Source organism: Lathyrus oleraceus, chromosome 7 (genome assembly GCF_024323335.1).
Source record: "Lathyrus oleraceus cultivar Zhongwan6 chromosome 7, CAAS_Psat_ZW6_1.0, whole genome shotgun sequence".
NCBI classification, from domain to species: Eukaryota; Viridiplantae; Streptophyta; class Magnoliopsida; order Fabales; family Fabaceae; genus Lathyrus; species Lathyrus oleraceus.
In genome coordinates, this window is record NC_066585.1 from 200,271,079 (window position 1) to 200,343,167 (window position 72,089).

The 72,089-nt window shown below is 33.9% G+C and overlaps 2 protein-coding genes across 2 annotated transcripts; both read right to left on the bottom strand.

Moving 5' to 3' along the window:
- Positions 1-36,549: 36,549 nt before the first annotated feature.
- LOC127108081 ((+)-6a-hydroxymaackiain 3-O-methyltransferase 1) lies at positions 36,550-38,250 on the bottom strand. Its single transcript, NM_001427112.1, has 2 exons — positions 37,428-38,250; positions 36,550-37,161 (listed from the first exon to the last, which is right to left on the bottom strand). Exons 1-2 carry the CDS (start codon positions 38,205-38,207, stop codon positions 36,859-36,861), a joined length of 1,083 nt encoding a protein of 360 aa, NP_001414041.1. The 5' UTR covers positions 38,208-38,250; the 3' UTR covers positions 36,550-36,858.
- A 17,858-nt stretch (positions 38,251-56,108) lies between these two features.
- LOC127102912 (uncharacterized) lies at positions 56,109-59,248 on the bottom strand. Its single transcript, XM_051040229.1, has 6 exons — positions 58,067-59,248; positions 57,078-57,968; positions 56,689-56,766; positions 56,488-56,597; positions 56,276-56,354; positions 56,109-56,177 (listed from the first exon to the last, which is right to left on the bottom strand). Exons 1-6 carry the CDS (start codon positions 59,246-59,248, stop codon positions 56,109-56,111), a joined length of 2,409 nt encoding a protein of 802 aa, XP_050896186.1.
- Positions 59,249-72,089: the final 12,841 nt, after the last annotated feature.

Below are 72,089 nucleotides of genomic sequence, written 5' to 3' on the forward strand. Positions count from 1 at the left end.
AGCAGGAACCCTAGCCTGTTTGGTGAGCTCAAGGGAAGACAAATTCTTCTCAAATGGAGACAATTAAAGATGGAGGATCAGTCAACAAACCACCTATTTTGGATGGCACAAATTATGATTATTGGAAGGTGATGATGGTGGCTTTTCTTAAATCCATGGGAAACAAAGCATGGAAAGTTGTGATCAAGAGATGGAAACATCCAATGATTACCTCTGAAGATGATACAACCAACCTAAAACCATATGGTGATTGGACTAATGCTGAAGACAATGAAGCCCTTGGGCATTTCAAGGAATGGAATGTGATTTTCAATTGTGTGGATAGGAACATGTTCAGGCTAATCAACACATGTTCATGAGCTAAAAAATCAAGGGAGATTATGAAAACTGCACATGAAGGCACATCCAAGGTTCGTATGTCAAGGTTGCATCTATTAACAACAAAATTTGAGAACCTGGGGATGAATGAAGATGAAACTGTGAGTGGGTTTCACATCAGATTGCTTGACATTGGCAACACATCTTTTTCCTTATGTGAAAAGATGTATGAATAAATGCTTGCCAGAAATTTTCTCAAATTGTTACCTAAGAGGTTTGATATGAAAGTGAATGTTATTGTAGAAACTCATGACCTAACTAGTATAAAGGTTGATGAACTCATTGGTTCCTTACAAACCTTTAAGATGTTCATAAATAAAAGGCCATAAAAGAATAACAAAGGTATAACCTTTGTATCTAACACCGTGGAAGTTGGAATTCAAGGTGACAAAGAAGAGAGCTTGGAAGATGATATTTCTCTTCTTCGGAAAAAATCAACAATACCTTGAAGAATCTGGACATAAAATGGAGGGTAAATGCCCAAGACAAGAGGTACAACATCATTACCCAGAACAAAGACATGAATGAAGAAGAACCCAATGATGGGAAGGGTACTCAGTGCTTTGAATGTGGAGGCTATTGATAGATTAGATCAGAATTCTCTAACTTTCTAAGGTGACAGAAAAAAAGATTAAACATCACTTGGTCAGACTCTGAGAGTGAATGTGAGGAATATGTTACCAATGTTGTGATGGCATATTATGAAATATATGAGTTTAAATATGAGTTCAGTTCTGGAGAACTGACTAAAGAAGAACTTCTGGCAACATACAAGCTTGTACTCACCAAGTGGGAAGAGTCATTCTTAACTGTAGACAACCATAAGAAATTCATATATACTCTTCAAAAAGAATAAGAAGAGTGTGCCTCTACCATCACTTTTTTAGAAAAATAGGTCTCATCACTAAACTCCAATCTAGGAAACTTGATGCAAACGGAAAGGAACTTAAAAAGGAGTTAAAACTTACTTGATCAAATAATAGAGGTTGGAGATATGAACGAGATAAAGATTCCCTCAGGAAGGTTGAAAAGAAGGACGAGGTTCTGAAGTCAGATCACATGTCAAAACATCGTGGTCGACATATGGCACCCTATCATAGTAAGAACAAGAAATAGCCTATGACATGTCACCACTGTGGTATATATGGACATACAAGGTACTATTGTTTTGAATGGCCTAAGTTAAATATCAGAGATCGCGAGGAAGACCATGCTAATAAGAGGTGTATATCAAATGCTTCATTATATAGCTCCAAAGCTTATACATAACACAAAGTTTCCTCGAGGAAATGATGGTACGATAATTGTGAGGACACCATGCTCAGAACTAGAGATAAGACTGCTCAAAGAAATCAAGCAAAAGGAAAAATCAAGGGCTCATGGAAATTGGTTAATCTTGTTCAAGAATAGGTTTCACTGAGAAAGGGATAATCTACCAATATGAAGCAATTGGGTGATCAAAGAAGGATTAAGAACTTCAACAAGTCTGAACAGTTTGTCAACAAAGGTAGATAAGTTCTTTTGATGAAGGTCACATCTAAGAAAGACTTCAATGGTTTGCAAGACCTCAGGATTTATAAAGTTTTATGTATGAAGAAGAAAAAACAACCAAGATGACAAAAAATATGTCTTAACATCTTTCTCATAAGTCTGAATCATCTCATATGGATTGGATCATTATAGGGAAGGTTGATGGTAAGGCTGGAGGTCCTCCCATTTTTAAACAACCTACGGTGGTTTTAAAGAAGAAGATGAAGAAAACTAGTGGATGTGACATAATTCCCTCTCAAATTAAAGATGTATGAATAACCAACAACATGATATGATGGTTGGTGAAGCAGAAGCTTGTGCATTGAAGTCCAGTCATAAAGGGTGTGTATTAGATAAATCTAATCTAGCTATTGTTGGAAGTTTGAATGAGGTTCCACTCAAGTATGGACCTATGAGAAATTATCATGACATTCTAATGAATTATGGAAAAGACTCCCAGGAATCAAGATTAAGTAGTCCAGATGGTGATAAGGATGTGTCAAACATTTTGTATAACTTGTTGACAAAGTCTCAAGTGCATAAAGATAATGATCATATTCATGAAGATTCAACCATTTCTAATGATGGTTAGATCGTGAACCAGATGGTAGAGCGGTCAGGTAAGGTCATTGGTCCATAGATGCAATTGACCTGATGAAAACCGGTTTGACCAGGCCGGTTCACTGGTCAGACCAGTGAATCAGTGAGTTTCTTGATCCAACCAATTGATCTTTTTATTTTTATTGTTTTTTAGCTTAATTATAATTTTGATCCCATATTTTTATTTTTCTTAAAGTTCGGGGCTCTTGTTTTAAAATTTAATTTTATTAATATTTATAATTATATTAATTATTTATAATAACTGCTTAAAATTAAAATTATAAAAATTAAATTTTATCAAGTTTTAAGAATCGGACTTGTAATCTTTCAAAATTATTAGGATTATAGTTTTACCAACTGTATTATGAATCTCTTTGATGTTTAATTTGGTTAAAGAAAAGAGGATTATATATTACAACACTACAATTCTCATTAAATTTATTTATTATTAATCATACAACATAATAATATAATAAACTTAATTTGTTAGAAAGTTAATTATACGATATAATAATACTTTAAACTAACAAAAGTTTTGAAAAAAATCATGTTACCAAAAAAATTTATATTTTCACATAATTAGAATTTTTGCGATACGACCAATGACTCACTGGCCCGACAGTAAACAAATGACCCAATAGCTTGACCGGATCGACGATCGTTTCGGGTTTTAAACAATGCCTATATCATTAATATATTTAAATAACAACAACTACAAAATTAAACCTTAAGGGTTTTGGGTCTCAACAACAACAACAACAATAACAACAAACAAGAACAACAATTACCACAACAACAAACAATTACAACCACAAAGTTGGTTAGGAAAATTATTGTTGTTGTTACCACAACAATAAAAAAACAAAAAAAAACAAGAACAACAATTACCACGACAACAACTACTACTACAAGAACACCATCGATATATCATGGTTTCCCTTACAATCTGATAGTACTCCAGTCTCCTTACACAGTAAGAGATTTCAATAATGTTAGAACTTTTCTACAAGCCTAATCTAGACTTATATACTCAGGGTTCTACCTAATCACCAAGAAAAATTCTCTTGTGATTTACAACTCAATAAAAGAAAACAATCCTTCTTTTTCTCACACCCTTGTTTCCAACAATACTGAATAGCAAGTACAAGAACCACACAATCTTATATCCAACAGTCCTGGAAAAATAAGATGTTGACACAATAATGAATTTGAGTAGTAATAAGTTCGATAAACTAAATCCTATCTTGTAGGACTTCTTCTCTTTCAAATATGAAAGTTCAATATCATAAACTCTCTATGTACTCAATGATGTTTTTAGAATGATATAAAAAAATTCAAAAAGCATCTAACTTTGGAACAAATGAATTTTAAATTGCAGAGAGTTTTGTATAATTTGTTTGAAAGAGGTAACAGTAAAATAAAAATTTGAATTCAATTTATAGAGTAAGAACAACTCTTGATAAAGCATGGTAATGGTTGCATAATTTTTCTGAAAAATAATTAGTTTAAAATTAGGAGATGCCATGAAAAGGACTGAATGAATGAGTGCATACGTTTTAGCATTTCTCAAAAATTATACATTGTCAATCAATTGCACAAGTCCATCAATCGATTGCATGGAATAAAAATTTGAAATTTTACACTACTTCAATCGTTTGCAAGGACCAGTCAATCGATTGCATGAGTTAAAAAATTGTTTTCTAGAAGGCCATTCAAACGATTATACGGATGGTTCAGTTGATTGCATGCTTAAACATTTTGAAAAAGTTTCTAGGTACAAAAACTTCATGATGCATCAAATCTAATTTTCAACCAATGCTAGTAAAATCATTTGAAAAATATTTAACAAAGTATAACATGAATTTTCAAATGCATGATCAACAAATATATATTGAGCACTTCAAGATTGCCTATGATAAGGATTTCATATACCCTGAGTGTTGATCATAATCCTAAGCAATTTTTCCTTCTTCTTTGATAATGACACTTGAGCTTTAAAACAATGTCTTCATCAAAACATGTTGGAAGCTTGTCTTCACAATCTCCCCATTTTTGATGATGACAACCACATGAGAAAAGAAAATTAATTTTTATCACAACACCCCATTTCCCTTAGAATCATATACTTGGATATCTCCCCCTAACTTTGATAAATTATATTTACTTTGATTCTTTCTGAAAATGTTAGAGCACAAGCATACACAAATATATAATATCTTCTCCCACTCTGTCGTTATCAAAAAGAAGGGAAAAGTGTATTGAAAGTAATAGTAGATAAAATAGAGAATGATCAAGAATTATAGAAACTAAACATAAAAACATATTATCTTAGCATACAAAGACTTGAAAACATTACAATGACATAGTCTTTAAAACATAACAATAACATAAACTTAAATTAATAATACCATAAGACCATACTACAATTAAACATAATAAAACAAAAAATAGAAGACAAATTAATCTTGGTGCATAAATTCTTGGTCAAGGTCATCTTGAGGGTTGGCTTGGTCAAACTTGTTGTTTAGCGGAGCATTTTGTGGTTGAAGGAATGGATATTGGTAAGGAAGTATTTGGCATTGAGGAACTTGCATATGAATGTAGAGGTTGGATATTTGGGTAGACAGGGAGTGATTCATATATGCCATGTAGCCAAGGACATGTCCCATGTTTTGAGTGTCTTGCTAAGGAGGTTCTTGAACCGGAGGAGGATGGGGATTATCAACTTCATTATCAAGATCTCAGATAGTCTTTTCTTTGAAGTTATAAACCACACTCATCTTATTGTTGCAAATATGAATTGTGATTTCTCAATCTTTCATAGGCATTGGATCTTCCTTAGCAAGATTTACACCAAAATGTTGAAGAATCTTAGTAATGAAAAAAGCATAAGTAAGTTCCTGAGAATTTTCATCATGAAAGGCCATATGCTCCAAAATCACGTAAGCCCGGTTAATTGGAATATCATGCTTGCATCTCAATGTCAATAATAGTTTAATGATTACAAAATCGGCACAATGATATAATTCAGAAAATAATGCAGTAACATATCATCAATATAAAGATTTCCAATAGACCAAGAGGACCTATCAAGAAGCTTACCATCCAATTTCTTTTTACGTTTCTGAAATATCTCATGTTCAGTTTTTCTTCCAATACCATAATAAAAATCTTGTTTTTCATAACTTTGTAAAGGAAGAGTTTAGTGCATCTTAAACTTTAGGCCCTCATAGGGGGTATCCAGAATTGTTCCCAAAATTTCAGCATCAAAATCAAAAGGGATTCCTTTAAAAGAAGAACTTATAACACCCTCATATAGTAAGACATGTTTATGTAAAAAGCTTTCACTAGGCCAGGAAAAATATAGCCATTCATGCTTATTAATCCATTTATTTCCGCCTTCTTAAATCTTCTACAAATATAAAGCAAGGATATGGAAACGAATTCAACCTCACATACCTTGGTCCAAACACAGGTTTAGACAAGAAACATTCAAGGTACCTTTTTTGTTGCTCTTGGGAGGGAAAAAAGTTTCTTCAATCTTGAATCAAAAGTTGAAGAATTTGAGGGATTAAATGAGGTAGCCTTCTCCTTGCCCTTTGTAACCTTACCACTCTTAAGTTTAGGAGCCACTGATGAAGGTTTAAGATTTTGGATATGAAGGATGGAAAAATTAGAGAGTATTTTTTATGAAGGTTGTATTTTTGTTTAGAGATAGGTTTGATTTTTGTTTAGAGAAAGGTTGGAGAATTAATGGGGTTTTGTGAGGATATTGGAAGATTAAGTTTTTAATTGATAGTAATGAAAGAATTGAAGAAAAAGTGAGTAGTTGGTCAAAAAGAGTTAAGGGGCGTAGGTTTTGACCAAGAAAATAATGATTTATGTGACAAACAATTAAAGCAAAAAAAATTGAAAAAATAATCAGGTGCAATCGATTGCAAGGGGGTACAATCGATTGTAACTCAACAAATATTGGAAAATACGATTCATGTGCAATTAATTACAATGGTTGTGTAACCAATTGCACAAAAGAAACATGTGTGTGTCTCTTCGTATTGAGGATGATATGTGTTTAAGGCTCTATTGTTTAGGGCTCTTCGTTAGGGTTTCTTTTTGTTTGTGTCTCTTTCATATGAATAATAAATGATGAAAGAGACACACACATGTTTCTTAAATAAATTTTTTAGTCTCAATAATTTATTTTTAATCTAAAGGCTAATAATTATTCTTATCATTCTCATATAAAAATAACATTCTCAATATATATATATATATATATATAATATATATATATATATATATATATATATATATATATATATATATATATATATATATATATAATATATATATATATATATATATATATATATATATATATATATCAGAAATAAATTCACCTCTATTGGAAAACAAAATCGATTTAAAACATGACTTATTTTTAGATTATTAATAAATTATTCAATAAAATGTCACTTTTAATGAAATAAAAATATAATCTGAGGTTCTTGAAATTCGAAACATGTATTCTAAATTAGTTTGTCCATCGATTTTCAAATAAACCGATGAACTAGATTATATATTTTTTATAAAAAAGTATGGCGTGCCCAAAAATTACACATAGATTTTTTGATGTGAGATATAATAGTTGTCATAAAATATAGTTTTTCTAATAATGCTGATATAAAATCAAAGAGTCAAAGTACAATTCATTCGATCACTTTCAAAATACAACTTAAATATTTAATTAATGCATTATTAAAAAAATTGTGTCAATATTATGAGAAATAAGAAAGTAAAATTTCATATACAAATGATAAAAAGGAATAAATATGATGCAAAAATTCCAGGCCTTTAAAAATGAACAAAAACAACATAAAGATCAAATACTAAAATAAAGAGATAAAAAGGGTAAAAACCACGAACCCTAAAAATTGTGTTTAATTTTATCTCAAATTTCTCTCATAGTCTTGTTTCTATCTTGCAAATCTTCAATTTACGAATCTCTCTAAATCGTTTATGCTTGTAAAATAAAGAGAAATTAAACATCAAACTTAAAGTTGGAAATAGAGAAACTGATAGAAGTAAGTGGCTATTAATGAGCAAGAGTTGTTAAATCTCTCTCTCTCTCTCTCATTGTTTCTTCAGCCGAAACATAAAAATAGATGAAGAAAGTTTACGACAAATGAAGTTCATAGTTGGGATTAGAAATTTGTTAGAAAAGTTGAAAATCAGAAGGAAAAAATTAAGGGCGATTTGTTAGAGAAAGCAGTCCTATAATAACTTCTTCTCTAGTATTTCCTACGTATATAGCATATATCATTTAAACTACTACTACCAACTTTGTAAGCAAGCCATTTATGTTACTTGCCACATTTGAGATAGATAGATAGATACACCTCTATATCTACACCTATAAAACCAAATTGAGTTAACAAAAAAAGCCAAGACTAGCTAGAAAATGACTTATAAACTAGAAACTGCAAATAAACCATGCATGCTGCCAGCAATAAATAAACTACTAGTACTAAATAATTTAAAATTGAAAAGTATAGGTTTGATGTTATTTTCCTAGATATAAAGTTTAACTATTAACCTAGATTTTGTAGTACTTACTTTCACACTACGTGACAAATTCACTAATATAATAGACATTCATTTATAGAATCTTAATTAAATTTATCTTGAATCAACGTGTAGGTACAATTGATACGGTCAAAGTTTACAGAGATATAAATTAGTGTTGATTTAAATATACCATTATTTACTTTTTAATATTTAACGTGTGAGTTATGTTATTAAATTATTTCAAACCAAAATAATAATTTGTAACTAAAATGGTTTTTAACTTAAAGGTGTGAGAAAAGGGGTAGATTTGGAAATTCGGTTTTAGTGCGCAAGGACCAAAATAGTAACCAATCCAAGTAGCAATTAAAGTGGCAGGTCCTTTTATCAGAAACCATCCATTAATTGCAAAGGACCCAAAGCTCAATTATAACGAGGTCTAATACTTTAGGACACCCCTAGTTGTTAGCCCTAGCTAGTTGGATAACTCAGGTCACCACTCACTTCACATTTGGTTAAAGCCATGTCCCATACTTTTATCCGTTTAAGGAGTCCCTATTGTATATTTTTACCTTTTGCATACTTGACAGAGAGTTGAGAAAGTTAGGACAATCGATTGCAACCTTGTGACAATCCATTGTCACCACTATTTCATGCTAAATATTACTTGTTTGATGATTATAAGCTATTATCAATATTTAATAATTTATAATATAATATTTTTTTTTGAAAATAATCACAATTTTCAAAATAAATTCTAAAATAATCATTTTTAAAAAAAAAATCTAAAATAATCACCTTTTAAAACAGATGCGCTAGATGAACTTGCACATCCATTCTTCATCATGAGGAGGCGTCAAGGTTTATGGCGCCTGCACTGGAAGTCTCGTTAGGAGACGTCAATGCTTATGGCGCCTGCATATTGGCTCATGAGGAGGCGCCAATGCCTATGGCGCCTACATGTGTTGACATGTTAGGCGCCTAGCCTCTTAGCGCATGTATTTTCTATCCACTCTGTATAAATACCTTGCCCTTCAGCCATATTTTTCACACAATCTTACCCTACAACCATATTTTCTTTCATTCAACTTCACTCTCCGTCAAGTTTTTGAGTTTTAACCATGTCTGAATACATTCAAAAGTAAAATGTCGATTTAATATTTTCCGTCGTTGCGTCTCCGATAATGATTCGACTTTGGAATATAGATTCGTTTGAACGTCTTAATCGGATGTTGAAAAGTTGGTTAGATGGAGAAATTAGGGATGGTGAAAGGATTAGAAGAATCCAATGGCTTGTGTCCACGTTCAACCAAAATGGAGAAGTGCGTGAATGGATGAACATTAAGACTGACCGAGACATTCATGGGATGATGCATTACATGTTCAAAATTGTTTTGATGGTTGTAATCGCTTAATTATTGTATTGTAGTTGTTTTAATTATTTGTGTTGTTGTTTATGTAATGATATTTTCTCACAAACGTATAATATGAAATAAATTTAGTTTTTCATATATTGCAACAGAGGTACATTTGAATTTATCTGGTTGTGCTCGTTCCAACACTAGGACAATTGGTACGATTTTGACCTGGCTGACGGCATGAACTACATAATATAACCATTTTGTTCGCTGTATCCAATTCGGTTCGAATTTGGGTGCTGTTTGGGCGATCCTTTTTCTTCCTTCGCATAACTTCGTTGTGCCAGACGATGCCCCCTTGATATTCTGGCCAATAATCCTCTTTTTCCACGATGGAAAAACTAATTTTATAAACATTTGATAGGCTGGTGACTTTGTAAATGTCAGATAGCAAGTAGGATGGATCCCTTCGAACCTTTGAACATGCCACAATGACATGGGAGCAGGCCGTCCGAAAGGCTTGGAACTTTCCGCAGTCGCACCAACCTCTATCTAGTTCGACTCTATAATGTCCCATCGGCATGCCCTCATTGTGATTCATGGACTCAGCAACACTATACCAACCTTTAGTGCGGTCAAACACCGTAACCACATGTGTGTTTGCTTTGGCAGTTTAATGTCTAATGAATTTCATTGAAGCATCACTGAACAACTTCCCGGATTGTAACACTAAACTTCATTTGGAACGTTTGGTCTCAAACAGCGCCCCTAGCCTGAAATATGTTGTCTGCACCAAAGCGGTTATAGGTAGGTTACGAATGCCTTTGAAGACAGAGTTCATTGATTCCATAAGATTTGTTGTCATGTGGCCCCAACGTTGACCGTTGTCATATGCCTTAGTCCACTTCTCCAATGGAATATTGTTGATCCACTGTACTGCATCTTCGTTTGACAATCTTATTTCTTCACGGTAGTGTTTGGAAGAAGGTTCTGATAATGCGAAAATTGCATTGACAACCTTCTTCCGCAACATCTTATCTTTGATTTCCCGCATGAAATTCTGAGAAATATGTCTAATACAGAAGACATGCGTCGAAGGAGGATTTTGCCAGCCATTATCAATGTTATTATATGCACTAATGATTGAAGGGTGTCTGTCAGAGATTAAACATAAGTTAGGCTGAGGTGCAACGTGCAATCAAAGATTTCTTAGGAAAAAAACTCCATCCTCTAGCAGTCTCCCCTTCAACAAGGGCAAAGGTGATTGGAAAAATGTTGTTGTTGTCATCTTGTGCCACTGCCATCAGTAACGTTCCTTTGTATTTCTCGTACAACCATGTACCATCAATTTGTATAATAGGTTTATAGAAAGAAAAACCTATGATGCATGGTTGATACACCCAGAAGAGACGGTGGAATATACCATTTCCAATAGCACACGTCCCGTCTGGTGTATACGCGAGCAACGTTTCCAACTTGACAATAGTCCCTAGAGCATACTTTTTTAGAGCCAACAGGTATTTTGGAAGTTGTTTGTAAGACTCCTTCCAATTGCCAAACACTTTTTCAACAGTCTTTGTCCTAGCTATCCATGCCTTCCTATATGATGGAGTGTACTGATACTCTGCCCTAATATGCGAGATTATTGTACTCACCTTTCAAGACGGATTGTCGCCAATGATAGACAATATTTCATCGCATATTAGTTGAGAACTTAATTTTAGATGATCTTGCATTGGGTTTGTCAACATGCATGTGTGAACTGGAACCATGGATCCAATCTCCCAAGAATCGCTCATCTTCTAGTACGATGCTGACAACCTAAAAAGGTTGTGCTCATTCGGACAATAAATTTTGTAATGCGTTAGCATTGATATATTATTCTGATGCACTTAAATAACGTAAATGTTGAATGCATTGATCACACAATTCATCTGCACGAACTTGACCATGTAGAGAAAATAATGCATGCAAAGACAAGAACACACAATGCATGCGCCTGGTAGAATCTCTTCACGCATGCGCCTGCACACAAGAGAATCTTACAAGAATCTCTGCCCTAATAGTCCAAACAGACGCCCATTCCCTAGGCGCATAAAGCAACCTAGGCGCCAAGACCATGGGCGCCCCTTTATGAAAAAGTAACCTACATCTACACTCTTTCAAATCACAACATCAAATCATCTGCAACACTACATCTACACTCTTTCTTTACAACTCTCTTTCTCTGCCACACTCAAGCTCTATAACACTCAACCTCTGCAGCATTATGTCTCTGTTGACTATGGATGATGAACACAAAGGAACACTCGAGAATATCTCGACATTTGTATGTTATCACTCTCTTTTTACTTATTTCATATTTATTTCGTATATCTTTCTTATCTATGTTTATATTATATATTACTTCTTCTTATTGTATTTCTTACTTATGTGTTATTAGGACCCAAAGTGTTTTCAATGTCGTGTACATGAATATGTACCCCACGATCCTTTGATAGAACCATATATTAGAGGATGTGGATTTGGAAATCTCCTCAACATAGTCTCATACTCGGTGGACTACAAATTCATTCTTGCTTTGTTGGAGATATGGAGACCCGAGACCCACACATTTCACCTTCCTTTCGGTGAGTGTACTGTCACACTTGAGGACGTATACATGTTGTTGGGTCTCCGTATATATGGTAAGTCCGTGAATGGTAGAGTTAACCGGGACAACTCTATCTGCAACGAATTATTGGATGCCCTTTTGTGTAACGACCAAACTGAGGGAGAGTCATCCGGTCAAGCTAGTTGGCAAGGTATAAATTTAAAATATCTTAAACAAAATTATGCGAGTATAATATTGTCCGAAGAATTAACCGGGTACGAAAAAATAATTAAAGCTCGATGTTATATTATGATTTTATTTGGTAATTTTTTATTTCAAAAAAATATAGGTAATTTAGTAAATATTATGTATTTGTCGTTATTACGCAACATTAATAAGGTAAGCATATATAGTTGAGGTTCAGCTGTGTTGGCCCATCTATATAGTGCAATGTGTAAAAATGCCAAAAAAATACTTGTACATTTTATTCATGTGCGTATTTGCTACAAGCATGGGGTTGGTCAAGAACGTCGTCACTCGCCCCGATAAACGAGAACCCATTCATGCTCCCGTTTGCAACAAAGTAAGTTCAATACTTTACCATTTAATTAATTATACTTTATATTACAAATAACTGTAAATAATATTTTTCAATTTTTTTTATCTAAGTGGTCAGTAAGGGGGATGAACTATAATAGGTGCCTGAAACACGCTATAGTAGTCTATCACAATCTATTGGACCACGTTGGAGCAGACGATGTAATACTCCTACACAACTCTATTTTAATTTAAAAATACTTATCAAATTATTTATCATCTAAGCGTATCGTATTGTTGTACAGTTTATCCGGAGGCCATATCTGGGACTTGATCATCAGGTTAACCATGACGATGCTGCAGTTTGGACATCAAAGACATCAATTATTCGGTTCACTACTGTGGAAATGCACCAGAGTGACTGGGTAAAACTGTAGTTCGACATGTGTAGCGGGGTATTCATTACTTTTAGATTTATTTACTAAATCAAAAGTAAATCATACAATTCGAGTCGCCACCGCACTTCTATTTATCCAAAGGAAAGGTTAGAAAGCGAACAAAAACCGAGAAGTTTTATCGAATCAAAAACTAATAAAAATGTCAGAGATCAGGGTAAGGGGGTTGGTTATGCAATGGGAAGGTTTTAAGCACCCAAAACATCCTAGGTACTCCTAGGGAGCCCTTTTCATAATTTGTTGTAAAGTAGGTTGGTATTTGTGAAAATTATTTGTGCAAACATGATTGGGGGGATGAGAGAAGAATGTACAAATTATTTACAATTTTGTGTTTGAATGGATGAACCCACTGCCTACGTACCATCTTAAAAAAGATTAGGATCAAAACCTCGTAGTTCGGGGTAAAAATCTCAAAACAAGTTGGTGAATTGATTGGTCCAAAAGCCTTAAGGTTTTTTGTTATCCAAGGGATAAAACTCAACCTAAAACCACAAATCCACCAGGTGAGGATAACTTCAACATGCTAGTGAGGGGTTAACCCTATAATAAGCATGGAAGACTCATTATCCATCACTAAGGATATAGGTGAGTATTATATCAACCTCAAGGATAACTCAAACCTAATAGCTATGGTTTATGAAAAGGCTTTGGCAAGAAATGGCCATTGAAACCACAAAAACATTTGGATGAGTTATATTTACCAATGAAAAGTATTTACAAAATATGGTCAAAGTTTACTTAGGATTCAATTCAAAAGAAGTGTTATGAAAAGAAAGTTTGAAAATCAAAAGCATAATGCTTAGGTTTCTAGTTATTAAAGCAAATGTTAATGTTTGGACAAAAGTTTTGGCTTGGGCTAGAGTGGAGGGAAGAAGAAGAATGGCTAGGTCCTGAACATACAAAGATAAAGGAAAAGAAATAAGACAACAAATGGAGTTCCCTTCTTGAGATTATAGTGATGATCCAAGTAGCTCCCATCCTTTGGAATAAGCAAGCAAATAAGCAAATATTCAAGCAATCAATCAAGCAAGCAAGCTCTTAGGAATCTTCTAATGGCTCTTGTATTTCTCTCTTTAGATGCACATGACAATGGTTCTTCAATTTGGCTCATGTTGGAATCCCTAGCACAAGAACACACACATCAAAAAGTTCTATAATGCAAACAAGGAATGGACAAGAGTGAGTTTAGAGATTAGGCCTTTCCAATTCATCTTCAAACATTAAGTCCTTTTTACTCCATTTTTGCATAGGGAATATCCTAAAGTCTAAGTCCTTTTGTCCATTTGCATTTGGTTCACATCAATCAACACAAAACACAAGCACAATAATATATACACAAATATGTGCTCAAGTGAGTAAAAGGCAAATTGCATTAACATAAACATGGGCTCAAATAAGCAAAGGGCAAAAGCAAATGAATAATATGTACAAGAATATTAAATTGCATTAATATAAAGTGCAAGAATTAAAAGTTAGTGGTCAATAGTTAGAGTTAGTGTGCCATAAGGCAAGTTAGCGCTATGTTAAGCAATCGTAAGTGGACTAATGTAGTAGTCACACCTATATGAGGCCGGTCAATAAAAATATAGGCAACAAACACAAGTTAGAGATCTTGATTAGTAAATCAAGCTCCTACAACTTGTCATGCCAAAATAAGATGAGAAATGATCTTGTATTGATTTAGGTTTTCTTGCTTGATTAGGAAGCAACCTATCCTTAATACAAAGTCATTCACTTGATCTATGATCAAGATGAATTATATTTGAATCAAGGAAGGTTAAACCTCCCATACATCAAGGCTAACCACCAATCTTTAACTGATTGATCAAAAAAGAAAAAGATGAAGAAGGAGATGAATAAGAATGTACGTTAATTGAACTTGAAATGAAATAAGCAAATTGCATTGACCAAAGACAAATGGAATCAAGGTCAAACACTAGTAAACAGAAGCAAAATGAAACTTAGAAGTCAAGAAACAAATAAAATATTTTTGGTATTTTTGGAAATTAAAATAAACAATTAAAGGTCAAACTTCAAATCCATTTCAAATCAACTTTGAAAAGTCCAAATGGATCATCCTAAGTTCAACAAGGTCAAACAAAGTTTGACAAAAAATTTCAGCATTTTTAGAAACAAGAAACTATTTTTAATCAATTAAAAATGCATAAAAAATAACCTAATTGAACTAAAATCTCAAATAAATCTCAAATCAATTAATAAATTGATGAGAATATTTTTCATAGATTCATCATCATTCAAAGAGGTTAGGAAAATATTTTTGTATTTTTTGAATATTGAAAACTATTTAAGATGAATTAAAAATAACCAGAAAAGAGAAAATTCATAAAAAATATCAAATGATAAAATAAAAAATATTAAAAACCATTTTTAGAAACTAGAATTAAAAAGAGAAATAATGCAATTGGTCCCATATTTTTTGGAATTAAAATGAGAGAGATATGATTTTTTGAAATAAAATAGAAATTAAATCAGAAATTGGAAAATGCTAAAATATGTGGCGCGTTGGATCCAGTCTCATTAATTGAGCTGGCACATCCAAGGGTTGTGGTATGCGCACGCACCAAAGACCACAATCAATGAGAAACATATGGTATTTTAAAAAGTCATAAAAATGAAGAGTGGAGATTAGATCTGGAGAATGCATCGCACGTCTCACATTTGATCTGGTAAACAGACGGTGGTGTACATCACCTTCTTCTCCGGCGAGCTCATCAGCGCCGGTGAGAGTTGCAGACATGGCAAACTCAACCAAACAAAGCAATCTATACATCAATGGAAAGTTGGGGTGATGCATATCACCCCTGTACCATTAGTTCTCACTTTAGATCTCCATGGGAAGAGAAATCAGAGGTGGAAAATGATGGTGTTCAACCTGAACTCAATGGATTTTCAAAATTAAGCACACTATTCAATTGCCTCTGATGAGAGGACTTCAGCCAAGCCAAGAAACACAAGAAACAAGCAATAATTAGGGAGTTTCGAAGAAGAAAAGTTTGTGCATCAACCTCTGAAATGTGGATCTATGGAGCACAATTCCTCTCAGCTATTGATTGCAGTGTAATCTAGAGATGAAGATGAAGCAAGGCCAAGAAATTTTAAGTCTCATAATTAACCAATGAAGTTGAAAATCAGATCTTAAATTTTGAAATGAAAGAGTGAATTCCTTTAGGTATGATTATGGATTCAGTTGTGCAGCATATCAAACGCCTTCAGGTTGGAAAAAGTGAAGGTATGCACCTCTATTTATAGCAAAAGGCAAGGCAATGCATGAGAATTGTGTGTGCATGAATGAAGAGGGCCTCCATGCAGGGGCCTGTACAGGCGCATGGAGGGCCCAAATCCTATTGTTTTGGCAAGCTTAACATCAGCATATTGATTTTGGACGTGCAGATATGATGTAATTGGCTTATGCATGAAGTTCGAATCAAGTTTCCATAATTGCACAAAAATCTTCCCCTCTTCGAAAATGTCTCCTCCAAAAATAAAACATGACCTTGTGGGTAATGGTTGGAAAGCTCTTGACATGAGGATCAATTGTTATGTTGGACAAAACTTCATTTGGAAATGGGAAATTAGTGAAAATTGGTCATAAAGTTCAATGTGCAAAACATGTGTATGTGAAAATTTCCAAAGTGGGCCAACTTCAAATCCTTCTGTTTCAATGATGAAAGCCTCAAATGACAAAACCTCCAACATAAACGTTGTACGTATTTTCAATACAATCAATTTAGAATCAAAGTTTGCATCATTTGGATTTTATATGAGAAAGTTATGGGCACTTGAAGTTGGACTTTTTCACATTTCAATGCCTTTGGCCCAAAGTGACCTATAATGTTTTGCATTATCACATGTATTTATTTTAGGATTATGAAAAATTGTTAAACATAACAAATGAATTGTACATCTTAAACTTTCCAATTCATTTGATCCCACCTCAGAATCATAAAAAATGAATGAATTATGTTCTTGGGAAGTTGACCCAAAATTAGGGTTTCAGTCAAAATGACCTATAATATTTTGAAATGGATGATGCCCTTCCAAGCTTTAAATCAATTTTTGATGAACATGAAAGTTGTTCATATGGTTCTTAAGAACATGTTTTCGCTTGGGGTCATCTTCATTTGACAAACGCATTAAAAGTTAGGTCTCAGTGGATTTCAAAATAGTTAGATGAATTGACTGATCAACTTCTCAAGTCCATACCTCAAACCTTGATGAATTGATGATTGAGGACACTCAAATAAGCTCAAATATGCATGAAATGATGAATGAAATAAATTCCCTTGATTGTATTTGATCATGGGTTGAGGTTGCTTCATTAGCAAGGCATAGTTGATGAATAAATGAATTAGGGTTTCCTTGGGAAACAATCCTCAAGCCCCTTTGGTTTGATTTGATCAAATTGACACATTGAGATACTTGGGATGCCTATATGATGAATGAGAGATTTGTGAACCATTGTCATGCTTGCTTTCACTTTCACCTGGCCATACTAATGAGCATAGGGTCTCCTAGGAGCCTCAGATCTTATGATTGCTCAAGCTACAAAACAAAAGATGCTAGTGACATATTTTTGTGCTTTTGGTTAGTAAACAAAGTAAGAAAAGCAATAATATACAATTCAAGCATGCTTGGTGATCTCAAACCAACTCACAAGTCCCACCCAAAGGTTAAGGAGCCAAGATGCTATGATCCTTGAGGCAAGTGCAATGCAATGTTGTGATGCCATGAGGGATCTTAGGGTCAAAATTAGGGTCTTACAGATGCCCCTATTTAAGGTCATTCTAGCCGGAGATATGAAGGTTAAAAATCTTCATCTCGACGAGGTAGAATGGGCTTAAATAATAACAAAGAGACGAATTTTGGTCCCTAAGATACCTCATGATGCAAATGTATGTATGCAAAAGGTAATACTTTGTGGGGATATATGTCCACAAAGAAAAAGAAATCCGGAGGAACTGAAAATCCATATGAGTAATACACTCATAAATGGGACAGAGACTCTGGGGAGTAAAGGGGAATAAAATGCGTGAGCAGGTCACGACTTGGAATATGCTGAGAGACACGAGAGGGATTCCATGAAAATAAATCAATGGAAAGACTCGAGCTGACGCAAAGATGCATGTATTGGGGAATATGCCAATACCGCAAAACTATCCACAAAGGATACTTCGGATAAAAATCTGGACTCAGGCTGGGAAAATCCACTAAGGGACTCCGATGGGGAATGTCCACAAAGGGCTCAACTGAGGCAACAACAAATGAGGTATTACCGTTACTGGGTAATAAGCTCAAAGAGACATGTGATCAAAACACCGATATAAGGGTGAGAGAACAACACGCTCAGGGAGAATGAATATCTAAAACCCGTATAAGGGTGAGAGATATCATTCATCTAAAATCATCTGAGGAGGATCTAAAAGGTATATTTCAACTCAGGAAAATCTGACTCCATAGGGGACAAAAGTCACAATAGGGAGCAGAAGGAAGGAGCACCAGGGATACCGGTTACTGGGCATATAATAGGTGACCAACCAAGGCGTGAATTGGGGAATATTTCCAAAACACTCATCATCCGAAAGGAGGGCTAAAAAGCAAACTCGATTACAGGATGGGCATTCGATTCCATAAGGAAATACGAATCTTACTCGACTGGGGAAGAAAAAGACTTCGACTGAAGAGTGCATGAGATATATTATCTATCACCGTCAGAACATAGATAACATACTCGCATGGAAGATTATGCACAACCGGTTACTGGGTTAATAAAGGATAAATCGACCAAAAAAAGAAAGGACATCGAGATACCAAATACTGGGTATAAAATGATGACCAATCAAAGAGGAGAAACGATCATTACCAACAAAAAGGGGGTAAATTAAAGATGACTCGCCGAAGATACATTGCTTTATCAGAGCAATTATCCAAGAGTCATATCACCGGTTACTAGGAGATATACTCAAAAGGACAAGGAATATCAATACCGAATATTGGATAAAGATAACCGTCAAAGAGGGGATTACATCTACCGGTTACTGGGTAGAAAACCACAGAAGAGAGTAACCGTCATCGGTTAGGATGAAAAAAATCAAGGGTTAACTTTGCAAGGGGGACAAAGTGGGGTTTACGACTACCGGTATGAGGGTAGAAAACCACAGAAATAGGACTTACAACTACCGGTTACTAGGTAGAAGGCCACAGACTCCGCCAGGGAAAAGATGGACGATTACTGGTTACTGAGCAATCATTCATCTAAACTACGGGGAAGTGCAAAGGGAAATAACAGGAATAGTCAATCTGGGATCGAACTAGAGAGACATAATGAAACAAGACTCAACCCTATGAGGATATAACTCAAGGGAGAAAAATTCCGTCCCCGTACATGTTTTGGGAGGATATAGAAATAATAATCATCCACAAGGACATAACTCAGTGGGGAGTGTGGGAGAAAGGGTAGACACTTTCTGCTTATGGGGGTGACTCTATATGGAGAGATCAGACACAAACATCTACTTTGGGGAAAAACTATATCACCAAATAGCAGGAGACAACAAATAAAGATATATGGCAACATGAATATCTGAATGTTATAGTTATGCATGTATATGCGTGGTTTATGTATGATGAATGCTGACAAACAGACATATTTAACACAACCCGGTCCAAGGAACAAGTGGAAAAACATCTGATACTACATCTCAAAAGAGAAAGCGAGGCCCGCCAGTGAAACTCCCAATCTGATGGGGCAACAGATACTAGGAAACAATGATCTCCGCAGGGGGAGGAGAACTAGTCACTCCGCTGGGGGAAGAAATCAACACATCTTCCTCAGAAATTCCAACGCCAATCTGAAATCAGGCAAAGTCTTAGCTGGGGAACGGAACCTGGATACGATCCGTCGTAGAAGCAACTATACTAGGGAAATTATCCAGGGGAAGGATGAAACACTGTGGGGAACAACCACCGATCAAAAAGTTTTAAAACCAACACACTTCCTCGCACTACTGGATAAATCATCTCTACCGAGGAGAAGAGAAACACTACTCCGCTGAGGATGGGAAGATAAACATTTTCGTCACTCGCTCTGCTCAGGAGGAAATAACAGACAGACTCTAATCAGACAATTCCACTAGGAAAACATTGCTGAGGACCGTACTGAGGAGTAAAAGTGGGATCAACGCTGCCGAGGATGAACAAAATCAAACCTGCTGGAGATTAATGTAGGCGAGTCTGTAGCGGGGTATTCGTTACCATTAGAGATATTGACTAAATCCAAGGTAAATCATACAAGTCGAGTCGCCACCGCACTTCTATTTATCCAAAGGAATGGTTAGAAAGCGAACAAAAACCTAAAAGTTTTATCGAATCAAAAACTAGTAAAAATGTCAGAGATCTGGGTAAGGGGGTTGGTTATGTAATGGGAAGGTTTTAAGCACCCAAAACATCCTAGGTACTCCTAGGGAGCCCTTTTCACATTGGTTGTAAGGTTGGTATTTGGTAAAATTTTGTTTGTGCAAACATGATTGAAGAGATGAGAAGAGAATGTACAAGTTTATTTACATTTGTGTTTGGATGGATAAACCCATTGCTTACGTACCATCTTAAAAAGATTAGGATCAAAACCTCGTAGTTCGGGGTACAAATCTCAAAAATGAATTGGTGAATTGATTGGTCCAAAAGCCCTAAGGTCTTTTGTTATCCAAGGGAGAAAACTCAACCTAAAACCACAAATCCACCATGTGAGGTTTATCCTTGATATTTTCATCCTAACCGATGACGGGTATCCTCCTCAACGTCCCTAGGCAAGTCTATCCTTGATATGTTCATCTTAATCGATGATGGATTTTCTTCTCTTTAAGTCTATCATTGATATGTCCACCCTAACCGGTGACAAATATTCTCTCCTTTTGGTTTTCTTCCCAGTAACCGGTAGTTATAAATCCTACTTTTTCCCCCAGCAAGTCTATTCTTACCCAGTAACCGGTAATGAATATACCTCCTGGCGGCCCTCAGCGAGTCATCCTTGATATGTTTGCCCTAACCGGTAACGGATGTCCTCCCTGTCAGATTTTGTTATCCCCGTACCCAGTAACCGGTAGTGGATAATATATTTCTGCTCCTCCTGTGTTGAAGATCTTTTCTTCCCTAGTCGAGTTTGAGTGTGTTTCCTTAGTGAAATCGTTGTTCCTGCTTGGTTTGAGTATTTCAGTTTTGTTCTGATATACCCGTTTCCCTTGCAGACGTTCCTTTTGTTCCTCGACTGAGTCTTTCCATTGATTTTCTTTCATGGAATTCCTACGGTCCCCTAGTTATTTTAAGTCGTAGCTTGGCCTACGCATAACCCTTTTCCCTCAGAGTCTCTATCTCCCCAATGATTTTTCCTTATGGAAATGAATTATACTCCTATGGACTTTCAGTCTCTCCGAATTCTTTTCCTTTGTGGCAACATTTCCCCATAAAGATTTATTTTGACATTCATATCATATGCATCATAAGGTCTCTTAGGGACCAAAATTTGTTCCTATATGTTGTTATTTAAGTCCATTCTACTGAGTCGATGCGAAGATTTTAACCTTCATCTCCTCAGTTAGAATGTCCTTAAATAGGGGCAACTGTAAGACCCTAATTTTTAACCTAAGATCCCTCATGCTATACCATCATATGCATTGGCGTTGGGATCACACGCAGGCATCCTCCTTACCCCTCACTCATTGAGTTTGCATTGGGAGAGATCACCAAGCACATTTGATTGTATCATACTTTGTATTTTATCATCTTTACCAACCAAAATACCAAAAATATGTCTTTGCATTTGTCTAACTCTTTTGTAGGTAGGGCACATGTGCTCACCTTTGATCTATCAAGCTCACATCTAGGGTTTAAGACCCTCAAGGCAATGAGATCAATCAAGAATGGGTTTACTATGGCTCTAGTCATCATATATGGATCCCCATGAGCTTCATATGTTATTTTTATCAAGAATTCATCAAAAGTTTGGAATTGGTTTGCTTTGGAAACCCTAGTTCATTTGGGTATCTTGTGTAACTTCTTCATCAAGCTTCTTCAACAATTGATTAAAGAGTTCAATGTATACTTCAAATTTCATCATCTTATCCATATATGATATCCCATGAGTCCCAAAAGTCAAGAGAATTGCAAGCCAACAAGTGGGTTGATGGGGTTTGCGCAGAGGAATTCATCTGATCAAAACTGGGTTCCCTAGATCTTATCTCCTACAATTTGTGTCATATGAAAATGATTCTAAGATAAACTTTACTATAAATGACATTCCAAACAACTTTCATGTTGAGGTATAAAGCTATTTTTGTTTGGAAAGTCATTTTTTATGGTGAAAGCTTATAGGTCATTTTGTCTAAACCCTAATTTGGAGGTCAACTCCCCAAGGCCATAACTTTCTCATTTTTTTATGAGATGAAAGATTTCCAAGTGTCAAAATCAAATTCAATATGTCTACTTCAACTTTGAGATTTGGAGGAAGAGATGATTCAACTTTTATGAGCATGTGATATGAGGATACATTATAGGTCATTTTGGACCAATACCATTGAACAAGTGATTTTCCTCAAATTCAAAAATGTCTAACTACTTCATATCAAATCCAAATGAGGACCAATTTGTGACCATTTTGAAGGACTTTGGAATAGGCACAACTTTTATGAAGGAACGTTTCTCATTTGAAGCTCACACAAAAAGTTAGCCCAGGTGGAATAAGTGAACATATGGCTTGACACTTAGAATTTTTTTTTATATGTTAAAAATTTCAAACTTCCACCTCAAAATTCATCATGATGCAAGCTTCAAATGAAAATGTGTTCAACATGAAAGTTGTTCCTCTTGATCTTACCTTTCCAAAAAGTCCACTTTCATCCATTTTGGACAAGTTTTGAATGGGATGTGCATGGCTTGAACATTGCATCATCATTTGGCAAAGATCAAACTTCAAGCTTCCATATACATTTGCCTTGCATTCCAAGTTGATTTCAGACTTAATCACACTCAATTATGGACCAAAAGGAATATTCTCATAGGCATGTACACGCCCATCCATATATGCATCACTCATTGCCAATTTTGGAAACTCAATTTTAAGGTGGAAATATGATATGATTCAGCTATAAATAGAGGCCCATATACTCAGAATTATGGACTCCTGGGCGCCAGCTTTGATCCCAAACCCCAAACCCTTCCATTATAGAGGATAATCCTGAGAATTTCCTTTGGAAATTGAGTTTGAGTCTCATTGTTTTGAGATTCAAAACTCCAGGGATCCAAGACCTTTTGTGCATTTTAATCTACTTCTGCAAGCATCCTGAGCAAGATCAAACACGAGCCAAAGCAAGAACAAGTGAATCCAGACCTACATTGAAGGTATTTTCCAGAAAATTTCATCTCTTCGATTCTCACTCAATTCTCCATAATTCTCTTGGATCCTTGGTTGCTTTAAGTCCTACCAATGTAGGCAACAAGATTGAGTTGCTTTGAGATCAAATCGAAGCAACTCAGATCATGCACCTCAAATTTTAACTCCTTGTAAATCTCAATATACTTGGAGTTAGAATAAATCGAGGCCACATTCGTGCTCAGTGCCATTTTTACTTTAAAATCATGTCGTCCTTTTTTATTTTAGTGATGGTTATGATTGGACGAGTCCGACGAGGCTCGTCTGAGAAGGAGACCGGAGATTTGCTCCGGTGGTGAGTTGGCAAGGTCCAGAGCCATAAGATCTATTTGATTTGTTTTAATCACGAGCGTTGGTTTGAATTACCAAGTTTGTGGCGCGCTGACTAAAGTCCGCAATGGATTGCGCGCTTGTGGCCACTTGATCTGCCCCCTCAATTAATGAGGGAGATCAAGTGGTCCATGTTTTTTCTGATGATTTGATTTGCATTTTATTTGTGTTATTTTCATTAATTCATATTAATTTTAATATTGATCCAAAAAATATGAGAGTTTCACCAAAAAAATTTAAATAAAAACCTCTTTCATTTTCTGAATTAAAATTATTTTTTAGATCATTATTAATATTTTTTATGATTTAATTGATTTTGTGAATATTTTTAATTGTTTAAAAATAGTTTTAAGTTTCCAAAAATTATGAAAAAAATTCTCCAAGGTCCTTTGACCTTGTTTGACCTATGATAAATCTCATGGCCATTTCTTTGGTGTTTTGATGAGGTTTTAGGAATTTGACCAACCATAATTTAATTTAATGCATATTTTAATTGATTTTAATTGATTAAATGCCAAATAAATTGTGTTGAGCTTCTAATTTTGACTTGTTGAGTTTGACTTGTGTTGTTGGGCCTTGGTCAAGGTTAATTTGACTTTGTTAAGTTAAGATCATTGGATTTAGGGGATTGATGAAATGTACATTTCATCTCCCAAAATGAATGAATGATCTTAATTTGGTAAAAGTCCTCCTTTGACCAATTTGTGTTGATTCCATTCCCCCTCACTCTTCATCTCATTCCCCTTATTTATTATTTCATGTCATGGACTTATGATATCTCTATATCCTAAGGCTAGTTGGTTGCAAAATCAACATGAGTATGGATGAGATTAGGTCCACCTTGCATATTCTTTGTTTGTGTGGTATGTTTTATGAGCATAGTCCATTATACTATGTCTCTAACATGTATTAATACCAAAATATCTATTTCCCGACCTCAAATAGTTGTGACTTCTACATAAGTCCAATTACGATTGCTTAACATAACACTAAATTGTTGACACAAAAGGCATAACATTCTAGTAAGTGAGATTATAAGTCTCCCCTCTTTCATGGTATTGTGTGGAAACTTGGCCATTTTTCCTTCCTTTAGAAGATGTCTTGGTTCAAGGATCAATGCTTGTGATAAGTGGGTTGAGTGTTCTCCAAATAATGACATAAACAATACAAAACAAAAGTAATACTAACTTCTAATCAACTAACAACTAACATTTAATTTCAAGCGATTTACTTTTATGCACTTTAATTTCAAGATTTATTCATTTGCCATTATTCATAACATTCAATTTGTTTACTTTAATGCCCTTTTCACTTTTTCCACTTGGGCCATAATTTGTGATATATTGTGTTCGTATATACTTGTTTGTTTTTGTGGTCTCTTGACCTTAATATACATAATAAGAATAAAAACCCTAAAAAACACTTTTGTATGGACTGTTGGATTTGATCTGAGAGAATGGACTTAGAATTAGGCAACACTCCCTATGCAAAAGGACTTGGCCAATGCCAACTTTCATGTAACCAAGTGCTTTTGAAGTGAATTTTCATCTGATACAAATAATGAAGATCCATCTGAGTTCATCTGCAACATGATCATATTGAAGCTGTTATTTTGAACTTGTGTGTAATGCCTACTTTTGGAAGTCATCTGATGCATGGGAAGTTTTGAAGAAGAACATGGAGTTGATAAGCTTGGATGTGGCTATCTTTATTTGATGCCTTGCTCTCATCTTGCTATTTGTGTATTGATATTGCTTGATTCTAAAGTCCAAGGGAAATTTGGGTTTCTATATGACATTCTTGTCTATTGGATTGTAGCCCATTCGTCAGATCTTTTCAACTTTTAACTTTTTAATTTGTGCTTAGGATTAGTCCCTTCATCTCTTCCCCATTTATTTAATTTCAAATCCCTCCCTCCTTTAAAAAATCTTCTTTGCTTATGTTTGTTTTCTAAACTTAGACCATTTTGCAAGTTAGAAACTTTGGCCTTATGCCATCGCATTTTTAAACTCTTTTTTTAATCAAATTTGTAAATGAACTTAACTATACTTGACTTAGAATTTCAAAATCCAAAAAGAACTAACACTCATTCAAACCATTTTGAGGCTTCTTGTGCCTTTTTTAAACTTAAACTTTTTGTTAAAACCAATTCACTCACTTTGAAATTGATATCACAAACTACGAGGTTTTGATCCCTCATTTTTATGTTGGTACGTAGGCACAAGTTCGAAGGTCTTATCAAACACAAAATATAATTAATGAATTATTTTCTCATTCCCCCCACTATATTTATTGCAAACATCATTTTGTATAAAAACATATATGCACACAAGAAAGGGCGCCCTAGGAGTACCTATGACACTTTGGGTGCTAACACCTTCCATCTATGTAACCAGCCCCCTTACCTGTAATCTCTGTCATTTTATTAGTTTTGATTTAAAAACTTCTTATTTTTGGGTTTTGTTCGTACTTTTCCCTTTTTCCCTTGGAAACAATAAAAGCGCGGTGGCGACTCTAGTTCAATTGACATTAAGCTTATCCATAGCTTGATGGTCATGAATTTACCGCTACAATGCCTAATGGGAATATTCCGACTGGAGAAACTTTGCAAAAGAGATGTGCCGTCAATGGAGGAATCGACGACAACACATCTTAAACGAACCAGTCATCCATGGTGCAAGACCAATTCAACAATATATGGCATGGTTTAGGTCGGTGACAACACAACAATTTGTGTCTGAGTCGCGGTATTTGATTGATCCACGCCAACTAGCTTCGTCATCGTACGCCCAACAACAAATCCCCGTCCAACACCAATGTCAAACCACCCAAACCCAACAACCAGCCTCACAGCAATAACCTACCACATACGCCCAACAACCAAACACCCAACCTCGCAAACCATTCATGCCATCCACCCAACAACAAAACACCCAACCTCGCAATCCATTCATGTCATCCACCCAACCACAAAACCAAGAACCAAATCCTATCCACCAACAATCATACGCTTCAACCACAACCGTCTATAGCCTAGATGATTCATATGAGTCACTTCATCATATCCCCCCACCAATGACCACACAAACATCCCATCACCAAATCACACAATCATTGTTTAACTATAATACACCCCAGGAACCATTGCTTCGTTTCCAAAACGATTCAATGTCCCAATTCGGGCAACTATACCGTTCACAATCCACCAAACCCCATCGACCTAACTACGATGACATAGGCACCAAACTCCATTACAGAAGCGTCGTTGGCCAGAACCCCCCGGATATTTGGAACAAATGATGGCATATCTGTCAAATACCATTGGAACTTCCGCCGGACCTTCACATCAGCCATCATTAGATCATATCAGCACGCAAAGACCCCAAACACCTCAGGAAAATCGTGGGATACCTCGAAGACAAACTAACGCACCTGGATGTGGAACAGGGGGACGTTTCGATCAGGCCGTTCATTAAATTTTTGTCAATCCCATGTAACATTTATTATATCATGAATAAAATTATCTTTTTTACATTGTTTTTTATTATTTAATAAATAAATAAATATTAAAAAAAATACAAGGGTGTATGCGCCAGATGAATTGGCGCATACACCACATGCAACAAGTAGGCGCCATAGGCATTGGTGCCTTCTCATGAGCCAGCCAATGCATGTGCCACTAAAGGTGGCGCCTCCTCATGATGGAGAATGGATGCGCCAGTTCATTTGGCGCATCTGTTTTAAAATGTGGTTATTTTGGATATTTTTTTTGAAAAAATGGTTATTTTGAAAATTTTGGTTATTTTGAAAAAAAAAAATCATAATATGATATGTATGCATTGAATTAATAATAACTGATCAAATTTTATGAGAATGAATGTATTTTAATCTAGGATCTTTGTTAAGTTTAAATGATTAGAAAAGATAAATTTAGGTTATAATGATTAACTTAGGTTGTGATGCTCGATTGTGAAATGTACATTGGTGTGTACTCATGAACAAGTTGTCACTTGAGATGAATCGTCCTACCCACGTGAGTGCCCGAATGGCATGAATGGTGAACGATATTTAGTTGCGAGTTAATTGTCTTTGCATGGAGAGATATTACGATATTTTAATTTATGATAATAATCACGTAGGGATTGATGAAAATAATCATATAGTGATGGATGAGAGTAATCGTGTATTCAAGAATAACCGCTATTTGTGCTTGTCTTGAGTTCGAGACTTATGTAGAGTCGTAACCGGGAACGACAAATCATTCAGATGGATCCCGTGGCACATGTCTTGACCCATGTAAGAGGTGATTATCAAGGAAAGTACTCTGATAGTTGTGGGAAGTTCGTGACCCATATCTTAACCTATGTGAGAGGCGTTTGCCAAGGAAAGACATTCCTTAGAGAGCAGACCTTTGTGACTCGTGTCTCATTTCCTAAATGTAGGATAGGTAAGGGAAAGATACCCGACGTGACAGAGATTCGTGACCCGTGTCCATAGTCCCAGACGTGGGATCGACCGGGAAAAGATACTTTTTGTTTGCATTCCTGAATAGTGATTTATTAGGTAATGTGAAATCGAGTTCATATTTCTCCATACGAAACGGAAATCCCTTAGATACTCAAGTTGCAATTCTATTATGCGAATGACTTAAGTTAGAGTATCATATAGTAACCATTTTGAGCCGAATGGTGTAATGCCTCAACTTATATTTAGCGCATTTTAATTGTTTATTAGTGTTATTTTGGATTATATTGAAGTTGTGATGTTTTCGGAGTGTAGGGTATTTTGGTATATTTACTAATTATTGGGGTTAAGAGTTAGTAGAGCAGATAAATAGTACTATTTTAATTATTACTTAATTATTGGTAATAAAACAAAATAATAAGAATGGTATAATATTGATTAAATAATTATCTAATTGAATATTTATTTAGTTTAAATATTTATTTGATTTAAATAATTAATTAATTGATTAAATAAAATAATGTGTTAATTTTGTAAATAGTGGAAAGTAAGAGGTAGAAGGAAACAGAGTTGGATTTAATTGGGAAAAAGGTATAATTTTGAAATGTAAGGTCATATAAATACTAAAAGTGGTGAGAAAATTAGGTTAGAAATCCACTTTGACAGAACATGAAAGAGACAGAGAGAATTCTGGGAAAAGGTGAAGGTTTGAGAGTAGGGATTCAAGAATTTTTCAGGAGGATCAACTTTACGGCAAATTCGAGGTAAGGAGAGGGAGGGGGGAGAATTGTCTATATTTAGGTGATTTCATACTTGCTTGATAGTGAGGGTTCTTTACCCTCCTATCAGTACCCTTAGGGATTATTTGAGTTTTCCTTATTTTCCTTTATGTGATGAATGAGCTACGATATTTTCTTGCCTATTGTCAAATTTTGTTGGGTTGTTGTTTTGCGTGTTTGCTCTAAAATCCTGATATAGGATTTGGGATAAATTCCCTAAGGTCTCTATAAGTTATTGTTGAATGTGATGACTTTGTATTGTGATGATCTGTTTGTTCATTATTTTGGTTCTGTTGAGTTAGGAATTTACCCCCAGGGAATTGAACGACTCTTCTTGGATCGTTTGATTTCTTAAATTTGTAATATTGGGATTCCGAACTGTTTTCCCCTATTATTCCTGAGTCGATTGATTTTATGTAGTTTTTCCATAATTTAAGAAAAACTTAATTTTTAAATTGTTTTAAGGAAAATCACTTTTTGGCAAAAACTTCAAAATTGAAAAAGTTATTTAAAAAAATTGGATTTTTGGGAAATAGTCGAAAAATCGAAAATCTTTTCAATATGGAGAAAAACGCAATAAAATCGTAGGTAGATTTAGAAAGTGATTGACCGCCTTATTTCTGGCATATCTTGAGTTTTGGGACTCAGATTGAGGTGCGATTTGAGTGTTGGAAAGCTAACATGATAGTCTTTATTTTGAAGTAGAGAAATTGGGTATAGGGGTGCTACAACATGAGCAATTTGTTGCTTTTTATACCAGAGGCATAGTCAATTTCAGTCCAGCGTTGGTCATCATGGTTCAGGCATAACTGAAGTTTCATAAGTCCTTTTGGGATGCCGCCAATTGATTTAGAAATAGGTTTAATGATCTTTTCAAATGGAAATATTCATATTTTCCTCATAAGTATACAATTTTTTGTGCCATTTTAAAGTCAAGCGAAACATTTTTCCCAATGCGAGTACCCATCTGTGTTGTTTGATTAAAATAAACTGATTGATGTATTAAGTCCTAAAATAAAAATCATATTATTAAAATAGACTCTATAAGCTTTCTAAAACATATTCATTTGCTTGATTCCAACATCGTTTTGAGAATAATAATATAGAGAGGGATTACAGTGAGGCATGTGATTGTCAACTTATAGGTTCAAGAGTGGAACCTTTTTGAGAATGTTTGAGACGTCTGTTTTGTTACAATTTTGTGATGATGTTAATGTTGTATGATGTGTTGTATATAATCATGTATTCATGTATTTTGGAGATAGGTAGGACTTTGGTCCAGTGATTGCCTGGTTCATAGTGGGACTATGACGGTCTCATGTCCAGAGAGGAACCAAAGATATGGGAATATCAGTAACATAACTTTGATCCCAATGATTTTGGTACCGTGTGCATTTGAGATGGAGATGGTGGAATTGCATTGCATTTGCATTATGATCTATTTGATTGTCCTTTGAGTGTAAATGAGAATATTGTTATATTCGTTATTACTATCATTTCTTGATGGTTCTCACTATTAATATTTGTTAGATGCATTTTCACCCCTAGTTTATTATTCTGGCATTTATGCTCCTAGGGAGTCGAGGCAATGAGGTACATGAGTAACTTCTAAGTTAGGGGATGTCGTCAATGCCCCATTTAACTTTTATCATTGGATTTTATAGGACTCGCTCAGATATGTAGCACTGGGGATGGGATGTCTCCCGTCATTTGTGTTATGTTTTGTTGGAGTTGTTGTTGAGACTTTATGTCAGACTTTGTTTAATTTCAGATGCTTATTTACATGACTATTTGGTATTTTAGACTTTTATGCTTTGGTGAAGCATGCATGACACTCTAATATGTGGTTTATATTTGAAATATTTTATTAAATATCGAGTCGGGGATTAGGGTATTACATGTGGGCCCATAAGATAGGATAATCCACTGAGATTATCATCTAACCCTATTATATTGTTCAATTTTAAGGTAACTCAAGTCAGGATAAAGGAAAAGGTAAGTCCGTGCAAAGTTGTTCCGAAGATTTTGATGTTTTGATCTAGTTTACGTCGTATATATCTTAGTTTTTTTTTTGCTAGGCACTCATGTATACCATGTTCCATATGATATATTTTGGGTATCTTAGACATGTATATAAATGATGTCGTTAGGCACTTATGTTGTATCAGTACCAATTAACACTTGTATGATATTATTCTAGATTTATATTATACTGGGGGTTATAATTTGTATCAGAGCAAGTCTATTCTCGAACCAGCCTTGAAACATGATAAGTAATTCAAATCCTGCCTCATATGTGTGTATTTCCAACATGATTATTAATGTCACGATATATAATATTAGGCTTTATCAACCTAATTATATGTGTGTGGTAGGTAGGATCATGACTAAGCGACCATAAGGACTCTGAATGTCTAGTAGTGCTTGTGCTCATAGTGTAAGACTAGGCCAAGAATTTGGAAGTAATAAGGATCAATGAATTACATTGATAATCCAACATCAGTAACGAGAGTTTGTAATGCGTAAATTTCAGGGTGGTGCACAGTTCAAGCCATCCGACACTACAAATAGAGTCAGAATTTTAAGGGTATCTTTCGGATGAATCCACCTGAATTTATAAGGAGTTTGAACCTTTTGTAGCACAATATTGACCCACTGGCATGGAACAATTCTTGTAAGAAATTTCATGCACTGAGTGTTCATCCTAGCTGATGACGAAGAACAGTGAGGAAGAAAGGTAGTTTTGCCACTCATATGCTAAAAAGCTCAGCAGCAAGGTGGTGTACCAATGTCTCAGCTAGTATGACCACCAGGGAATCTTGAATGAACGGAAGTACTTCGAGGAAGTATGGCTAGAATGGTACCTTCCAAATAGGTTGAAGGCTTAAGAGGTATTGAAATTTAGCAACTTCGTCAAAGGATTATGGTAGCGAAGGTGTATGTGGAAAGGTTCGAGGGCATGATTTGTTACTCCAAGCGAATCGTTTTTGCATTGGACGAAACATAGAAAGTAGACCAAATTTGTGTTCGGTTTTAGAAGGGAGATCAAGTTTAAAGTAACCTAGTAGAGATTCAATGCTAATGCGGGACTGTTACGACAACGTTATGATGCCAGGGCAATTCAAGAAGTTTAAGGTTGATAGATAGTTATACCTTGGTACCAAGAAAGGATGTGATAATAGTATATTAGTCACAAGTATGTATGTTTGATTATCTTGTGTTAGTATAGCTCTAGAATATCACACTTCTTTGTTCGAGCAAGCACATTTGGTTTGTTGAGATTTCGAGTATGCGACAAGTAACCGAAAGCTAGCTAAGCTTAGGTATGGGACTAAACGGGGATCATGAAAGCAACCAAGTCTAATGACCTTGTAAGTAGGTGGCAAGAGTTACCAGTCATGAGTCATCCAGATACATAACCTTCGTGTGATGAAACTTATTGTGAATGTTAAGTTCATAAGGGATCATGGTGTTAATTCACCATATGCTTTTATAGAGGTTTTTCTAAGTCAAATTGTTTCTTGAGTCTTGCCTCCTATACTATGCCATTAGAACCTAACTTTGACCATCTTGGAACTTGTGGAATCAATGCTTACTTGTCAAATCGTTTTTCAAGTTTTCTCTTATTATTTTTTTCAGTACTTTTTCTCTCTGTCAAACATGTTTATTTTATTAATTTTTTGTTGATGACAAAAGGGGGAGAAAATTATGGGAGTATTTAAGAGGATTAAAAGTATTTTTGAAATGTTTTTTTATACCTGAACCCTCATCACAACTTATTTAATGCTTAAATATGAACATATATGTATCATGCTATCAAGATAAGTTTAAATAACTTGGATAAGACTTATGGGGAGCTTACAAAACTCAACCTTAGAACTATTAGACTTAGAGGGAGCTTACAAACCTCAGACTCTAATTTGTCAAGTTAGTTAAACTGACCAACCATTGTTCTTAAATACTTTTTTTTGTCATCATTAAAAAGAGGGAGATGGTTGGAATAAGATTTGTTCATATCCCTTGGGTTTTAACGATAAAAATGTACTTAAAGAACAATTGGGTATACTAAGATATGTTCAAGCGTGTAGGATCATAAAGCTTAAAGTATATTCATAATTGACCCTGCTGAGAGCACTTGTTGACAAGCTGAATGTCTCAGATTCTGATGGATCAGAATATGATGACTCTGAAGGACCAACTTCCAAGAGATCAGACTTTGGTCATGATACTTCTGCCTCTGGTGACAACTCAGATTCTGGTGTCCTTAGATAGAAAAGCTCAGTCTGTGGTATGTACTCTATCCCTATAGCAGACTTATCTTGTCAATACCAGACTTAGGGTAAAAGTTAACTAGAGTCCCATAGTGCAAGGCTTAAGAAAAGCTTATGGGACTTGTCTAGTTCGCTCTCTGGCCTGGTTTATTCCTAGTATACAGTAGACTATGTTATTACACTTTGGTTGAAGATCTTAATAAGATTTTTCTTCTTGCTTCATTTCAAATGTTTCATTTGTGCAAAATAACTTTCCAGCGATTCTTTTACCTGCCTCTATAAAAGGGATCTGAAAATTTGAAGGAAGGTGAACAACTACTACACAATCTAACATAATGTGTTAAGTATAAACTTTGAGCTAAAGTTTCATATGTTCATTTGCATAAGCTCTTAAGATTTCTTATCTTTGTATATTTTAGAAATCTTAAGTGTCAAGAAACACTATTGTTGTTGTAATACTTCTATACTTCTGATTGTGTATCAAAGTATAGTTGTGAGATTTTCTACTAAATTGTTTTAAAGTAGAGTAATTTTCTTGCAAGGTTGCTTGAGCAGTGAAGTCTCTTGCATGTGTGCTTGAGCAGTGAAGTCTCTTTCTGGTATGATCGAGCAGAAGTCCCTTGCAGGATTGCTTGAGAGGAAGTCTCTTTTAGGATTGATTGAGCAAATGAAGTCTCTTTCTGGATTGGTTGAGCAAAGTTGTGATCAAGATTTATTATAGTGAAAATATCTTGTGTGACAAGGGGACTGGACTACTCTCAGCTTAGGAGAGGAACCAGGATAAAACTTTGTATGTTGATTTGCTTATTGATTCTGAACTTTATTATTATTTAGTTTCTATTGACACTCTAATATCTGACTATGAACTTGCTCATCATAATCGAAAAAGAATCAATACGCAATTCAATCTCCCTTCTTGTTTTTTTTCACCTTCATATTATGGCAAGCTGTCAAGATCTAGTGTGCCTATAGATGGTCTACACATCTCCTTAGCAACTCATCAACACATCTTTTGTGTAGAAAAGGTTCATCCCCAAAGTAACTCTTTTACATATGAAAGAACATCTTTCTTTGTTGGGAATTGAATTATGATGGGACATACCCACTGACCAAGTAAATTACAATGTATGCATACCAAGATGTCATGCCATAAGTAATCATGAGCATCTGCTCACCATGAATGGTTTCCTTGATGTCTTCAATTTCGTGCCTCTGGACTTCATTAGGGAGTCTTGACAAGTGATCAGCAACAAAATTTTCTACTTCCTTCTTGTCCCTAATTTCCTAATCAAATTCTTATAGCAACAACACTCATCTAATCAATCTTGGCTTTGGATCTTTATTTGAATAAGGTACTTGATTATTGCATGGTCAGTGTATAATATCACCTTGGTGCCCACCAAGTATGGTATAAATTTGTCAAATGTGAAGACAATTGCTAACAACTCTTTCTCAGTGGTGGTATAATTAATTCGGGCTTCAATGAGTGTTCTACTAGCATATTAGATGGTGTGGAACATTTTGTTGTGCCTTTGGCCTAACACAGCTCCAATGGAAAAGTCACTAGCATCACACATAAGCTCAAACGACTTAGTCCAGTTAGAAGTTTTCATAATAGGTGTTGAAATAAAAGCATGTTTCAACAATCGGAATGCCTTATCACACACCTCACTAAAGACATGTGGTACATCAAGCTGCAGTAGTTGGCACACAGGTTTTGTGATCATTCAAAAGTCCTTGATGAATCTTCTGTAAAATCCAGCATGACCAAGGAAATTTCATATTCCTTTTATGTTAGATTATGGAGGAAGCTTCTCAATAACTACAATTTTTGCTTGATTCACCTCTAATCCTACCTTCAAAACCTTGTCCTCTAAGACAATTCCTTTGTTAACAATGAAATGACACTTCTCCCAATTTAAAACCAAGTTATTCTCTTCACAACGAGTGATTACCATCTCTAATTTGTCTAAGCATTTTCTGAATGACTCTCTAAACACTGAGAAAACATCCATGAACACTTGCATGGAACACTTTATTAAGTCAGAAAATATGGTCATCATACAACGTTGAAAAGTTGTTAGAGCTTTACATAGTCCAAATGGCATCCTTCTAAAAGCAAAGGTTCCATAGGGACATCTAAAGGTTCCATAGGGACAACGAGTGATTACCATCTCTAATTTGTCTAAGCATTTTCTGAATGACTCTCTAAACATTGAGAAAACATCCATGAACACTTGTGTGGTTAAGAAAAATTCATTTTGAAAAGCTTTTAGAAATGCAATCAAAGTTTAAAAATATTTTGAAAAAGTTTAAATGTTTAAGCAGCGGAAAATAAATTGCAAAAAATAAAGAGTTAATGGAAGGAAAGGACATCGAGAATTATAGAGGTTCGGTCAAAATAAGAAAATGACTTATTCCTCTCCCCAATAATTGATCTTGAGAGTATCCAATAAACTTTGAGAGTTTTTAATAGGTAATGCTCACAAACCCCCTTACACAAAAAAACTGGTGACTTCGAACTAGAACAACAAGACTCTAGAATTTAGCAATTCGAATCTTCTCTTTCAAATGGTGGATTGAAGCAATTAGTCCTTTTTCCCTAAATGATAGATCGAATAGGGTAGTCTTCTTTCCACGAGAACCTTGAAGCGGTTAGTCTTCGAATTTCTACACAATTTTTGTGAGAACTAGCTATCTCTATAATAGATGCAATAGATGATGTTTGCGGGGGGGGTAAAATCGCAATCGATTTGAGAGATGAAAGAGAACAGGCTCGGTAGTTTGATTGATGAGAGAGATGAGATTTGCAAAGAGTTCTATTGGTATAGTCATTCTAAATAGAGGAAACATTGAAAATAAAGACGTGTGATGGAATAATGGCTTATTGATTTTACATGAGTTAGTATTGAACTTGAAAAAGCATAGTTAAGTAGAAAAGTGGAGAAGTCGATCCATTTCAAATTATGAGTTGGTTTTAGTTGGAAAAGAGAGAGACAAATGTACTAAAAATATCCAAAATTTATTGTCGAGGTAGCTAACAAAGCAAGTGCAAATGGAATTTTTTCAAAACATATAATCTCTTATATTATAGATTTTTAATACATATTTGACATGCGGTTTTTTTTTATTCATGCTTTTTTAACTCACGAGTTTACCTCTAAATTTATCTACGATTTCTTTTATACCCGATTGAAAAAGTCACCCTAACCTTTTAACTCCTAATTTTTAGTACCAATTTTATATCTGTCCCTTTTGGTGGATTTATTTTTCACATGATTTGAAGCAGGGCCTACACATGAGACTTCTGTTTTTACAAATATCACTCGCTTTTGATATAACTATATATAGCAGTTCTTTCTAATGTACTCAAATACAGAAAAATCTTGAGAATAATACTCTGTAAGCTTTCTTATTTTCTAACAATCTCAAACAATTTTGTTTTGAAGACATTAAACTTTCTCTATAGGGAACAATAATCAACTAATTTCCCTTTCCCAATAGAAGCTTATTGAATTTTTAATTTATAACTTGATTACAGCAACTTCAAATTAAAACTAAGGATAAACTTCAATGAGGGACTTGAAGCCACATATAGGAGTAATTTTGTAGCGGCTGAAACCTGCATCGTATATGAGTTTCTCCCATTCTTTCTTTGTTCTTTCTTTACCAAGAAACATTGTAAGCATCACTACATCATACTCCAATTGCAACTCAGTTAATCCACGATCATCACTGTTTTCATCAATTGATATGTCTATGATAATCACTTTTCCATCTTTCCCTTTGTGTGAAATTGCTTCTTTACTGTTCTTCAATATCTTCAAAGATAGTTCATCATTCCAATCATGCAGAACCCACTATAAAAATAAAACAATTTAAAATTTAATTTAATCATTAAGTTGATACAAAATATGCAACATAAAATTGACACTAATGCATATACACAAACGCAACATGACATTGAAATAGTGATACAGCAATCAAATATAAACATGTGTCTGTATGTCATTGTCAGTATCGTGTCTGATTTCTGCGTAAATGTTCGTGGTCCATGGTTTACCGGTGAAAACATGTACAAAATAAAATGAAAGTATTTAGTAATAATTGATGAAAAGAAAAGTACCTTGAGTAAAACAGCATCAGCAGAAGGGACAGACTTGAACATATCTCCACCAACAAAGTTCAAATTTTCATTTCCAGTTAAGTTACCAACAACCTGTGGCTGATCAAAAACAGTGCATTTGATGTGAGGAAATGCTTCATGAATGAGTTTTGCAACACCACCAGTTCCACCTGCCACGTCAACCAAAGACTCCAAACCCTCAAACGCATGCTTATTCTCTTGAATAGCAAGCTTAAACAATCTAGAATCAGCCGCCATAGCATCTTGAAACATACTCAAACTGTCAGAATCTTTGTTAAGAAAATCCCAATAGTTCTCCCCAGTTGCACACTCAAAAAGTGTTTGTTCCTTATCCTCATGGAACCATTTCTTTGAAACACCCCACATGTCTAAAGAACTTGGATGAAGTGCTCCTTTAACAAGTGATGATAAACATGTTGATTTACCACTTACCAGAAGCTTTGAAGAAGGTGTGAGAACATACGCTGTTTCTTCTTCTCCTTCCTTGCTTTTCACTGTTGTTTTAGCAAAGAAACCATTGTGTGTTAACAGACGCAAGAATCGATAAAGGATGTTAACTTTAGAGGGGTGAAGTTTCAAAGATGAAGATAATTCAGGGAGAGTCATTGGTTTTCCATGGTTATGAATTGCATCAGCTATGCCTAGTTCCATGGCGGATTTGAGTGCCATGGAACTTACAAAGTTGTATACATGTTTGTATAAATGGATTTGAGCATGATACAGTTCACTTTCTTCAGAACCGTTTGTACTGAAATCCATTTCTATTGTTTGTTAACTTTGGTGTTTTGGTTGAAATGGGTATGAAGAAATTATAAAGTAGAATGGACCTTTTTATATGATTCATATGTTGAAAGAGGATATAATAATATATGCCGAAGAAGGCGGAAAAATAACACATTATCTTGTGTCTTTTTTTGCTGAGAATCTTATTAGAAATTATTGAGGCGGCAATATTTTAAATTAGTAAGTAGAGTTTGGGTAGGTGTGAGGAGTGAAGATTAGCTATTTTAATTTGTGCTGTTTTTATTTCTACCTACCTATATTTGTAGGTGTGAGGAGTAAAATGTCTAATATTTATTTGTAATTTTATAATTTAATATTTTAAATAAGTTTTTTATATTTATAAAATTTACTATTAATAAAAATATTTTGATAATTAAAACTTATTCTAATATTAAAAATATATAATTCATTGTTTTTTAATTATTAAATTTAAAATATAAATAACATATTATATTAATATTTAAATATAAATAAATATTGTCATCTGATATTAAACAATGAATCAACAATTTTCTTTCACTAAACTTAATAATGATCCTTCTTAATTCAATACTATTATCTTAATAACTGTATGAACAAAATATATATATTCGGATGAAATAATATTTATGCAAATATGCATTTTATCTATTTTACCAATTATTTTAATTTTGTCTTGATAAATATAATCACAACAAAATTCTAGTAGTGTTTTGTCGTGATTCTAAATATTGATGGATGTGGCTGTGAGTCAAGTCAAAACACACATATTTTGTTGGAAAGGAAGGAAATTATATATAAATAAGTTAATCAATAATTGTGATAGAATTATGTCGATCACCGCATTGTGTAAGCAACATTCTACACTACTCATTCCGCCTATCTATTTAGAATAGTTTTTTTTTTAAATAAATAACTCAATTTAATTTTCAATCCATATTTTTCAATTTTATTTTTAATCAATATTATTTTTATAATTTGTAATACTTAATAAAAGATATTTTAATAAAAATATCATTCTTTTTTTTATTTATTCATTTATTTTAATCTGGATGAAATAGTATACTAAGTCACATACATACGCAGTTCCTATTAAAAAAATCTTTTTAGAATCGTTGAACGAATCACTTTTCTTATAATATTTCAAACAATCTCAAATTATCTTAGAATTTGTATGTAAGATTATCCAGAATAATTTAGTCTATACTCGAGTTTGCATAAGATCAATAAAAATTTGAATATAAGGAAGATGAAATCTGGAATTTTGTGCGAAGATAATAGACTTTTCTAATGTGTTTTTTTGAATCTAAAATGCTCAATTTATAGGCAAAACTGATGTTATTTCATAAGGTTGTGACCTATGAAGAAACACACACTTTCAGCAATCACTTTTGCTAAATGTTGCATTGTTTCGCCTACAATAACACTTTTCAAACGTTGCATTGTTTCACCTACAACAACAGCTTTCAAAGGTTTGTACTGTTTCGCATTTTAAAACACTTTACGAAGTATTTTTTGTTTCTGAATTCAAAATAAAAACTGCCTTCTGCAATACTTCACAAGTGTTGCCTATTTCTGAATTCAAAATTAACCTTCAATTGCATATTTTCTTATGATTTTAGAACACAATCAAGATTATTAATTTTTAATAATTTACAACAATCTTCCACTTGTTCTAATAATGACAAGATTCATTCCAGAAAAAGGAAAACAAAAATGTTAATACAGTTAAGTATTTTTCAATTTGAACTTAACATTGGCAAGGATAACACAAAGTTTAATCGGAACGTTAGGTACCTATGCTTTAAATTGTTATCCTTTGTGATTATACTGGTGCTACCTTACGCACATTCTTTAATGGTTCTTCGCCTACATCTCTCGTCTATCATTATTTATGGTCATGTGCTTTTCCTGTTTTCGTGATTTTTTTATGAGAGGAGCTCCTACTCTCACTTTGAGACGACGCCATCTCGAAATTCATATAGGTGAAGTTCATTTTGTATCTATTTCTTGAGATGCATATCCTCGATATAAAATTTCATTAAGAGTTTGAAAAAGCTCAACCCTCAATATGTAATACTCGACATTGTCATATAATGTTGCACAAACATCCAAATTAATGACTTGCTGTTACCCATTGAATTTTAGGTTAAGATTTGTTAACTTCATATTGGGTTGCTACTGTTGTCGGAACCCATATTTAAGGAGTTTCAATCTCATACCTCTTGAGGTAGTCTTTACTAAGTCTTTGGCCAGTGACTTAGTAAACATATCAACTAAATTATAGCTTATTTGTATATATGTTAGTGAAATGATCCATTCCTTAATCAATTTTCTCACGAAAGAATGTATAAGACTTATGTGCCTAGACTTTTCGTTGTATATGTCACTGAATTCTCTAGCTAGTTTGGCTTGGTTATCACAATGTATCAACACTTTCGAGACATTGTCCTTAGACAATGGAGTCTCCAACAGAAGGTCCATCAACCATTCTGCTTCTTGTCCAGCGGACATAAGAGTCACAAACTCTGATTTCATGGTCAAAAGAGTAAAGCATGTTTGTTTCTTGCTCTTCCAAGAAATTGCACTTCCATCTAATGTAAATATTCATCCAGTTGTAGATTTATAATCTCCAACTCTCGATATCCAAATCGCATCAGTATATCCTTCTTGTATGGCAGGAAATCTACCGTAATGAAGGCCAAAATTTTCTATTTTAAAAGATAACCAAAATTCTTTGTGATTTCCTTCCAATGTTCACCATTTAGATTGCTAGTAAATCTATTTATTTTACTAATTGCAAATGATATGTCAGATACATTGCATCAAATACATTAGACAATCAATTAAACTTGCATATTCCAATTGAGCCACAATTCTTCCATCATTATTTTAAGGACACTAGGATCAAATGGAGTATTCACTTTCTTGAAATGTAAGTTTTTGAATTTATCAAGTACTTTCTCAATATAATGTGTTTGACTAAGTTCATAAATTTCACTATTTCGTTTTACTTTGATCTTCAAAAGCGTGTCAACTAGTCCAAGATCATTCATCTTGAATGTGGAAGCTAGAAACCTCATTGTTTCTAAAATTCCATTCATCTCGTTGCTAATGATCAATCATATAATCAATATAGAGACCGATGAATATCACAATATTTCCGCACAACTTTGTGTACAAACACTTGTAAAAAGAATTAGAGGAAGAAGATTTTTAGATAATAATGCATGATGATGCAAGAAGGTTTTAAGATGAAGTGAAAGATAAAATTATGAGCAATTTAAAATAGTATAGTATAAATTTCAATGAGCACCTTAGTTATGTTCACTTGTTTCAAATATTCACTTGAACTTACATGTTTAACCTTCTTGTTCAACTTCATCATTGATGTGCATGACACATTTGATTCTTTTCTTTTTTGATAACTTTTGTCTTCATCAAAACTAAACTAGATATATATACTTCACAATCTTCCCCTTTTGATGATGACGAACTCTTAGAATTTTTATTTTGATAAGATTCAAAAGTCTCCAGTTAAATTATGTATCTCTCCAATGACAAAGACGAATTTTTGATATCATTGTTTTGACGTTTGTTTTAATCCATATAAAGATTTAACAACTTTCACGTCTTTTATTCATTAAGATCTCCATTTATGCACATTTCTATACAAGTCACTATGTGTATCTATTTTCGAACCATGAATCTCAATTCATTATGGCTAATTTGCAAATTTGCAACTTTCACCCTGGTAAACTTTGTATCGTCAATCACTTATTTTTTAACAAATGTGTGTTGCCATCCTTTTATTTTCTTTTTATAATTTAAAATATATCAATTTTTCTTATATATCATGAATAGCATATAATTTTGCATATGTCAGTTACTTTTACTTAAAATTATCATGTTTTTGTTGACGATGCATAGAATGATTCATATAATCAGATTTACTCACAATTTTAAAAACATCACTTTCAATTCATATTTTGAATCTCGATGTATGATTGAACATTCATTATAACTTATCAACATACATATATTCCACTCTTCTTCCAAACACAACAACACATGACACAATGTTAAACTATAGCATTTTTATATTTAAACTATGGTTTATGCATGATGCATAGTGAATACTATCAAATAGTTAAACAATAAGAGGAACTCACCAATTGGAAAGTGGATATTAATCACCATAATAAATAATATGTGTCAAATCCAAAGCAATCTAGAGCAATTTTGCTCTTACATTTCCAACAAAGGATTAAAAAACTTCAAATATTAAATATCAATCAAATTACAAACCACCATATCAATTCCAACCAATGAAACTCTCTCACCTCTTACCATCCTTTCAAGGATCATCGTGATTCATGATGTAGATTTTTCTTATGTTTAAAATGTCCTTACAACATAGTTGTTTATTATTTGATACTTGAAATATAAATTTTGGTTGCCATAATTCAAATATTATATGATTGTTAGAAAAATTAATTGAAATCAAATTGATTGACGTTAGAATCGTGAACAAATCACTTTTTTATAACATTTCGCGCACTGTCAAATTATCTTAGAATTTGTATGCATGAATACCCAGAATAATTCAGCCTATACTCGAGTTTGCACAAGACTGAGCAAATTCAAATATAGGGAAGATGAAATCCATAAATTTTGTGAAGAGGATATGTTTTCCTGAATCCGGAATACTCAAGTTATAAGTCAAACTGATGTTGTTTCCTAAGATTGTGATTCTTTATCAAACACACACTTTCAGCAACCAGTTTTACTAAATGTTGCATTGTTTTGTCTACAACAGCATTTTCAAACGTTGCATTATTTCGTCTACAACAACAGTTTTCAAATGTTGTATTGTTTCACATCCCGAAACACTTCACGAAGTGCTGTCTATTTCTAAATTCAAAATACAAATTGCATACTGCAACACTTCACAAATGTTGCCTATTTCTGAAAGAGAAAGTGTCATGCCTTAACCTGCTAACCTAAAGTCATACGTTTGAAGAAATCAGCGAAATAGTTCAATAATGGAAAAATATTTAAGGCGATTGTTCCACCGTTACTTTTGTAACAATGACATTCCTACTCCACGCCATGGTCAGACATTTTTGTAAGGTCGTGCTAATGTACACCCGACAAGTCTTGGAGCAACTGTTCTGAACCGATCAAAGGTCCAATACAACCAATGATGCACAAGTCCAATCATGATTATCCAACGCACATAGTCAGCACACGTAAGATTTAAAATATATTTTTTTAATTTTCACTTTTTACTATATTTATCTTGGACTCTAAAACTGACTTGACATTGGAGTGTTAACCTTACTTATCTCCTCTACACCACCATACCTAAGATCAACATCACTAATTCAAAAGTTCTACGTCATCGATCAACACCAACTCTAATTCTAAGATGGAACAATATCATTAATGAAAGACCAATTAATAAAGTTATACATAATTTTTTTCTAAGAATTAACTATAGTGTAAAAAACTAAAACTCCGTATACTTACTTAAGGAAATATTGTTAGGTAATTAGATGTATTCAAATATACGTGGTGTAATTCCATTTTCCAAAGACATTTATGTATTTTTAAAAAGATTTTTTTTTGCATTTTATTATTTTTTTAAAAATAATTATTAATTATAAATATCAAGGACTTATTTTCATACTCATAAGAAAATGTGTTTACATAATCATAAAAAAATATTTATATTAGTACATAAATAAATAAAAAATTATCATCAAAAATTAAATTATGAATTAGCTGTTTGCATCTATTTGACTCAATTATAACATGGTAGTAAATTATATATTTAAAATTGCATTCATTAATTAAACTATATTAATAGTTTAATTGTAGAAATATAAATTACCTGATTTGCATCAAAATGGGTGAGAAAAAGAATTATCTTAGACATTACTTACGACTGTGGATCCATAGTATAATAAAATCTCAAAAGTACATTGTAAGAGATGCTATTCAAGTAGCAATTTGGAGATGGATGTCTAACTCATATCTTTAATTTGGTACATATATAATGTTTATTTACAATGATTTTAAATTTTTGAAGATTTAGCATATGTTAGTATTAACCATGGAAAAATAGCTAAAAGTTTTATTCAACGATTTAATTATGATTTAATTATAATAAATTTTAATTCATATATAATAATCTATCTTGCATATTTTTAAAGACGGTTCTGATTTGATAGATATATAATTCTATCAACACAATGTAATCTTATATATTCTTTAATCAATAGTTTAAATTTTTTAATTAAAAAATCGATTGTAGAAAAGAGCTTGGAGTTCAATTTTTCTTCCTATATTTTTTAAGAAAAATAATATTTTTATAATAAAATTTTACAATATATCGTATTTCATTGTTTATTAATATGGTGAACAATAAAATATTCTATTAATAAATCTTTTTTAAATTTTTTTAAGAGATACAAATAGAAAATTGTGTAAGTAACCAACTTCATAATCTCCTTAATCAACATTTTATATTTTATTTATTAAAAATTATTTTTTATATTTGAGCATTTATCAACTTCATAATTTATTAACCAAATTTTTATATTTAAATAATCAATTTCTTTTTCCTAATAAAAATTAGGATAAATATGTTAGAGGTCCTCATAAATATGTCAACATTCAATTTTATTCCCTTTAATTTTTTTTTCAAATAATGGTCCTCACAAATTTTTTTCGTCCTTAAAATTAGTCTCTCCCGTTAGTTGTCACTAACGGAGACTTACATGGCATACCAAATATGTATTTTTTTGATACGTATGATTTTTATTAAATTAATTATTTTTATTTTATATTAGTTAAATTGTGGGGTTATTAACCTTTCCTAAATGTCCAATTGGGTCACTCAAAGTTATATAGAAAAACAAAAATCAATGAGGTCAATTATTTCGTTGAACATGCAGTGTGCATGTTGTGATTTCCAAAATTTGAGTTGTGCAGGTTTAATAATGATAACAATTCAAGTTGCATAGAAAAATTTGTACCAAGAAGCATGTGGGGTTACTAGTGTTGTTTGGGTTAGCACAAAAAAAGCTTGGCATTGGGAATACACTTTCTTCTTCCATTGATTTTGTTACACTTGCTCTTGGTAAATCACTTTACCATATCAAAGTTCCTATTGAAATGAATGTAACCAGGGTGTGATCAAGAAAGCGGAAAATCATGTAGAGGATATGTTATGGTAACATTACTTTATTTGTAGAAAATCATGTGGCTGGACATGTTTTCGTTCTCGTCTTTTATTAACACCAACCATCTTTAAAACTCCAAAAATATGAACAAACTAAAAGTTTCTAGCATCAAATTGTGTCAACCTGAAATTCTCCCTTTCAAATTCCTCAAAATTCTCTTCACCGTCGCTATCCTTTTTCCTCTTAACTCTATTTGCAAAATACTCATCCAAAGATCCATGTTCAACAAGCCTCCTCAAACTCCTCCCACCCTTCTCCCAAAACTCACCGTCCATGATCTCTTCAAACTGAATATTCTACTGCAGAGAACAAGTGTTACTACCGTTGTTGTTGTTGTTATTGACTTCAGGATTCTCCATTGAAATCCTCATAGGCCTTAATTGTTGCTGCGAATGCGAAGAACTATCTTTCCTTGGTATCTATTGCTAATATTTTCTAGAAACTTGTTGACAAAGTTTGTTAGAGGATATTTTAGTATTTCCTAAAGTCCCACTTGTATTTAAGCAAGTGAGTGGTGTGAACAAATTGTACCTTTTATTTCTTTTGCAATGTGTGTGTGCGTGTGTGTGTGTGTATGTGCATTTTCATGTGCAACCATTTTGTAACCATTTCAAGAGTAATGGAAATTTATTATTATTCTCTCTTCTTTCTCTTGTTCATCGTTCATATTTATCACCTTGTACACCAACAATTGGTATCTAGAGCTTCGGTTCAGACTCACAGGAAAATACCACGGGAAACACCAAGTGAAATAGTGAGGCGCTGTGTGATTGATTTCTGTTCGGAGAATCCGTGTTGAATTTCTGTTCAGATCGTAATAGAATCACATATCTTAATTATGGGGGATTAGGAAACACTGTGTTTAGGTGAAATCTGAGTGTATTGCACAAGGTTGAAAATGAACGGAAATGATAATCTGAGTACCAAGCTTCCAGTGTTCGATGGTAAGAACTGGAATCGTTGGATGATTCAGATGCGTGTGTTGTTTGGAGCTCAAGATGTTTTTGATCGTATCAACGACGATTACGTTTAGGTTGTACTTCCATAAAATACAATAGATACACAGATAAATGCTTGGCGTGATATGAGGAAGAAGGATCATAAGGATCTGTTCTACATCCATCAGTGTGTGGATGTGAACTTATTTGAGAAAATCGTTGATTCGACAACGGTGAAAGTTGTGTGGGACACAATGGTGCGGTGCTACGACAGTGATGCATCAGTGAAGAAGGTGAAGTTTTAGCCTCTATGTAAGCAGTATGAGAATCTCAGCATGAAGAACAATGAGAAGGTACCTGACTACATCTCCAGAATGAATTTAATCATAAATGAGACAGAGTCGTGTGGAGAAACTCTCTCTGAAGAAAGTATCATTGAGAAGGTACTTAGATCTCTTACTCCTCAATTTGATTACATCGTTGTAGCAATTGAACATTCTAAGGATATGAGCACCATGAGAATAAAAAAGCTGCAAAGCAGTCTAGAGGCACAAGAGTTGCGTCTGACTAAAAGATCCTCTGAGAGAGATGTAGAGCAGGCTCCAAAAGCTTCTTTTGTCAAAAAAGACCAGAAGAAGTCTTGGTCAGAAGCCAAGAAAAGACATGGTAGGTCTCAGAAGTCAGAAACTTCAACTTTTGGAAGTTAGAAGGGAAAGGAGAAGTATGACAAGAGAAAAGTTCAATGTTACAGTTGTAAGAAGTTTGGCCACTTCGTTGCAGATTGTTGGTCAAACTAGGAGAGGAAATCAGGAGAAGCAAATATAGCCAGAAGTTCTGATGATGAACATGTGCTATTAATAACTTTTGATTCTGATAGTGTGTCTCTAGAAGACTGGTGGTATATGGACACTGGTTGTTCAAACCATCTTATTGGAAATAAGAAATGGTTGGTTGATTTTGACTATAGGAAAAGAATCAAGATCATATGTGCTGATGATAAGTATCTGAATGCTGAAGGAATGGCGAATGTTAGAGTGATTCTGAATAATGGCAAATCCGCGTTAATTCAGAACATATGGTATGTTCCTGGCATGAAGAGAAATATGATGAGTGTAGGTCAATTAATTGAAAAAGGATTCTTAGTTACCATGAAGGACAATCTTTTGAAGTTGTATGGCTGTAATCAGAAGTTGGTTATGGAGTCAGAACAGGGAAGGAATAGAACATTCAAGGTGAATGTTAAAACTGCAGACTTTGAATGTCTTAGTGCAACAAGTGTTGTGAAGGAAAGTGAGTTGTGGCATAAAAGATTTGGTCATTTGAACTTCAGAAGCTTAAGGCATCTGAATTCAAAGAAATTGGTACGTGGAATTCCTTCAATTAAGAAACTAGAAAAATCATCCAATGTGTGAATGAAAGGGAAGCAACCAAGACTGCCATTTGCATCAGTAGTGGCTCAAAGAGCAAAGCATGCTTTGGGAGTAGTGCATTCTGATGTGTGTTGACCATTTCCAAAAATTTCACTATGAGGGAATAAATACTTTGTTTCATTTTTGGATGAGTTCACAAGGATGACATGGGTATCCCTTATAAAGTTCAAACACGAGGTATTTGCTGAATTTAAGAAATTTAGAATCAAGGTTGAGAAACAGAGTGGTCATACTCTAAAGATTCTCAGAACTGATAGTGGAGATGAGTATAACTCTATAGAGTTCAAGAAGTTCTATGAGGAGAATGGAATTGAGCATGAAGTGAATTCTCCATATACTCCTCAACACAATGGTCTTACTGAAAGGAGAAACCGAACTTTGCTTGATATAACATGGAGCATGCTGAAGGAGAAGAAGCTTCCTAACACTTTGTGGGGAGAAGTTGTTGCGACTGCAGCATATGTTCTCAATAGGTGTCCAACCAAGAAGCTAAAGGAAATTGTTCCTTTTGAGAGATGGACTAGAGATAAGCAAAGTGTGAGTCATTTTAGAGTATTTAGTTCTGTTTGTTATAAACATGTTCCAGATGCTACTAGAAAGAAGTTGGATGATATAAGCAAGGTGATGTTACTGGTGGGGTATCACAGTACATGTGCTTATAAGCTTTATTGTTCATTCACTAATAAAGTTGAAGTCACCAGAGATGTTATTGTGAAAGAGTCAGAAGTATGGGATTGGAGCAAGTGTTAATCCAACTTCGATGTAGAGTTAACTTCTAAACAGATCGATTATGATTATGAAGATGAGTCAGAGTCTGAAAATGATTCTGAGAGTGAGTCAGAATCAGAAGGTGAGATTGATTTTGAGGAAGAATCTGATTCTAATCCAGATTCTGATGGTGATTCTGATTCTGGTGGTAGTCCAGATTCAGAAGGTGGTCATGCTTCTGAAGTCGGTACTTCTAGAGTTCCAGCATCTAATATTGTTTTAGAATTAGAAGGTTCTGAACAATTTCAAAGGACACAAAGAATCAGAAACATTCCGAGAAGGTTTACAGAGTTTGACATGCTTCAAGATATTGAAGTAGATTCTGAAGGGGAAATTATCCAGTGTGCCATGTTAGTAGATTCTAAACCTGTGAGTACGGAAGAAGCTCTCAAGCAGAAAGTTTGGCTGAAGGCCATGAAATAAAAACTTGATGCCATAGCGAGAAACAAAACTTGGAAGCTGACAGAACTTCTAAAGAACAAGAAAGCCATCAACATGAGATGTGTTTATAAGGTGATGCTAAAGCCAGATGGATCAATTGGAAAACACAAAGCAAGGTTAGTTGTAAGAGGTTTTCTAGAGAAACATGGGTTAGATTACTTTGAAGTGTTTGCGCAATTGTAGCAAGATATGAAACAACCAGGTTGATGATTACGATAACTGCTAACAGGAATTGGCCTCTGATCGATGTAGACGTGAAATATGCATTTATTAACGGTCCATTAGATGAAGAGGTTTATGTGTCATAACCTCCTAGATTTGAGAAAAAGAATCAGGAAGGGATGATGTACATATTACACAAAGCGTTTTATGGACTGAAGCAAGCCCCTAGAGCTTGGAATCTGAAAATTGATTCATTTTTCAAGAAGCAAGGATTTCAGAAACGTGAGATGAAGTATGGTGTCTATGTTCAACATACTTCTAAAGGCAATATGATTAGGATGTATCTGTATGTTGATGACATATTGCTAACAGGAAGTTGTGAACATGAGATAGCTAAGTTCAAGAAGGAGCTGATGAATGAGTTTGAGATAACTGATCTAGGAAATATGGTCTATTTTATAGGGATGAAGATTATGTACTCTGAGAAAGGTATAATCTTACATCAGCTAAAATATGAACTTGAGCTTCTAAAGAGGTTTGAGCTACTGAATTGTAAAGTTGTTGTCACACTTGTAAGAACAAAGTTGGTTCAACAATGTATCTCTAAGATTTTGATGATAACAAAGGATGAAACAAAAATGGTACCCTAACGAAATTTTTCCTAAGTGTGAAGGACTCTGATCAAACAATCAAATAGATAAATCATCAGATATAGAATCCAACATTAGACGCTACTCAGAGGATATGTGACCAGAAGGTTCTGACTCTGATCAAACACAGGCACTAGCAAAACAAAAGAAGTTAGAAACTCTGATAAAGAAGAATGAATCCAGACTCTGAAGACGCACGATCTGAAGAAGTCAAGATTAAAGAGAAACTCTGATTCAATCAGATAGAAGTACCCTCTGAAGACGAACATTGCTAAACAAGACTCTGAATACAGGATTCGCTGACTCAGAAAGCGTAACCGTGAAGAAATCTGCATTTAGAAAGAAACTATTTCTAGAAGGAAGTTATGACCCACCCAAAACTGTTTTGGAAAGAAACAAGGGGAGTAATGACATTAATCATTCTTCAATGACCAAGATTCTGTCATCACCCAACGGTCCTCTCAAACTCATACAAAAAGAGATAAAACGGATCACAAGAAACACACCTGAGACGCACAAGAATACAAATTTCTCAATCATCTTCTTTCACTCTCTCACGAGCTGCTGCTCATATGTGAAAAACTCTGGTTATTAATTTTTGTAATATTTGCTTATTGTTAGAAGCACTGTGCATTACCAATCATTTTACTACTGAGATATTTCCTCAAGTGACTCTGTGAAGTCTGAATACTTGAGAGGGCTAAGGGATTAATTCTCTTAGACGGTTGTTTGTGTAATCTTTCAAGATTAGTGGATTAAGACCTTTTTGAAGGCGAAATCACCTTGGCCGGGTGGACTGGGGTAGCTTTGAATTTCAAGCAAACCAGTATAAAATTTTGTGTCAAACTTTTTATTCTGCGTGTGTCTAAGTTCTTAAAAAAGTTTTATTTTCCAAAACAATTCAAAACCCCCTTTCTTGTTTTTCTATACCTTCAACACCTGCTGATACAAGTCAGAAATTGGATTCTGATTCGGATGGTTATGATGTAGATGCGACAACGTTCAAGCAGTTGGTAGGGTCTCTGAGGTATTTGTGCAATACCAGACCTGATATTTGATATGCAGTTGGAATGATGAGTAGGTTTATCAGTAAATCGAAGTGGTCTCATTACCAAGTTGCTGTCAGAATTCTGAGGTATATAAAGGGAACTCTGAAGTATGGAGTTGTGTTCCCTTCTGGTGCTAAAACTGGCTCAGAACTTCTGAGTTACTCGGATTCTGATTGGTGTGGAAACATAGTTGACAGAAGAAGTACTTTTGGATACTTGTTTAAATTTCTAGGAAGTCCTATTTCTTGGTGTTCCAAGAAGAAACCAGTTGTTGTTTTGTCAACCTGTGAAGCAGAATATATTGCAGGTGGCTTCTGAATTTACTAAAGGATCTGAAGATCAAGGTAAACAGGCCTCTGAAGCTGAAGATTGATAACAAATCTGCAATCAATCTCGCCAAGAACCCAGTGTTGCATGGAAGAAGCAAGCATATTGAGACTAAGTATCACTTTCTAAGAAACCAGGTTCAGAATGGAGTGCTAGAAGTTGTGCACTGTATCACCTAGAAGCAATTGGAAGATATTCTGACGAAGGCGGCCAAGATTGATTAGTTTCTCCGCTTGAGGGATAGAAGTGGTGTTGTTAGTTTTGGTTAAGCTCAATATGAATTAAGGGATGATGTTATAATTAATTCATATTTTGTAGAAACTTGTTGATAAAGTTTGTTAGATGGTATTTTAGTATTTCCTAAAGTCCCATTTGTATTTAAACAAGTGAGTGGTGCGAACAAATTATACCTTTTATTCCTTTTGCATTGTGTGTGTGCTTTTTTCTGTGCAACCATTTTGTAATCATTCAAAGAGTAGTAGAAGTTTGTTATTATTCTCTCTCTCTCTCTCTCTCTCTCTCTCTCTCTCTCTCTCTCTCTCTTGTTCATCGTTCATCTTTATCATCTTGTGCACCAACATCTATAAAGGACAAGCTTGAAACTGTGTTAATGATGTTTCACTCCTTAATCTGTGAGTTGGTGACAACAATGTCGAGCTACAACATTCATCAAACATTGTCTAACCGACACACAGACATACACACACACGCACGCACGCTCGCGCGCACACACACACACACATACACACACACACGCACACACACACACACACGCACATCCATGCACACGCACGCGCACACACACACAATTTTAATAACTCAATTTGCATGAATAGAAAAATAAATAGAAAAATGCAGTGTGATGAAATGTCAGATAAAATTTAGGTATTTAGAGAAGGTTTGTAACCCAGACAACCTAATTAGTTTTTTTAAAGTTGATTTTAAGTTATGTGGGGTGACACGTGGCATGTTAAGTCTGCTTTCTTTAAAGTAAATAAGCGAGAGACATTAAAATTGTGGATATAAAACTTTAAGAGGATTATTTTTTGAAGAAAATTTTTATAATGACTAAAATTGAATGTTAGATTATTTATAGGGACGAAAAATATATTTAATTTTAAAAATTATTTTTAATATTTGAATGTTTATTAACTAACTTTATCTCTTCATTAATCAATTTTTTATATTTTATTGATCAATTTTATTTTATTATTAAAAATCATTGTTAATTAATTATTCATGTATACGGTTGACAATCATTGTTCACGCACGCACTATTCACGTCAATGTTGACTGTATTTATAAATAGTAAGTACTGGATAGTGTATGATGATGGGTTGAAATAAAAAGAATATCATTTATTAAATTTTAAATCTGTTTTTTTTTTTTCTTTAAAATCAAGTATCTTATATTAAAGAAATTGATTTGTTTTGAAAGTAAGATAGATTAACACTTATATTTTAAAAAATTGGTATCAATGATTAATACTAAAATTAAAATCTTTATTATAATTACAAAATTACCATTATATATAATTTTGATATCTTTTAAAAAAATAGATATGATATAAATAATTCTTAAATTATTTTTCTACTAATGAAGACAAAGAAAGATGATAGATTGAAAATTAAATTTTAGACTGTGGTATTTTAGGACTTTAATTTCAAATTTTGTGCCATTTAAGTCAAAAAAGAGTCGCATTTTCAAAGGTAATGATATTAATCAAAGCAGAATAATGTCTTAGAATAACGTGTGAGTAGAATAGTCTTGTTTACTAGTCACGATAGATGAATAGTTTTGTTGATAAGTTTGTGCCATGATCAAAGTCACCAATGCATATTCTATTAGACATAATTAATCAAGACAGAATTATGTCTCAGCAGCCGCATTATTTTCTTTGAATTTAATTTCCATCTCACTCACCTGCCACATTAGTTGCTTAAAGTGGAAATTTCTCTTGCGGTCGTAATACTTAATTATTCTCTTTGTTTACAGTTATAATCAAATATAATCATTTTTATATTAGTTAAGAAAATTAATTAAACTTAACTAATTTTTTTAGTTTCATGTATAATTGAAACAAAATTATTATAATATTTTTAGTTATAATGAATATATTATTAATACTAAATATTTTTTAATTAAATCAAGGTTATATTATAAGTTACTAACGTGTATTCTAATGAAAGGAATTTATAAGTAGGAATTGACTAACTTGTGTTCTACTGAAAGAAATATATAAATAGGAATTAAAAAAAAGTTTAACCTATTTAAAAGAAAAATAGAATGCATAGTCTCTGATTAAAAAAAAAAGAATTATGTTTAGTATACTAAAGATGCCCCTAAAAGATGATGTTAGATTTTTGTAAAAAGAATATAGTTTATCAAATTTTTAATTAAATATTACCGTCAGTTAATCATAGACGTAAGTTTGACTTTTATTTTAAAAATTTATAAAGTAATACAAACGGATGATGGTAATAAATCGATACTATAAAACTTTTTACACTGACAGTCTATAGTAATTAATCTTTATTTATAATATTTAATTTTTTAAATAAAATATTATTAATATATTAATTAAATTATTGCCTTCTTACAAAACAGGAGCCTAGTTTTTTTTGTGTGTGTACGCCACCGGCTTAAAATTTTTTAAACTATTATAATATAAATCTTTAGTTTAATTAAAGTTTTTAACATTTCATTTAGCTTTTTATGAAATTATTCTTTTATTCTAAATCTAAATAAGTTTAGTTATGTTCTCATTTTATCGTTTAAAATTAATGATAAATCTCTTTGTTAATGTTACACGTAAAAATGACATATTACTTTAAATTTAAAATATGAAATACTATAAATGAGATAATAGAAAATAAAAATTGTATAGAAGTTGTATTTTATATGTATTTTGTTTTAAGAATGGAAAAAGGTGTATTTGCAGTTACACGCAGATAAAACTTGTTACATGCACAAGTTACACGCAGATAAAACTTGTTACATGTACAAGTTAGATAATTTATGGTATAATAACAGATATTTAGTTATACATTTTTTTTACCATTAAGGATATGAATTTGATGGTATCTGCATTTGTGAATGTTCATATTTATTAATAATTAATAAAATTATTTAAATACTAATATATCTAATATAAAATTATTATAATGTTAAATATAAAACTGTTATTATTATTTTTTTATTAAATATGAAACCATTATTATTTTGTTGAATTTAAGATAATTATCTGATAAAAAAAGAAATAAAATGAATGTGATTTATTTTTATTATTATTTTTGTGTAAAAAATTGAAACTATTTAAAAAAAATAAAAAAATATAAATATATTTTTAAAATTATTAAATAATAATATATATGAATATTCATAAATATCATTTCAAAATCTACAAATATCCGTCCTATCAAATACTAGTACAAATAAAAAATAAAAATAAATATTATATTTATTAAATAAGTTGGATAAGAGAGAACTAGTACTTGTACTCATTATCTTTTCTATTCTCTATTCTCTCACAAAGCAGCTCATTCCCCGATCATAACAAAATGAATTTTAGAAATGAAATTATTAACCTAAAATATATTATAGGTAAACTTTTGTATCCCATTATATATATATATATATATATATATATATATATATATATATATATATATATATATATATATATATATATATATATATATATATATATATATATATATATATATATATATATATATATATATATATATATATATATATATATATATATATATATATATATATATATATATATATATATATATATATATATATATATATATATATATATATATATTATATATATATATATATATATACACTGATTGTGTAAAGAGTTTTTACTCTAAATGTTGAATATTGAAATAAATTTGACTTTAATTTTAAAAATTTATAAAATAATATAAATAGAGGATGATGATGAATAGACTATTTACACTGATAATATATATATATATATATATATATATATATATATATATATATATATATATATATATATATATATATATATATATTTGTTATTTTGTGAATCCGAGAGGGACTTTTTTGTCAATAAAATCAGTGAGGAAGTCAGAGTAGGCAGGCGGTTTCGGCCATATGCACATGAGAGTGACGGTTTCGTTTTTGTCACTAATATAATATTTTTAGACAAAAGCACTCCTAAAAATAATGGATTTTGCCATATAAACATGTCAAAAGTTTTACGACTCTGCATTGAAGCTGAAGTGTTGAAAATTCAAATACAAACAGTAAATCGATCTAAAAGAATCGAAAATAATAAAAAAATCGAATATCATTTATAAAAACCGTTTAATTTAAATCATGTTTTAAATTAATTTTTTAAAATCGATTTAAATTGAATCAAACTACAAGTATATATTTTTTATTAATATGATAATGACATTTTTTGTTTAATCTATTTAATTTTATTATTTTTTTGTTTCAACAATTATCGACATTCTTATTTTACTAGCGTTCAGACGGGCACTCCCGTGCCCGTCTGTCCGCTTTTTTTAATGCGCACAGCGTAGAGGAAAATAAATATTTGTTTCTTTTTATGAGGTTTTTACTGTAGGTCACATTAAAAATAATATTAATATATTTTGAAAACCGTAAATAAAGATATTCAAAATTATATCGAAACATGCAAAGTAATATTGATACTGTGTAATCAATGACGTTCTTTAAGAGGAATGCCGAACATGAAATCTCTATTCGAAGTATTTTATTTTTTTCTGCAATTTTTTTTCGTAGTAAAGAAAAAATGTAAGACTCTTAAATTAGACTTTTTTTAATGAAAAAGATAGTAAAAATAATAGTAAGTAGTGTAATATAGCTTTTGCTTACCTTATAAAGATTCGAATCAATTCTTCGTACATCCCTTTATCAATGCGCTCTTGAGATTTAAAAAACTACAAATACATGATGAAATGTCATATTATAAAAGAAATACATTCAAAACACTTGACTCGTTTGAATATAATATGGTTTATTGCGACTCAAATAATACCTGGAGAATGGAGATACTTTGTTTTAGTCTAGATTTCGTAGAACAACAATTATGACTTGTTTCTGAATTACCTGAATTTCTGGTAAATAAAGAAAACAATGGACTTAGTAAATATACATGGTTTTATTTATATAAACCACAAATAGCAGTTAAATTCATGCATTCAAAAATAATCTAGAGTAAATATATTCTTAAATGAATTAAATAAAAACCTCTCCATCCTTTGAGATATTATTTCTCTTTTCACCATTTTCCAAAGTTGTGTTTTATCTGTTATCACCGTGGAGCTCCAACCGATGGAGTAAATTTTCAAACGTTTGACCTGTTTCAATGAGGATGATAAAAATGTTAGTGAAAGAGTGATGAAAGTGCAAGAATTTTTTCCATACGTATTACGGAAAAGATAAATACACCTTATTGTCGAGTTTGCCGATGGATGAAATACTTTGTTCATCCTTCCACGTGTTCCATTTATCTTCAAAGTCTGATATCTAAAATTTATTGTATAAGAATAGTGAGAATAACTATCACCCCATTTATATCTAACATAAAAGCATAAAATAAATGATTAAGTATAACTTACTTTCATGTCGAAGCAAGTTTCAACATTCTTTCGTCTCAACTCCCTACATAATTGGAAGATTTCATCGTGTTCTAGTTTGGATGTATATTAAAGCAAAAGAAAATTATATTTAGTTATTATCTATCTATGATATAAATAATACAATATAAGCTTGGTATGTCGTGTAACCAAAATGGGAATCAACGCGTGAGCAATTTTTTCAATGTACTTAATAAATACCTGCGGGTGCGATAAAAGAATTTGTTTGTAGACTACATTTTTTGTGTAGTCACCATCTTCTCCTTTCAATTTTCCTTCCCTGGTTAAAACTCTTGTTGTAGTCTGTGAAACACCCCTGGATAAAGCCACATATAACTGTCCATGACTAAAAACATGTCGTGGAAGATATATTCCAACATTTGGAATGGTTTGTTCTTGTGATTTATTTATTGTAATTGCAAAACTTAGTCGCACAGGAAACTGCTTTCTACTAAGGACAAAAGGCAGTCCATCACTTGCAGATGTTTTTATTTTAATTCTAGGCAAAAAAACACGTTTTCTTGCGTTGCTTCCTGTCAGGATTTCCACATCCAACATATTCATAAATAAACCACGACATAATAACCGGGTCCCATTACACAATCCATATCTAGGATCTAGATTTCGTAACAACATCAATGGTGCATCCTTTTTTATCTTTAGAATATGAGGTGGCAAACTACCTTGTGCAATTGAGTTTAAGAATTCTTGCTGGTATAAATCATGATTATCTCCTTCAACCTCGTCAAACGATAACAAATTATGTTCTTCTCCTGGAAACTGATCGATAATCATATCATTCAATTTCTGGACATCATCATTTGTTGGTGTCAAAATAGCTCTTTGTACCATATATGGGGCATCCCAACCATGCAATTCTAGATCAGGAAAAATATGTTGGATAAGTACTTGTATGGAATGTTCACCTTCCCATGGGATTGCAATATGTAAAGGTAACCTCACCATGTCATCTGGTTTGGTAGGTTCGACACCATCACCACTGCGAATAAGAAATTCTGCAAACTCTTGATCATGCAATGATCGCATATTTTGACGCAAATGCAAAATCTTGGTATGATTCCATAAATGAGACTGAACAATACACGCTGAAATCATTTGTGCCTTAGTACCTTTTCTTACAACAGGAAGGACTTGACGAAAATCCCCCCCCCCCCCCCCATGATCAGAACTTTTCCACCAAATGGAGCACTGTTGCTACAAATGTCTTGTAATGATCGATCTAAGGCTTCCAAACAATTTTTGTTTGTCATTGGTGCTTCATCCCAAATTATTGCGGCAGCAACTCTAATGAGATTTGCAAGATCCTTTTGCTTTTCAATACCACAAATGGAACTCGGTTGAATATCAATAGGTATCTTAAATCGAGAGTGTGTAGTCCTACCATCGGGTAACAATGTTGCAGCTATACCAGATGATGCAGTTGCTAAGACAATTTCTCCTCTACTTCTTAAACTTGCCATTAATGTTCTATAAAGGAATGTTTTACCTGTTCCTCCTGGACCATCAACAAAAAATACTCCACTGTGTTTTTGAACAATTACATTCATAATGGTGTTGAATGCAATCATTTGATCATTATTTAACATAGCAATATATTCAATATCTTCATTGGGGATATCGATCGCTAACTCCTCTTGTATGATACTTGGAACTGCACCTCTGTCTATTGTATTAGGGGGTAAAGATGGGAGATCATAATCATCAATCTTTTTACCGTGCAGGTTTAAGAGTTCATTCAAGACCTTCAACAACATATTAGTTAAGTTTGATTCCACAACATTGTTAGCTGTTTGATAATCCTCTACCATATGTGTAAAAAACTCATTCCAAAGGGCTCTAACATCAGTAGGTTCACAAAATATTAAAATCGTCACGAATAACCTTCGTAAAGCATATGGCATTCGGAGACTCGTAGCCTCAACCAAACAATCACGAATACTATGATCAGTCTCTAGAAATCCCCTATCCTCGGCTGATTTTTTGAATGTACTAAAAGTCATGCCATTATTTGTAAGAAGATACTCCCAGCTGGTTGAACCTGTGACATGCGATAACAACAGTCGCAAGTAAAACTTATCTCCCTCTGAAGGTGATACCGTATAGATTCTCCCGATAACTTTTCTTGTTGATCGCCTACGATGCCATTCCATATCCCGCTTGTTCCAACAATAATGCTCTGGAATCTCTCTATACAGATACTTTCTTGCTTGTGGATCTCGTAGATTCAATGCAAAGAATTGTGTGAGCATTGTTTTGGAGTTGCGTTCATTATTTAACACATCTGCAATTCGCTGATGATCATAAAAGCGCACTTGTGGAATTTGTTTATCTGTACTCTGTTGAAAAATCATTCTCAACATTCAAATCTCAAATTTCCCTCTAAACTTTCATTTTTCTACAATAATGCTTCTCTCCAAAATTAAAATTAAAGGTGGGATGGTTTTAAATTTCAAGTCATAGTCTTACTTGATTTTGTATTTTGAGTTTTGTTATGTCATATGACTTTCAGGATATTAGTTGGCTTTGACTTTTGGATTCTGAAATCCTGCTAGGGCATTCTAGCCACTCATCTAAAACATGTCGGTGCCGAAACAAAAATGTTTGGATTATTGATCCTAAGTTCATGGTCATGCAAATATAATATTGTCGTATCATGAGTAAAACTAAACCCTTTAAAATGAATAAAATGTTTTGATCTGATCAATTTATTTTGTCGTCTGATTGTTTTCTGTATTATTTTATTTATTCTGTTTGGCGTGAAGGGTCACCTACTCGCACTTCAGAACTTCAATTCTCTTCAATTGAACCATGGCTTGATGGAGGCAGGTTATGTTGACCATCCATCTATTTCTGGTTTGGAATCATCCGACAATGAACATAACTTATCAGTTTCAATGACAGCAACAATAGATGCAGCAGGAAATCTTCTTATCGGTAAGCTTCTCTCTTATGACTATTATATATACCATAAATTTGGAAGCTTATATTCCAAAATTTAAGAGAGGCGATTCTGTATGTTGTTATAGGTTTTGACTATTTTTTGCATTATTATTATGTTTTCTTTTAAAAGAAAATATGTAGTGGCAGTCATTTGATCTCTTGTTTTCCTTTACATTTTTCATAAAATATAACAACCAATATGATTCTAGAAGCTGTGGACATGACAATCCACTAAATCAATTAAATATAATTAATTAAATTAATTAAAGAGTGATTATCCATTAACTAACTACCCTTCAAACATGGTGGCTAACCAATTCGAGGTTAAATGTTTCCAAAGCTATATATTTCATTAAGAATTCCTTTTTTATAAATTGATAAAGATTCAAGAATTAACATGTGAAACTGACCACATAGAGTGAATTTTCAATGCGGTCAACGCGAAGCACTTCCCCAAGATTTTCTGCACTATCTTGTATTTTTTTGGGTGCAGGATAAGGAAGTGAATAATATGAGTATGGGAGATGGGTCTTTATTGATGTTAATTTGTTTACTTTCACTTTCAAAACATCTCCCTACAACAGATAAATATTGAGCAAGTCAGTTAAGGACATAAGAAATAGACCTACAATGAATCCTTATAATTATAATCAGATCAAGATTATGACAAAAAGATATCACATTTTACACAATCCATGACATTTTTTTGCAACAAAATATCCATAGTATAACTTCAGTCCTTATAAAAAGCTACATGAATATTCAATTGATTTCTGCGTCTTTCACAATTACCATTAATTAAGTCAAAAATTCAACAATGGAAGTTGATTTGATGACATATCCTTCATATTTAGAAATACATCACCGTGTTTCACCTTAGACAATAAGAACAACTATCTCTAACCTCACACATCTTAATATAACACCCATCACTCAATCCATCCATTCAAACAGACACTGCAATCCGTTTTAGGCCAAATTAAGTAAGTGATAAAACACAGAAAAAGAGTAATAGAAATCAAAACCTAAACCACATAATCCTCCATATATCAAAAAGTTAAATCAATGAACAATTTTCGTATTCATTTCAAACACACTCGTACCTCTTATTTCAAAATGAATTTGAGAAAATGATTTGGTTATGGGAGAGAGATATATAGTAAAAGAGGAAGGAGGCAAATGTGGGGTTGGTATGATTATGAATTTTTCTCCTAACTTTGGCGTGGAGAGAGAAAGAAAAAAATGTTTTTATTTTTGAAATATGCAGTTATCATATATAGTGGTGTTGGAGGAAGTTATTTAGTATAGTTGATGTGTTGGAGGAAGTTATTTGATGTGTTCATGGAGGTTATATATTTAATAAATGAGTTTTTTTTTGTATTTTTTTTTAATTTAATAATTGATAGTAATTGTAACAATTGATAAAGGATAAAATTGGAAGAAAAAAAAAAGCCATACCAAAATCACCTATCCCCTTTATATATAGTTATAGATAATATTAATATTTAATATATATTATATTAAATTTATTATTTGTTAACATTTTTATAATCATAATAAAAATTATATTTTATACTTTTAATATTCAAAAAATTGATTCAAATTAAACTATATAAAATTTAATCGAATCAGATTGAATTTTTTTAATTAATTATTCAAAATCGAACTTAACTGCAAGTAGATTTATTTTTGGATTGAATAGAATCTTCTTTTAAAATTGATTCAATCTGCACTACGAACACTCCTACCACACATATTAAAAATATATATAATAAATGAAAAAAGAATTTTAATTTTATTAAAATATTCTTATTAATTAGTGTTATATTTTAATTATCACAAATATAAAATGAAAGAATAAAGAATGAGAGTGGTGTACATAATACTTTATATAAAAAATAAAATTGAAAGATAAAACTTAAAATTATATTAAAAATTAAAAACAGTACTTATTTAAAAATAATGAATTTTTAAAAATATAATATTTATTTTGAGATGGAGGAAATAATTATTAGTATATTTTAAAGTTTTCAAAGTTAAAAAATACAAAATTTATAATTAATGTGTTTTTGAATTTATTTATATATGTAATATATGTCAAATGTTGCCTAAACAATAAGAGATTAATTTTTATACATTAACAACATTTAATAAATTGAAGTTGATTTTATAAAAAAAAAGACTTAATACATTTAATACTTTTACTAAACACTTGTAAATTTGATCATTTTTAAAAAAATAGGTTTACATTTAGTTGTCTTTTTTAGAAAAAATATTTTGTCTCTGCTTCATCATCTATTATGGATGGAAAATTAAAAGTCATTTTTTGAATTTTTTACGAAAATAATCCACTTTTTCAAGGAAATTCTCAAACTATCTCACTTTTAGGAAGAGTCGCCAATTGAATTGGAGACTCCTCTTAAAAATTGAATGGAGGCGCCAATTGGATTGACTAGGGCAGGCGCCCTAGCCAATCCAATTGGCGCCCCTGTGTAGGGTTTAAGAGGAGTCGCCAATTCAATTGGAGACTCCTCCTAAAATGCAATTTTTTTGGTAAATGGTATATGTGATAGATAAATTTGATATAGGACCACTTGATATTAATAAAATTTGCCGTTTACACAAAGAAACCTAATGGTGATGACCGAGATCACCTAACTGACCTCCGGTCCCACATCCTCTAGCTACCCTAACCCGTGGCCCTAACCCACGTTGACGATTCTGTACCGATGTTTGAGCATCTGAGGGGCCAGGAGTGTCACTACCAACTACAGGAGAAGGTCTGTTGAGGTAGTCAGACAAGTCGGCACAGCCTTCAGTATGCATCGATGGTGTATCGCCGTAGCTGAGCTCATGACCCATGCCAGAGAAGTTGGGATGTGGTTGACTCATTGATGGGCGACCAGGACGGTTGAAGGGAGACATAGGTGTGAACGATGCGTCGAGGAAAGGTTGGAAAGGTTGTTGGGGTGTTTGGTAGAGATAGGGTTGTTGGATGTTTTGGTTTTGTGAGGTTTGAGCTTCTTGGCTATGATAGGAGGAGGGGCGGTTGATGTTGAATGATCGTTGGATGTTCTGGCTTAGGCGACTTTGGTAGGGTGATGGGGTGGGTGCGAAGCGATGTTGAGTCTCAGGTTGATGGTCAATTTGTTGGTGGTGGTATGGGGTATGCTCTTGGTATTGGGGTTGGGTGTATGAAATGTTTTGGTTGTATGTTTGTGTGTTGGTTGAACGGAACGTTTGACGGACAGGGGGTTGTGTGTATCCGGTCTAACAATGTTGTTGGGGGTTTGATGTTGAGGTGTCAGGTGTGTAAGTCATCTGACGTGGGTCGTACAAGTACATATCATCGGCGATGAACTAAAAACCAACCGATCTGTACCAAGCCATATAAGTACGACTTGGTTTTTCTTCAGTTGGCATGACTGCGTCAGTTAACACATGGTCATTACGGTGCTTCCATTTGCGACACTCCGATCTTGCGAAGCTTTGCCATGGATTGAAGTTCCATTGGTAGTTAACTTTGCGCAAATGCCATTCTCCTAGGCTAGCTAGGGGGTCTGGGATATTTTGGGGCATACCGAACTGCAGCTTCACACGATCACTGTTGTGCATCTCCACAGTTGTGAACGGTATTGTCGCATTACGCGAAAAACCGGCGGGAAAACGAAACAACAGAGCCGCCACCGTGCGTTATTTATCCCAAAGGAGGGAAAGGAAACGCTCGAAGTAAACCTGGAAAGGACATGGTCTCGCGACCAGAGAGAGATGGGATCGGGAGTCGGTTATGCGAAGGGAAGGTATTAGCACCCCTACGCATCCGTCGTACTCGACGGGATCCACGCTCAAAAGAAAGGAAGAAAGGTTGCTAAAAACTGCTCACACACTGCACAAGGCTGGAAGGAAACACAGGAAGACAAAAGGAACGGGACTCGGCAGGATATCGCATCCTGGGCCTACGTAGCCTGTCATACACAGACATCAGAGTCGGCGTAGTTCGGGACAGGGGAAACGTGCTCGCTAGGATGTCGCATCCTATGCATACGTATCTTCTCTAACCAGAGAAGAGTCAGAGCACTCGTAGCTCGGCTAACACACGCCAAACAAAACCACACAGGAAACCGACTGCCAATCGCTGGACTTACGTCAGACTCCACACAAACAGGCAAACATGGAAACCGATTACCAATCGCTGGACTTGCGTCAGACTCCAACAAGCAAACCAGACACAGGAAACCAACTGCCAATCGCTGGACTTATGTCAGGCTCCAACACAACACAAAGGGTTGAAAAAGAAAAAGGGCGCCCGGAGAGATCAGCTCATCTCCTGCCTACGTACCTCATCTGGTATGAGGATCAGGGCGACGTAGTTCCCCTACACAGGGAAAGAACTTCTAACCTAACCAGAGACAAAGGGAGACACAAACTACTAGGGAGACTACGACTCGAGCCTAGAAGTTGTCATGCATACGATCCCTATGTTAATGTTTCTATCTAACTTGCACAGGAAGCAAGCTATCCTAAACAGCACAGGCAAATACATACAAGCACACAAAGCAAGCACACACACTATATGCAAACAATTGGGCTCATACAAGGCTAGGCTTTAGTCAAGGAGTCAAATCAACCTCGACAAACAAGCCAACTGGAATGGGGTGTGGTTAGATCTTAACCCTAACATTGAGAGTTGGGGTGAAGCAGATGAAATGGGAAGTGAGGGTAAGACCTCACAACTCTTATCCCTGGCCTGGGAGAGCTTCAGACAAATGAAAGTGTGGGAGTTCAGAATGTAGGAACTCTTCTCCACAGATGACTGACACAACATGATCTTGGGTTATTATCCACAATGCATCAACACAAGGTGTGTAAGCAAAGGGAATGACACAACTGAATAGCAGGGGATGGATTGCACATCCCTTGTATCTGCCAATTGCCTCTTAAGAGGTCTTTTCCTGCTTGGCACAAAATTAAACAACCACAAGCATTGCCTCTTAAGGAGGGCTTCAGACAGGTGCCTGCCCACATAACAGGACAGGTCTTCCAGACTACATGAAGTCAAAGAATTATACCTCAGTGGTAAGCAAACCACAAGCTAGCAAAGCAAGTTCAAATGAACTCTAAGCAACTTAGGTACCTGTGAAAAATCTAAACCAATCAGTTCAACTGTACAGACAAACAGTCAACAGGCAATAACAAACAGATAGACAATATTCACAATGTGCAAGCCACAAGGCAAACTCAAATGAGTTAACATCAACCTACAAAACACACAAATGTTAGTAATCAAGAGCAAACATCAATGCTCAAATGAGGAAGCATCATCAACTATGGATTTGGAAGCTTAAACCTGAAATCAAAACCCACATGTAAGCCCCAAACCACTAGGACAAAGCCTAGGGTCAAAGATGGATCAAAAATTCAAAACAGAACATGAAATTTAACATGAATCATCTTCATTCAATCAAGGACAAATCTCAAAAAGTCCCACATCAAAATCATTAATCATATTCATTTCATGAGCAAAACATGGCAAGGCATGCAAATGGTGATCACATTGAGACATCAGAAGAATCAAATGCACATCAAATCAAAAATGACTCAAATAATCTTGGCAAAATTCATGAGTAAACAGGACATATAGCATGATCATCACACAAAAAATTAGAGGCATTGGACATCATTAGGCATGGCAATCACATAGCATAATCAAGACAATCACATGTGTGACACAAATTGTCACACCAAGTTAGCATGAGCATAAAACAGAGTGGGAGCATGGGAAAAATCTCAAACCAAAGCCAAAATATCACTCAACATGTCTAGAAGCTACACACAAAATTTCAGAAGCATTGGATCATTTTTGAGCATTTTATGATCAAATGAATAAGGCAAGGTCAAACATACATACATGTGCAATCACCCTAGGACAAATCATTTTTTAAGCCAGGCACAACTTTCCAATTTATACTCATAAAAAAGTAGACAGAATGAGGATCATGATGCAAAAAATTGGAGATCATTTGGATAAATTTTCAATTTTATATGATTTTTAGAAGTTTGGAAAGAATTGAAAAAAAATGTGAATGAACTAGCATGGAAAATATGAAGGACTATGGAATAAATGGCAAGGCAAATGGAAAATATGGCTTCGCTCGGATTCGAACCGAGTCCAAATTTGAAATCCTAGCGCGCCACAGCCAAAACGACTGTGTTTTGACATTCAAACCCTAAACACGCGCGCTGCATGGATTTCGTAGCTAATTGGAATTTACACATGCCAGTTTCGTAGCTAAATGGAAGCAAGGTTGTAGCAATTTCTGGAAATGATGAACACCATGCATGAACGATGAAGATCATGAAGATCTTCATCTGGAAATTTCCAGAAAACAAAAATATGTCCAGAAATCATAAACAAGGACATCATTCAACAGATTTTCTTATAGTAAGCACGGATCAAGCCATGAATCATGCAAAAACAACAACACAATTCCAAATCGAAGAAAATAAACAATGGCATCAAAACTTCAATTGAACATATCTTGCTCAAAACAGCACCAAATCACTCCAAATTTTCATCAGCATTATCACCAATCAATGAACTACAAGAATATCACAACCATTTGCAAAATAGAAGAGGTCGAATTCTGACCTATTGAAGAACAGAAGTTGATTCAGCTTGCTTCAAGGCCTGACAATGCTTCAATCCTTCTCCACACTGCTTAAGGAAGTGAATGATGATGAAATGGAAGCTTGAATGCATACGAATCTAGCTCAATCTTCAATTGCCATGGATGCTTCACACTTTGAATCCAACTCAATATGCCACAATTTCTCTTGATTCCACGTCCAAATGTGCTCAGAAATGCCTCATGAACATGAATTGATCAATGAAAAGTGTTTGCGTTTGAAGAATTTTGGAAGAAAGTTTGAGAGATTTTTTTTGAGAATTTGTGATTCTAGATCTGAAAATGTGCTAATGACCAAAAACAGTTGGGGTTAAGTATATATATGCTATGCTAATGAGGTTTTAATCATGTTTAAGCCAAAGCCAAAGGTGATTAGCAAGTTGGAAGGTGTTTGTGCAAAAATGCTTTTTCACCTCACCCTCATGCCATGCACGTGAACAATACATGTCTCTGGCCCAAAATACCTTAAAATGAGTCCATGCACATGTTGGAATTGGTTTGGTATGCTCATGATCAATTAAAATGACTTTATGCAATTTTCTTCCAAAAACTTCATGAATAAACCAAAGGCCATGCAAATGAAATTCATGTCAAATAATGGTATGCTTGGAAAATACATGTTATAAGGATCAAAATGCAAAAAGAACCACTCATTTTGGAGTTTTGGTTTGAAAGTTATGTCCATTTGAACTTTGAAACACACTTTGCCATGATTTGACCATATCTCCTCAACCACACATGAGAAATCCATGATCTTTGACTTTTTGGAAATGGGAGAGAAAGATCTTCAACTTTCATGTTGGACAAAATTTCATTTTAAGCTTCTTTGATGTTGGAAAGTTGAGTTGAAGTTGGTCCAAAACCTTTCCATTTTTGGAAAGTTCAAATTACAGGTCACCTGGTATTTTTGGAAAGTCTTGACCTGACTTCAAATTCTTCAATGTTGATGTTTGAAATGTCAAATGAGACTTGTTTGAACATGAATGAAGCATCTCTAACCACTTCCCACCTCCAAATCCACAGTTGACTGTGCAGTTGACTTCTGTTGACTTTGTGGGCCTCAGATGATTTGCACATGGACTGATGAGTTCTGAGCCTTCAGCACTTGGCCAAATCACCTCAAAATGATCCTTGAATCATGTGAACTCATGGGAATCACCCTAGGGCTTTGATCTCGTGGAAAATGCTCTTGTTGCCTTGCACAGTTGAATCTCCTGACCAGTCTTGCCTGATGAGATGCAATGGACAATGCAATGACAATGCAATGTTAATGTGATGTTAATGACCTAAAAATGAAATGTATATACAAATGGGAGGTGCAAATTTGAGGTTCTACAGGTATTATCGGTGTGCATGCAGTCCATACGGCCGCGTCTTCAGTGTTGACCTCATGGTCATGATCCAAATTAAGGTATGGACGCCAAATGAACTGAAATGTGAAAGAAGATTGGATTATAGTCAAGGTAGAAGAAGTTAACAAAATATAACGAAATAATTAAGTTATTTTTCTTACGTCTTTCGGCCGAAGGTGATCCAACAGGTTGCGATACTGAGTAATACAATGTCTTGGACATCTGTTGTAACTCATACCACGTGCAGACCATCTACACCAAAAAGTCAAAAAATATTAGTTAGAGGTAATAATCTTTAAAGAAGTAAGTAAAGATATAGCAATTTAAACAACTTACTTTTGTGCATACGAAAATGTGAAAGGGTTGTTATTGACGGGTGCTAGAGATGGCAGTCTTGACCAACCCCATGCTTGTAGCAAAACAACAAATCCAGAAAATGTAGATGTGTCTTTGTGTGAGTTTTTGCACAAGGAGCTATAGAGATAGGCTAGACAAGCAAATCCCCAACTGTAACTTCCCATTCTATCTACATGTCTAAGTAGAGGTAAATACATGATATGCATGCTAGAACCACTACCTTCGGGAAATAAAAACGAGCCAACTAACAGCATAATGTAACACCTAGTTTTTATTATTCGAGCATCTTCGGTAGAATCCTCATCTAAGTATAAACTATTATAGTACGACTTAAGGCATGAGAGTAGTATACCTTGATCTCTTGCGTTATCATCTAACAAATCAGTCTCCAAGAGATCCATGCAAATTGAATTTGCATAGTTGGTTTTACCATTAACAGCCATACCTTCAATGGGTAGTCCCAAAAGCATGTAGACGTCTTCTAACGTCACGGTACACTCACCGGTTGGGAACCAAAATGTGTGTGTCTCTGGTCTCCATCTTTCGCATAAAGCTAGAATGAATTTGTTATCTATGAACCAAGACAAAATATTGCTTATATGACTAAAACCGGCGAGTTCAACATAAGTTTGAATCATCGGGTCCATATGGACATATTCGTGGACCCGAGTTCGGAACCTTGATACATCCTATAAAAGAAAGAACAAAAAACTTGACTAATTTGGTATGTTAAAATAAAAGGGGGTTGGTGAAGATGAAAGATAAAAAGTTAACAAAATAAAAAACTTACATATGTTGCGATGTTTGCAACCGTTCCTCTATGTCGGGGGGTTGGTGTAGATGGAAATACAAGAAGTTGTTGCATATGAAATTGTAGATGAAGTATTGTAGAAGAAGTAGTGAGAGTGATGGTGTGGAAGAAGTGTTGATGGAGTGGATGTATTTATAGGCAAATGGATGGGAGCATGAAAAGTTATGCTTGCATGGTGTCTCCACTTGAATTGGCGACCATGTACAACCTTTAAGAGGGGTCGCCATTCAAATTAGCACCTCCATAGGGACATGCATGCAAGACCTAGGTCTGATTGCTTGGTTTCGAGACCTGAATGCATGCTTTGATAAGGTGTTTCCACTTGAATTGGCGCCCATGTGCAAGGAATGAGTGGGGGCGCCAATTCATTTGGAGTGTGTGTCTGCATGTCTGACATGTGGCTGTCCTCTCTCTTGCATGGTGAACATGTCACTTCTTAGTAGCTTGCATGGTTGACACATAATTTTGGAGTAGCTTCCATGTGCGACACGTCACTTCGGAGTGGCTTGCATGTGCGACACGTCACTTCGAACTAGCTAGCATGTGAGACACTTCACTCCTCTATTTAAGTATCTTACTATCAACATCCAAGACACTTCACTCACATTCATCTGCAGTAAGAAAATAGTTTTCATCTACACAATATCATCTTCATCATTATACAATGTCAACGTTCACTGCAACGGTGAAACATACGAGTCTGAGCTATATGGTTTTTATTTTCGAAACACCGATACCATTAGACTCACGGTCAAGAGAAATGAAACCTTCTTGCATTTGAAAAAAAGAATACAATCCTGTATAGGATCGGGTATTGTGTCAAAGATCACATATCAAAATCTAATATTTTTTTAGAATAGTCAATGCAAGTATTTCCCCCTTAAGGTACGAGAGGATGAAGATGTTGAATACATGTTTGTTAGTCATGAACATTCAGGCTGCAACTGTATTGAGTTGTACATTACTCTTCAACCATGTATACCATCTCAACATTCTCAATTAACCAGTCAGGATGAATCTGGTGAATTTGATCCACAATGGTCAGATGACGTCAACCCAGAAGCAGAATCAGAAGTGGACGTCGTTGATGAAGAAGAAGAGGAGACCGAGATACAGGTTGATCACATGCTGAACAACGACGATGAAGATGATGATCAACTACCACCAATACCTCCTAGTCATGTCTACAATCCGCCTCAACATATGACAAATATGGATATGCACGACGATGAAACATCCAACAGTGTTTTCTATAATCTGTATCCGAGATCAGAAGGCGAATTAAAGGTGGGAGACATGTTTCGTACCAAAGAAGAATTTGTTCTGGCTATCAAAAAAATCCACATGAACAACTCTGCTGACTTTACAATGAAACGCGCTGATTCTAGAAGGTATGTTATCGAATGTCGTAACATGCTTTGTAAGTTTCGTTTGGCTGCGTCTTACAAGAAGAAAAACGACTCTTGGGAGATCGCTTCAATAGACCCACCTCACAGTTGCATTGCAACTAACGTTGAACAGGATCACCGTAAACTAAGCGCAACGTTGATATGTCAAGACATTCTGCCGTTGGTTAATAAAGACCCATCAGTGAAGGTGAGTATAATTATATCCCATATCAGAACAACATATAATTATACTCCATCTTACAAGAAAGCCTGGATTGCGAGGACAAAGGCTGTTGAACAAGTTTTCGGCAACTAGGAGGATTCATACAAGGAATTGCCACAGTTTTTATGGGCACTAAAAACATATGTCCCAAGAACTGTGGCAATTATGGAGACATTGCCAGCGATGATGCCAGACGGAACCTGTGCTATAGGTAATAGAATCTTTCACCATCTCTTTTAGGCATTTGACCAGTGCATCAAAGGTTTCGCATTCTGCAAACCTATTATTCAAATTGATGACACTTGGTTATACGGAAAATACAATGGTACTTTGCTCATGGCGGTTGCACAAGACGACAACAACAATGTATTTCTCATTGCCTTTGCTCTTGTTGAAGGTGAAACGACTGGTGGATGGGGTTTCTTTCTTCGACATCTCAGAAAGCATGTGGCTCCACAAGCCAATCTCTGTTTGATTTCTGATAGACATGCTGCCATTGGGAGTGCCTACAACAACCATGACAACAGATGGCATGATCCTCCTTCTACCCATATCTATTGTATCAGGCACATTGCACAAAACTTCATGCGTGCTATAAAAGATAAGAATCTTCGCAAGAAGGTGGTGAATGTTGGGTATTGTCGCACCCCAAAATTTGACTTTGGCTTTGTTGACCACATCTTGATTAATCTCGTTGTCTCGTATTCATCTCAATTTCTTAAACTTCGCGTGATAACTGGTTTGATTAGGTTTTGTGTGTTTTCGTTGCTTACCGTGTTGTATTTCGTTGTTTTAGCAAAACCTGGCCGATATCGTTGCCTCGTATTTATCTCGCTTATCTCTGTTGTGCGTGACATCGCTTCGATTAGGTTTTGTGCGTTTTTATCTATTTAATTGTTTGTTTGTCGGTATTTTGACTGTATTTCGAATATATTAGAGTTTTCGTATTGTCCGATTATTTGCGATTGTGTTTGTCAGCGTTTTCGTGATGTCGTGTTGATTTTATTATTGCCTAGGGTTGTTTATTTAATTACGTGTTGTGCCGTGTGATTTAATCAAGTCTGTTTGAGTCGTGTTGTTGATTTTACTGGTACCGGTTTACTGGTTTATTGGTTTTATCAATTTGTCTGTTTTGCTGTGCAAATTGTCATTGTTTTTATCGCGTTCGTGTCGCTCGATTTTATCGTATTTTAATCGTGTGCCGTTTAATATTATTTGTGCTTAATATTAATTGTGTTTAGTTGTTAATTAGTTTATTTAATTAGGATTAATATTATATTAGTTTATTATTATTATTATTATTATTATTATTATTATTATTATATAATATATAAATATATATTATTAATTTATGTTAGATATTTTTTAGGTTTCTTATTGTTTAAGTAATCTAAATATATATTATTAATTTATGTTAGATATTTTTTATATTTCT

Coding starts and splice junctions, on each gene's coding strand:
- LOC127108081 (NM_001427112.1), bottom strand. CDS start 38,207: ATGGATTTCAGTACAAACGGTTCTGAAGAAAGTGAACTGTATCATGCT. Junction 37,162..37,427: donor CTGATGCTGTTTTACTCAAG/GTACTTTTCTTT, acceptor TTATTTTTATAG/TGGGTTCTGCATGATTGGAA.
- LOC127102912 (XM_051040229.1), bottom strand. CDS start 59,248: ATGATTTTTCAACAGAGTACAGATAAACAAATTCCACAAGTGCGCTTT. Junction 56,767..57,077: donor TTCTTTTATCGCACCCGCAG/GTATTTATTAAG, acceptor AATAAATTTTAG/ATATCAGACTTTGAAGATAA. Junction 56,178..56,275: donor AAAGTATCTCCATTCTCCAG/GTATTATTTGAG, acceptor ATGTATTTGTAG/TTTTTTAAATCTCAAGAGCG.